This window comes from Juglans microcarpa x Juglans regia, chromosome 7D, assembly GCF_004785595.1.
Source record: "Juglans microcarpa x Juglans regia isolate MS1-56 chromosome 7D, Jm3101_v1.0, whole genome shotgun sequence".
NCBI lineage: Eukaryota > Viridiplantae > Streptophyta > Magnoliopsida > Fagales > Juglandaceae > Juglans > Juglans microcarpa x Juglans regia.
In genome coordinates, this window is record NC_054606.1 from 11,845,898 (window position 1) to 11,917,986 (window position 72,089).

Below are 72,089 nucleotides of genomic sequence, written 5' to 3' on the forward strand. Positions count from 1 at the left end.
TATTTATTTATTCAAAATTTATTCTCTTATTTTATAATTATCGGGTATTTTAAATGGGTTATTTTATGATCTTTAAATTGTGGGAATTAAATTGTTATGTTTCCTTAATATTTATTTATTGTTATACATTTAAATTGTTCTTCTTTAAAATTAATTGATTGTGAAATTTAATTATTTTATTTTCATTGTATCATTACGTTTAAATTATTTTAATTGATTTGTTGTTTTAAAATCATTTCCGTTGGATCATTTTCGTGACTCAAGATGTGAGGACTGTACCTCATTTCTTTCGCTCCATTTTCTCTTTCCTCTTTTTTTTCTTTTTCTTTTCTTCTTTTCCTTTCTTTTTTTTTTCTTTTTCCCCTGCTTTTCCCCCTCCCCGCGCGCGCGACCCAGTTCCCTCTCTCTCCCTCCCTCTCCCCATGTCCGTCACCTTCACCCAGACCGCCGCCGTGCGCGACACCGCCCGGCCGACCAGCTCCCCCTCCCTCCGGCGACCTCACCCCCCAAATCCCAGCCCCTACCTCGCCGCCGGTAGCCCGCACGCACCCCACGAAGCCGTGGCATTCTTTGCGCCATCACGCCGCCGTCGCGCCACCTCCGGCCACCATTTCTTCACTACTTCATCCCCGACCTCCTAGCAACCCAATAGACCCAACCCCAGCTCCGATCCGTCACCGGTGAAGCCCCACCAAGCCCATTTTCGATTTGTGCATCTTTGGCCTAAAACCACCCCTTGCGCCGCCACCCACGGCAAACCACCACCACCATTGGCTTCACCGACCTCTCTAGGCCCTACCCTATTAATTTTGGGTCTTAGTTTGTCCCCATTGAAAAGTGGGTATTTGAGACCCACGGCCACAGTGTATTTTACACTGTGTTGTTGCTGAGTCGCTACCTTTTACAACTCCGTGATCCTCCAGAAATCATATTATAGCGCTGTAAGTATTTTCCTTAAAGAACTTTCGTGATTTAAATATATTTTTGCACTAACACATATTATCTGTGAATTGGTTTGTTTTGCCGAACTGAGTCCGACGAGTTTTGTGGGTCGGATGGATTGTGGACGGAGTTGTTGTGTGTTTGTTTGCATTGTGAATTGTGATTGTTGGTTGTTGGTTATGGCTTGTTCATGTACATCGCATATTGCACGCATGATCATGTTTGTAAAGAAAACTGAGTTTTCACATGATTGCATACATGTTCATGTGTTTATTGAAAATTGGATTCTCATGTGAGTAAAAGGAAAAGAGACTGTAGGGATGGTGGTAGAGTCCCGCCTGCGATTCCCGCCTACGGTGCACGCGATAGGGATGGTGGTAAGCAAGGATGGTGGTTGTGTCCCGCCTACGATTTCCGCCTACGGTGCATGCGGTAGGGATGGTGGTAAGCAGGGACGGTGGTAGAGTCCCACCTGTGATTCCCGCCTACAGTGCTCTGTTAAGTATTCATTGTGTGGAAAGGAACTGTAGGGATGGTGGTAAGCAGGGATGGTGGTAGAGTCCCGCCTGCGATTCCCGCCTACGGTGCACGCGATATGGATGGTGGTAAGCAGGGATGGTGTTGTGTCCCGCCTGTGATTCCCGCTTACGGTGCACGCGGTAGGGATGGTGGTAAGTAGGGACGGTGGTAGAGTCCCGCCTGCGATTCCCGCCTACAGTGTCCGATAAATGGGTTGTTTGTGTGAATCATTTTCTGGAAAAATGACAAACTATATTTTTGGGCCAAAATGGGATTTTTGGCGTGTGTTGGAAATAATCATTTTTCTTGAAAAAATGGTATTTTATGACTAAATGTATTTTGTCATATTGTTGGTTGCATTAATGTATTTTTATCCCGAGAGTTGTTTGGTTTATACTTACCTGTGGTACCATTTTATGGTATCACAGATTTTGATGCAGATGATGATGACGAGCCTTAGCTTGGCTCCGTTGGTGGAGTGATCTGAGATTGCTCCTGTTTAGCGAGTTATGTTTTTATCAATTTATATATTGCCTTTGTAATATATTTGGGATGATTGTATAACTCTTTAAAGATAAATTGTGTTGAATAATTGTATTTAAAATTCTGGTACTTAGTTGACTATTATAATATCCGCTGCGAATTTTTATTGTGCACCTTTGCATGTTGCACACACACTTGAACACTTTTCGTTGGGATGCATGACCGTGTTGTCAGCATCCTGGTGTCTCGATCCCTGTGTATTTATATAAGGGGGATTGGGGGCGTCACATGGGGTGCGGGGAGGGTTGCTACCCACCGGCATAGAATGGATAGCATGGGTGGGACATAGCACCCCTAAAGGTGGATCATTTAAAGTGCAATACAAGAAAAAAAAAACTTATTTGTGATCAATTATTTGCGTCGAGAATGGATACATTTTAATAAGAAATTGTCATTTTCGTAATAAATAATTGACCATGAACCATTTTCTTGTAGTGCAAGAGCAAATTAAACTTTCTTAGGTTCCAACTCTATTAAGTTTGATTTATGATCCTTAGGCAATATCTCTCCTACAATAGTGGTTCGATGTTAATAAAAGTAGACCTCACTCACAAACTAAGGTATTAAGCTTCTTGATCGAGACTGGTCACATTAGATGCAAATATTTATGATATTTTCTCTCAATGTTTTTGCATTAATTGTATTGTAGGAATTATTAATGATATAAGATACAATTTCTCGTGCAATACATGATTTCAGAATTATTCAAATTAAATATTCATTAATATTATTTATGACAATTATATACATTTAGTCTTGTGTTTCGGTAAGAGGGTTGATTTATTGCGGTGTTGTTTTAATTTTGATTGATGTATTGCACTGTTTTCTTTTCGGAAGGTTTTTAGCATTCCGAGCGCTCGCTAGACCTACGCTCGACTTGTAGTCGAGAAAAATCAAATCAATTTCTGTAGACACGTGGGACATCAACGTCGAGCGAATGCATGGCTGCATTCCCTCAATTCTCCATGTTTTCCAAATTGCCAATCACGAAGCCTGACGTCATTTTGCTCTCAAAATCACCTGAAATCAAGTTTTCTAATCACATGTTGACATAGACTGAAGCAACAGCTAGATTGAAATTGCAATTTAAGTCTCTCACGTATGATTGAAGGTCAGTTCCTCTTTACAATTGATTTCAATTTGAGATTTTTTGTTCATGTTGATCACTTGTTGGTAGTTTTGATGACGATTCGTGAATATTTTTTGTTCCAACATATATTGCTATTTTTGCATCTCTAAAAGTTAAGCTTCATTTCATAGAGTTGGAATCGATACAAAGGCACAAGTTCATGCTTCAAAATATATGCTTCATTGAGCCCATTCATAGTGTGCATGTTGGTTGTTCGCGCGGTAAAATGTGAGAGTATCTTCTAGTTTTTAATTTCAAGCATTTCTCTACAATTTCTTTAGATCATGTACATTATTCCTTGTTGAGTATGCGATGTTTGTGTATTGACTTGCAGCATGGAAATTAAAAACCAACACGTTCATTTGGGATCACATTGTGGATAAGTACATAAACGCCTCATTGCCATATAGTTCCAAATACCGGGTTTTCTTGCATCAGTTCACTTTATTATTAGATATTGCTGCACTTCAATGTGTTGTGGAACAGTTTATTTCAAAGCCATGCATTCCATAAGTATGTTATGGTCTCAGTTTAATCTGAATGTCATATGGACAATGTTAACAGATATTATATTCTTGGGTTAATTAATAGGCATTCATGCACTTTAGGTCCATGTCCATATGCATGCAGCATGTTGGACAAGAGACTAATGTCTTGTTTGGTTACATAGATGAGATAAGATGAGATGATAAATTTATAAATAGTAGTAAAATGGTTTAAGTTAAGATGTTTTATGGAGTTTTGATAAAGGAAAGAGAAAAACTGAATAAAAAAATTATAAAGTTAAAATAGGGTTAAAATATAATTTTTTTAATACTATTTTTGTTTTGAGATTTGAAAAAGTTGAATTATTTTTTGTGTTGTGTTAATTAGAAGTTTGAAAAAGTTGTAATGATTAGATGAAAAAATTAAAAATTTGAAATTGAAAAATATTTTTGTTTGTGATGTTTAGATGTTGAGAAGAGATGAGATTGGACGAAAGGGTTTGAAAGGTTTATGAAACCAAACCAGGCCTAAGTTCATTTGCATTCCTTACATGTTCATGTAAATTAGATTCATTTTCGGGTATTTAGCATGCATCCACATCTAAGTGTCAATGCCTCATTATGTTGTGTGCATGGTCATGCATTTTGCAAAAGCCTCTGGCTCCTAATGCTTCTCACGTTCATGATGTTAATTACGGCTCAGAAACTCTATGATCATCATTTCTATGGTCGTTGTCTTCTTATTGAGAGAAATGTTATATTGAGTGATTTAGGACAACTCTTGTGCCCAACATTGTTCGAGAATATCATTCGGATACTTAGTTCCTGACCTCCCTGCTCTGATCTCTAGACTTTTGCTTGAGAAATTATTTGCTAATACTCTTGATCTTCAAGATAAGCATTCCTTTTCTTGTATACCTTAGAGGTGTTACCTTCATATTCACTCATGATCTTGTCTCTGGTATTCTTAGAGGGCTTAGGATTGCGCAGTCTGATTATCTATAAACCGATCCATTGAAACCTTCTAGATCTATCATGGGTGGAATGTGCAATATCTTTCAACAGCTTTTTTCAGAAACACTGGTCCTTAATTACTTAGGGTAAAAATCAACGAGTTATATTTAACCCATTACATCTTTTTTTTTTTAATGAATAGCAAACATATAAAATTTAATTGAATCTAAGTAGCAATCTAAGTAGTAAGATAGGTACGACCCAATCTTGTATTCCACTATTATAATTGTACTTAATTAAATATTTCCCTTGTGAAATATATAAATATAAATAGATTTTGAGAAATAAATAATAGAGAAATGCTTTAATCATAAAGTGTTTTCACAAAAAACAATAAACTCACAAATGAACATAACTTAATATGATACATTAGATTATAAATTATTTTTTATTGTAGATAGATCTAACGTATCACATAAATTAACGTCCTAACATAGAAATGCAAGTGCAAGAGCAAGAGCAAGAGCAAGAGCGTAAGTCATACAAAATAATTGTGAGAAGCTAGAAAATGAAAAGGACGTGACAAATGATTGGCAAAGAAAAACGTAACTACTAGAAAGTTCAAAAGGGAAAGATTACATTAATTATTTGAAAACACTCGATGAAAATGACGACCGCTCAAACCAACGCAGCAAAATTAATCACACCGTTCTAGACAATTAATGTAATCATCACTCAAAAACATATATACTGCATCATCTTTTTTTCTTTATAGCATAGATAATGCAGCAACAAAAACAGAAACTCCGACAGACACCATTACTGCTTGTTCTGTGAATCTCACTGCATCAGAATTAACCACTGTAGAAGTAGTAGTAGCACTAGTACTGCTCTCTGGACTGCCTGCTGTTTTCTTCTTAGCCTTAGGTTTTGTTGGGGCCGGTGCTGGTGCTGGTACCGGAGGCTTTGCGACAAAAATATCCAAAGGAAGAAGAACTTTGTCCACTTGATAAACAGCAAGCTGATTATCAGAATATACTGTACCGCTCACTGAGGCATTGACAAGACCAGTCGAAATGTTTACTTGGTTTCCGACTGAGGTCACATTTAATGGATAATCACCAGGGTTGGTATCTCCTGCCTGTGTTCTCAATGGGTTGCTCACGGTTTGGAAGTTTGCCAGAGAATAATAAGTTGGTAAGGTGTGAAACTGTATGAGCCGGATCTTTTGTTCATCACTGAGAGAATTTAGAGTACCGGATTTTAGGTTTGAAAATGCAGCGTCGGTTGGAGCAAAAAGAGTAAAGCCATTCTTTGTATCGTTGAGCTGCCCTTTGATTTGGTCCGCCACTGCACTCCTCTTTAAGAGGCGGATTAGGATCGTGAACCCGCCAGCCTTTTGGAGGATTTTGGTGACGTCGGGAGGGCCAGGTGGGGTAGGAGCATCAGAAGGCTTAGTTGGAGAATTGGCAGGCTGAGCTGGGGCCAAGGCAGGCAAGGCTGGGGCCTGAGCTGGCTGGCCTAAAGTTGTGGTGCAGTAGCAGAGAAAAACAAGTGAGAAGTAGAAGAAAGCTTGATTTCTCATCTTTGTATGCATGGTGGTATGCTTTTCGGTTGGGAAATTTGCAGATGCAAGATTGATACGTAAGTTGCTGGGAGTGATTGATGTGTGCTGAAGGGAGAAGATCATGAGAGGCTTTTATAATGGCTGGGAGAGAGTGAATTTAGGTGAAAGATTACAATCTTTGTTGCAAAACCTCAATTAGATGTTAGCAGCTCATCTTTATATGATTGGTGGGAGAGTGATTGGATAGAATCAGAGATTTTGCCGTTTTAGCAACTAGTTTGCTTGGAAGGACAGCAAAAAACATATGGGATCTTAAAGGTGTCATATTTTAGTTAGTAAAGATGTAAAATGATTGCTTAGCCTTCGCCTACTAAACTATGAACTTCTGCTTTTAAAAACTCATGATTTGCATGCTAAAAGTCTTTAAGGAGTGTCAGCACACCTGGTCTTCTTCCCTACTCCCACTACAACTCTTGTCTCTCAGGTACTGTGCTTTATATTCTTTCCAGCACTGTGATTGCCTTGGAAACGAAGGAAGTATAGAGATTATTTTGAGTTTTCAGAAAATATGTTATTTTTGGGAATAATTTTCTAATAAAAGTTTTTAAACCACTGCATTAATGTTCACCTCTATCTTCTTTTTCTCTATTTTCCTTTCAAAAGAATACCGCCCTCATGCATCTTTTACTAACTCACAAACTATTCCCTGTACTGTACATCATCTTTTGCATATTCTAATTCATTGCAAACGAACATTATTGTTCTTGTTCTTGTTCTTGTTCTTCAAATAGTTGGTTAGCGTCCCTTTGCTTGCGTGTATAAACGAGTTTGAGTATGCCGAGACGTCTATTCTGAGAATAATCCCCAGAATACTATTATATACACAACAGAGAACAGAGGACATTATAGAGGAGAGAAACATGAAGTTTTTAGTGTGTCAAGGAATTAATGTTAATTACATAATTACATTCTGTGAGTATTTGGTTGTTGAACTAAATTCAACTCATTTTAAACTAATTATTGATGTGACCCACTATTTTTTCAACTTCTCGTAAAAAAGTTAAACTCATATCAACCTATTTCATACATTTTAATTTAAAAAGTTAAACCTATCTCAACTTAAAAAAAGTTAAACTCATCTCAATAGGATCTACAAAATATTACTATTAATAATTCAACTCAACTCATCTCAGCATCCAAACGTAACCTTGTCTAGTCTCGTTTTGTCATTATGCACTTGGCCGTTTGGATATAAAGATGAAACCATCTCATCCCACTATTCAACTAATAAGTGTTGTTGTCCCTCGTTAAGCATCTGGCATTGAATTTTTTGTGCAGTTTCATTTCTTCAATGTTTTCATCTAAACATTATTCTGTTGTAGGGACTTGATCAGCTCTCCCATTTGGGTTTTTAATAACTCGTGTTTTTTTAATGAGGTTTTTTTTAATTTCTTATCAGGACTTGAGGTTTCAAGTTTCTTACTAGTACCGACAAAGTTCCGACTAATTTTTAGGGTGTGCAAATCTTCTGGACAAGAAATTTCTAGTAGGTGCACCTCGATTAATTAAGGGAGAAATTCTTTCCATCCAATGATCCCGAAAGTCTGAAGCAAAATTTTGGGTTTGACATGTTTGGATAATGAGATGAAATGAGAATTTAGTAAATAGTAATTAAATGGTTTGAGTTAAGATAGTTTATTGGGTTTTAGAGAAAAAGTTGAATAAAAAGTTATAAAATTAAAAAATTATTTGAATATTATTTTTATTTTGAATTTTGAAAAAGATATTTAGTTTTTTGTGTTTTGTTTAGAAGTTTTAGAAATTTATAATGATTAGATGAGAAAGTTGGATATTTAAAATTGAAAAGTATTTTATATTTGAGTTATACTTGATAAGAAAATTATGAGAAATTTTGAAATGAAATAAGATGTTATCAACTCATCTAGCTTCCCAAACATAGCCTAATATCTTAGAATTATATGCATAGTAGTGAACTGGTTTGTAAATAGTAGTGAAAAGGTTTGTAAATAATAATAAGATAGTTTGTAAATAGTAGTGGAATGATTTAAGTTAAGACGTCTTATTAGATTTTAAAAAATGAGAGAAAAAATTAAATAAAAATATTATAAAAGTTAAAAGATTGTTTGAAAATAATTTTTTTAATATTATTTTCGTTTTGAAATTTAAAAAATTTATATTGCTTTTTATGTTTTGTTTGGAAGAGGAAAATTTGTATTGGGCTTGTTGTTTAGATAATACTTAGGTAATAATTAGATAAAAAAAATTAAATATTTGAAATTGAAAAGTATTTTATATTTGAATGATATTTTAAAATAAAATTATAAAAAGTTTTAAAATATCTGAAAATGTTTGAGTATGCAAACCAGGAGAGGCTAGAGAGATAATGATATTTTTTTATGGATATTTTTGTTTCCTTGGATTTCTAAGGAAAATATGATATCCTAATCCAAGCTTTACATGATGTGATTGATGCTTGGAATAGTTCCGGGTACTTGATTGCCTCACCCAATTTAGAACCAAAAGAGAGATGGCATTGACATTAGATTATCAAATGAGTCTAATTTTTAAAATTCGATAAATTTGGCTTTAAATCATTGCATTAGATTCATCATTCTTCAAAATTTGAAACTATGAGTTATTATACATTTCAATTCATCTTTAAATTTAAAGACCCACTCTTCATTGCTATCCATATTATTCTATTAGCAAAATCAACATCTTTTTCGCCCGTGACAAAGAGAGTTGTCATTTCTCTGCACGAAGAGTACTTTCCATTCTCTTTTTCTTTTGGTGTAAATCCATCTCTGTTTATTCACTAATGTATTAACTCTATGAAATAGACATTGATTTCATTACTGTTTTGCTCTGCTGCAACTTGGTGTTCCTTTTAATATACAATCTTTTAATATACATAGATTGGCATAATATGTTTGTTGGACGAACAAATTATAGATGGGTTTGTTAAATAGAATTTAGAAGAAAGGTTGGCATAATATGAAAAAAAAATTAAAAATATTATTAGTAAAAAAAATGAATCTAATGACTAATCTAATGTGGGGTTATGGATAGAGATGTTTTAGATTTATAGAAAATATGTATTTTTCATCAAATTTTGAAGATGAAAACAATGGGTCCAATGCTCAAAGCTTAGCTAGGATTGCTACGAATGATTATTAACCAAGTCAAATATTCCCATTCGAAATAAAATATGCATTACTCTCAGTCATTATTGTCAACATGCATTATTTGCTGTAAAAATGAAGATTAATGTTTATTTTACTTGCAGATATTGTTTCCTTATTGCAATTTAAAAGCACAAGAGGGTTATTGTCATATTTGAGATCCAGTCCTTTATGCTAGACCAACCCATCTAATATTTTGTCACCTCTATAGGCTGATATGGCATGAATTTATTTTTCTTTTTTTCCTATTTTATATCATAATCGAGGAGTACTGGGAAGACACCACCTAGATATTTTCATGACTCCTAGCTACTCATACCTGTTCAACTCAGATGGATTGCACTCCCAAGATCGTTCTTGTGTGCGTTTCTTATCCAAGATCGTTTAGTCTATAATACATTTAACTGGAATTGAAAAGGAAAAGTTGAATGCTCAAGCCCATTGACACAACTCTTTAAAAATTATACAAAATTCTTGATTACATATACGAAGCTTGAAGGGGAAAAAAATGATGAAGGAATAGAAAAGAACAATCAAATAAAAATGAAACCTTCATTGGTTCTCATCACAAACTAGCATCATACACATGGGACAGGCGAAAATGGCCATTATTTGAAAGCACTCGATCTTGATCCCCGACCATTCAATCTAACTCAGCAAAATCATACCGGACTAGAAACTTGGACCCCAAGAAAGAATATTCATGATCTGGTGCATAGGTCGTGAAGAAGCTTTCGTCACAAAGACAGTGCTGCAATCATAGCAACTCCAATGGACATCAGCATTCCGTGCTGGGTGAGACTCAATGCACCAGATGCATCAACTGAGGCAGCACCAGCAGGACTAGAAGCCGTCTTCTTCTTAGTTTTAGGCTTGGGCTGGGCAGGAGCAGGGGCTGGTGCCGGAGGCTTAGGAGCAAAAATGTCCTGGGGAAGAAGCACCGAGTCTATTTGATAAACAGCTAGCTGATTATCTGTATATACTGTACCTCCCACTGTGGTGTTGACAAGCCCAGTAGAGATGTTCACTTGGTTACCTGAAGTGGTCACATTTAGAGGGTACAAGCCGGGGCCGGTATCTCCAGCCTGTGTCCGCACTGGATTACTCACAGTTTGGAAGTTTGACAGAGAAAGAAAGTTGGGCAAGATATGGAATTGTATAAGCTGGACTTTTTGTTGGTCATTTAAAGCATTAAGAGTGCCTGATTTGAGGCTCGAAAATGCGTTATCAGTTGGAGCAAAAAAGGTTATGCCATTGTTTGAATCGTTGAGCTGCTGGTTGAGTTGGTCAGCCACTTTGGTGCTCTTCATGAGGCGGATTAAGATCGTGAACTGGCCTGCCTTTTCAAGAATTTTGGTGACATTGGTAGGGCCGGGAGGTGCCGGCGCCTGTGCTGGCTGGGCTAAGGTTTTGGTGCAATGGAAGAGGAAAACAAGAAGTGAGAGGGATAAGAAAGACTGATTGATCATCTTAAGTTTTTTTTTCAGGGTGTGGGGAAGGGCTGCCTTTTGCCCGAGAAATTTGATAGTGCAAGAGTGGTCCTCGCAGGAGTGACTAGTTTTTTGATATGTGTAGGAAGGAGAAGGTGGAGAGGGTTTTTATCAAGGCTGGGTGAGTGTGAAGTTAGGTGAAAGGGTATAATTTTAGTTGCAAAACCTTAGCTGTTAGATGCTAATTTAGGTTGAGAAATTGAGTGGATAGAGCAAGAGATTTGCTGTTTGAGCGACCAGTTTGCTTGAGAAGACAGCAAAAACAGAGGGGATCTAATAAAAGACATGCATGCATGATTGCTTTGCTTTCACTTTTCAGTTATTCTGAGCCATTTCCTTGCCATTGCCACTACCTTAAGAAAGAAGTTTCTGTAGGTTTCACTTTGCAAAGAGGATATGATGAAGAGTGAAGAAAGATTATGCTAAATTTCAGAGTTGAGGTCCCATTTCCCCAACCTCATGGATGTTAGCCTCTGACCTGTACCTGCTCAATGTTTATTGCTCTCTGTGGGCACCTTCGCTGTATCAGTTGACTTTCTATGCTGCTTTTATCCAAAGCTGCTCCACCAAATTCCTTTCAACACAAGCAAATATTGCACCATTTCTGTCCCCTCACCAATGCTGCTGGGTACTGTCGCCCTTGCGCAGGCGGGGGACTAAGGGAAGGTTTCGGTAGTAAGACGAGCCAAGAAGAATTGGGAATAGTAAAAAAAAATAATGAATATTAGTAAAAAGTGGTAAAAAGTAATAATAAAGTAATAAATAAAAGTGGAGTATTCTTAATACCCAAACATAATCTAATTTTTCGTTTGTTTTCGCAAATAAGATAAGATGAGATGAATTAAAATTAAAATTAAAAGTTAAATAAAATATTATTAGAATATATTTTTTTAATATTATTTTTATTTTTTTATTTGAAAAAATTAAATTTTTTATTTTATTTTTCTTGAGAATTTGAAAAAATTGTAATAATCAGATTAGATAAGATGAAATGAGTTAAGAAAAGTTGTGAAAACAAACGTAGCCGCAACATTTCAGCTTTTTTTTAAAAAAAAAAAAAACAGCAACAGCGGAGCTTGTATATCCTCTCGAGAAAACACGAGGGAGAAGAAGAAGAAGAAGAAGAAACAGCAAGAGAGGTTCAGAGGGATCGCAACGCGAGAAGAGGCAACTGTTGGTAGTAAACCCTCTTCTCACTTTCTTCTCGAAATCTGAACCGACTGTCGGCTTGTGTAGGAAAAAAATTAGAGAAAATGGATTAACCAAGGCGAGGTTCAAATTCTGACAAGAGTTGATTTCATCCTTGGAGACACGAGAGTTGGGAAAGTTGAGGTTTGAAACTTTGAACACTACCATTTATATCCACAGATTTTGTTTTTATCTATTTATTTATCTTTTTGGGCTTATTTATCATGAGCTTGGACCAACAGAGATTCGAACAAAAATAAAAAAGATGCATGGGGTCGTCTTACTACAAAAAGATTTATCAAGCACTGGATGAATCTGAAAAAAATGAAACGAAAAGAAAAGAGAACTTGGAACTAGAATCTCACTAGTTATCTGAAATCTCCATACTAATTTATAATTATTACTACAAATATTATTCATACGATTTCCTAACGTTTGATGTCACAAGTAACTTCTTGATTTAATTAATGACTACAAGGCAAGCTCTCATTTTGGTTCTTAACGATTGGAAATTGAGAACATATTTGTATATGATTTAAAGGGTATTGAGATTTGAGTGTGTGTGTGTGTGTGTATGATTTGTAGGGCATTATGATCTCCAATGTCAAGCTTCAAGTTCCTGTTTTTAGTCAATGCATAGAACTTTTGCTCTGTTGCCTAATTCATGACATTCCCTGTCTGTCGCAGAAGAATGCATAGAACGAACTTGTGAATAGCCTGGCCTTATGTGACAGAAAGGGTCACACCTTGGGCAAGGGTCAGTCATATTGTTAGAACATAATATGGCGAGATTGATGTTTTTCTTGAGAACCTATACAAGAAATCTTTGGGAGCAGGCTTGTCTATTTTAAAAACTTTTTTATTTTTATAAGTTTTATATGGTTAGGAATGCTCATTGGTGAATCAAGTATTACAAAATATTTGGTGATGGGCTTACTTTAGAAGGCTGTGTATTGAAATTTGGTAATGACTATCTTATGCATATATGGGTTATGTGACATTGTGATGCTGAAATTTTTTCATGAATTTGTGATCCTTAACAAGGATGGTGGATGCGAGTATGCTGCTTTCATTAATTTTACTTGCAATGCCTGAATTATTTCCAAAGGAAGTATAAGGTAGCAACCTCATTGGGAGAAAATCATTTCAACGTGTTTTTGCTCAATTAGACTCTTGGCATGCTAATCATTTCACTCCCTCACTATGCATCTCAATTGGGGTCCCCTTATAAATTTTCCTAAATTTTGGCTAAAAAATGGCATTCTTAAAATTTTATCCTAAATTTTACTCATTTTTCAAAAACCTCATGCATTTCATTTTCTATCATTTATCTATTCGATTAAAATAATCTTTTTCTATTTTTTCTTTATTACATATTTTTCTCACTTCATTTACAATCTTAATTACTCACTCTTTTATCTTTTTTCCTTATGTTTTGAATTATCACCTTCTAGCTAATATTTTAAACAGAACCGATTTTTTTTTTTTTTTTTGTGGGTAATAATAGTTTTTCAATTATTATGGTTTTAAAAATTATAAAAAAAAATTATAAAATCTCATCATTTCTAACAGTATTTTATTTGTAACGGATAAACAAAAATAAGATTATGGTTTACAACCAAGAGAATGTTTACCTACATAATATTGCCTCAATTCTATTTATAAGTATTGAAACTATCCATACACCACCCCCAAACAAAATAAGTACATTAATTTCTTCATGCTCGTTCCAAGTTCGAAGTACCATTTGTACAAATAAGAATCCTCTTCGTTACATGATTTCTTCTTCATATAGAGAGATATAGGATCTATGGAGCAATTACTTAGAAGTACATTTTGTGCAACAGCCCTTCCTATCTGATAGAAAAGGATCCCATGATCATTACCCGATCTTACCTGGGATCGCAAATCCCAAGGTCCATAATATTACTAAGAAATTTCTAAAATAAATTTCTGAAACAATTAACCACAATAGTGAAATTGTTAAAATGAAAATGGTTCTATCTATTTTTCTCTTGCGCCTCTCTGAAATAATTTCTAGTTCATGTCAAGTGGTTTAAATATTCATTGATGCTTGCATATTTTCAAGGTCAGTTTCTAATCGGTTAATTGTCTTTTGGCCATATGTTGGTATTTATGGGTCATACGCAATTTATGCACCAATTTAGGGTTGTACGAAAATCGAGAAAACTAGCCGTGGTCGACACGAATTGGTCATCAGAGTATGGAACTGACCAAAACCGACAGAGAACCAGTCGAACGGTTGTAGAATTATGTGAAAACTGACGTCAGTCGGATCGGTCCCAATTTGAACCTGGTTCAAACTGCCAAGCCGATCGATTATATATATATATATATATATATATATATATATTATACGTATATAAAATGACATTGTTTCACTTAAGTGAGTGAAACGGTATCATTTGGCTTATAATAACCTCCTCTACCTTCTCCTCTCTCTTCTTCTTCTTCTTGATTCCATTTCTCTTCTTCATGCCTGAAGCCTTCGACTCCCAACCCCCAGCCCCCCACATAATCGCTACCCTCATTTTTCACGGCGTTCACCCCGTTCATTAAAGCTCAGCACCGTCGTACGCCTCCTCTCCCAAGTCACCTCTCCCGAACTTCTCTCATCTTTCTAACGTCTTCATGACTTGAGGCTCACTTCTCTCACGCAGCCATGCCGCACACTAGTGACTTTTGAGGTTATCATCTCACCGTCACTCGAGTTCGATTTCCGCACGTCGTAGTTCTTTTTTGTGATGTAATGTATTCGTTTTGTATATGTTCTTCATCTTTGATAATTATTTTTCATATTATTCATTGTATAAATTGTTTATGTGTGTATGTTCAAAGATTTTAGATCAAACTTTTGGGATAGTGAACAGCGATCAGAAGCAAAATTCTCACTGTGAGTGTTAAATCAAATTATTGGGTGCTAATTTAATATTTCTTTGCATAAATTGAGTTGACAGTTTTGTTGTAAAATTATTTTGAAATAAATTATGAGGTTGATGAGCATGCTAAAATCTAGATTAAAGTTGGGCAAGTTTGAGAAGTGAGATGAGACATAAAATTCATCTCATCTCATCTCATCTCATCTCATCATTATAAATTTTTCAAATTCTCACACAAAATATAATAAACAATTCAACTTTTTCAAATCTCAAAATAATAATAATATTAAAAAATAATATTTTAAACTTCATCTAAAACTAAAAATTATTATCTCACTATCCAAACCTACCAGGAATGAAATTTTGTACAAAGTGAGGTTAAGATAAGTTTCAGTTGAGAGAGAGAGAGGGAGAGATCTGAATTTGATTCTCATGATTTTGGGATCATTCTCCATAGAAAACAGTCAATATATGTCTGCATTGCCAGCTAGCCTTTCTGTTCGAGCAACATTACTTGATAAGAAAACAAACACTTGCTTTTTTCTCTCGATATCTCCCTTTTGGGTCAAAGATTTTAATGGCATTACTTGATAAGTTTGCTACGTTGGCAAACTTATGATGTTTGCTGTGTTACAAACTAGTTGTTGTGTAATTGTGTTGCTGTTTATTTTAATTTTTTTGTATTTTGAAATTAATTATGTATTTAAATTTTCACATGTTAGATGGATTTTTCGTCAACTTCACTTGATGTTAATTCAAATGAGAAAACCATTAATTTGAGAGATGATTTGAGAGACTCAAACAATGCAAACACCAAGACCCTTTAGTGCCTCTAACAGTAGTAGTTGTCCACTTCCTAAGAATCAGAATGGGAATGATCCATCGATTATTTGTGACCATTTTACAAAGGTAGAGGATTTTTTCCGTAGATGATCCTAAGACTAAGTGTAATTATTGTGGCAAGATATACACTTACCACTCAAAAAGGAACAGAACTTCAACCATGCAAAATCATTTGCCTTTATGTTCCAAAAATCCTCATAAACATAAGTTTTTAGATACATATCCAAAAACATTGGTACGTGAGGCAACACTCGAGAAGAGGGATGGAGTGAGTGATAGTAGTACGGTAAGGAGTCTTGTAACCCACAAGTATAGTGAAGAGTCTGTGAGGTTGTCATTGCAAATATGGTAATTATCAATGAATTTCGATTTAGAATTGTTGAAGGGCAAGAATTTAGAAAGATGTGTTGGTTGCTTGAATCTTGATTTAAAATTCCATGTTGCGTCACGGTTGCAAAAGATTATATGAAATGGTTTGCATCAAAAAAATGGAAAGCTTAAAAATTTATTTAAAGATTGAGGCATGAGGATTACATTGATTACTGATACATGAACATTGGTACAAAATCTTAATAGATGAGTGTAATTGCACATTTCATTGATAGAGATTGGAAATTGTAAAAAAAAAAAAAAAACCATTAATTTTTGTTTAATCTCTAATCATCGTGGGATACTATCTGAAGATATATTGAATTGTGTCTTCTTGATTGAGACATTGATAAGATATTTGATGTTACTACTGATAAAGCTAGCTCAAATGATACTGCAATTTCATACTTGAGACTTTTTTTACGGAGAATGTGTTTGTGGGAAAGTTTAGCACATAAAATATTGTGCTCATATTTTGAACCTTGTTGTGAATTAGGTTTTGAATTAGTGTAATGACTCCATCACAAGATCACAATGGTTAGGAATGCGGTTAGATATGTGCGCTCCTCCCCTGTAAGATTAGACAAGTTTAAGAGATGTACAAAGAAAAAGAAAATTGATTGTAAGAAAATGTTGTCTCTTGATGTACAAACTCGATGGAACTCAACTTACAAGATGTTGGAGGCAGTTGAGAAACTTGAGAAAGCTTTTCAGACGGATGGACAGTGAGGACTACAATTTCCTCTCTTACTTTAATGATGGACACATATGGCCTCCTAGAGTTAAGGAGTGGGAGACAGTATGAGTTTTTGTAAAGTTTTTAAAAATGTTTTATGATGCCACTAATAGATTTTCTGGGTCTATATATGTCACGGTCAACACCAATTTTTTTTAGATTTGTATACTCCAAAAGGAATTGGTTAGATTGAATGAGAGTGAAAATAGTTATTTAATGAACATAACTATAAGCATGCAAAAGGAATATGATGAGTATTAGAGTTCATTAGATAGGATGAACTTGCTGATGTTGATTACATTTGTTCTTGATCCACGTAGTAAGTTAAGGCTTCTTACTTTCAACCTGAAGAAAATTCATGATGAGACTCATGCTGAAGAGTTGATGTCAAGTGTTAGACAATTATTAACAAGCTTATACGCCGAGTATAATGCTACGTTCGGTTCTACCTCGACTAGTTGAGAACATAAGCCTCATTTGACATCTACAACCACAAAAGTTGGTGAACACAATCATGAGTCACAATTGTTTTATCAGTGGTATCAAGCATCAACCGCTAGGGGATCTACAGTTGCCAAAACAATGTGAACTGGTATTTATCAGATGGTTGTGAGGCACTCAACCCATCTTTTGACTTGTTAATTTGGTGAAAAATTAATGAGCCTAACTATCATATACTTGCGAGTATTGCACGAGACTTGTTTTGTTTTCACAGTTGCATCAGAGTCAGAATTCAATACGAGAGGTCATGTACTTGATCCTTATTAGAGTTCGTTGGCTCCGAGAATCATTGAGGCGCTTACTTGTGCTCAATGGTTGCGACATTTGTTAACACCTATTGATATTCAAGAGTACATGAATAATGTGGAAAGTTTTGTGGTAGAATCAAGTACTATTTTCCTTATTCAATATTCATTTGCTTTTATAAATTAATTTTAATATTTTTTATCATTCAAATTCAATAATAAGGAAAATACTATAGGCACGCCCTTATTCAATATTCATTTGTTTTTTTGAAAAGGGCGTGCCTAAAATGTTATTCATATTGATTTGCATTTGTAAATTAATTTTAGTACTTACTAATTATGCCATCACGGCATTACTATTTTAATATTGTTAATTGATTTTTTTTAATCTAAGTCTAACATTACAAATGACATTAAAATTAAACTAAAATTCAATATTTAAAATGGGTTTTAAAAATTCAGCAAATTAGAATTTGAAATCAACTAAAAAACACTCAAAAAGATCTTGAATTGAGCCAAAAAAAAAAGATACAAAAAGATGTTGAATTGGGCAAAAAAGAAGGCCCAAAAGAAGTGGCACAAACCAACCAAACCGACCAGAATCAATATGGCCGGTTTCACCCCTCTATACAGGTCTGTTTCTGTCGATTTCCCCGATAAAAAACCACATGTCGATCAGTTTCAATTTTGGGCCAAAACCGAACTAACCGGTTTGGTTTTCACCCCCTACACTAGTTGATATCATTGCAATAAATGTGGTTTTTAAGTGGTGGGGATCCAGATCATGTTGCCCTTATACCAATTAGTTTTGCTATAATACCTGATGGGCCTGGCCTCAATGGTGTGGACATTCTTAAGGTGAGGTCTAGTGGCTCTCTATTGACTATAACATTTCAGATCTTAGTTGATTCAGTCCCATCAACAAAACACTCTCTCGGATCAGTGGATACAATAAACAATCTTATAAAGTGCACGGTTGAAAGGATCAAGTATGTAGTAATGTGTGAGAATTCATAATTCAGAAGACTTATTTATGGTGAACAAAATCTTTGTACTTCATTTTAAATTGAATCATGTAGCATATACTAACGAAAATAACCAAAAATCAGTCTGATCTTTTCTATACATATATGATATAGCATTATCGTTACTCTTAATACGTTATCATTCATGTTTTCGTTACTGGCTATAAATCACAATGAGGGCCTAACTTTCTTTTACTCTTTATTATGATCAATGCAGCAAGAAGATCAAAAGAAGAGAAAATTCCAAAACAAAGCAAATGAGTCAAGTGCGCACCTTACAATATCCTTGCTTTGTGGTGTTTGTTAGGGATAGACAATTAATTAGGTGTATGTTTTTAATCGGTTTTGTTAAGGACGTGTGACTTGTGATTTTAAGACTATAAAGTTGTATTTGTATATTTGTTAATATCTATCATTACTTATGAGAGTAGTTCTAGGACTAACTGAGATTTTATAATTTTAGTTTGGTAGTCCCACTCCTTGGAATAGTAGATTGTGTTGCAGAAGACGGTGAACATGATCTTAAGGAAGTACAGACAAATCTTAAGGAGTTGGATTGAAGTAGATGTATTCGCTAGTAGTGTCTGTTATAATATTTTGAAGACTTGATAATTATAAATATGAAATTAGTGGACAATGCTTCTCTTAAGGACATGTGGCTAGTAATATTTATGGACATGATCATGTAGACATTGTAAATAATAATAGTGTTTTCTATTAAAGACATTTGACCTGTAATGTAAATACCTTTTAGTGACTTTGAAAGTTTTTGGATTTGGATGTATTTTATCTGGTAGAATTTTTAATTTACATTTTTGTTGCAATTATTAGCATATTGATTTATGTTTTATTAGCGTAAGGGATGTGTAGTTATTGTTACATATCTCGACACCTTAACTCCTGTTAAATTCTAAATGGGGGTTGAGGGCGTCACACACCTTACATTTGAAAGAGCCTAAATCATATCTAAGTTCAAAGTAAACATCTTTCTCAGACGGGAATGATGCTCGAAAGCCAAGTTTGATCTGCTACCTTTCACTTCTATCTACATAACACCTCAAATTAACAGTCTTGACACCTCATAACTTTATTGACAATGCATAGGATACTCGTCAATTTGGTTGACAACTATATATAGATGGATGGACAATACTTAACACTTTCTCTTGATTGATTTTCTTACCTGAGCACCATAACACACGTTTTCTTTCTTCTTCCACGCACCTACTAGTAAATTTGAGATGGAGAAAAATACTGAGAATGGCACATTGAGAAATAAGTAAAGGAGAGAGAGAGAGAGAAGGAGACTGTCCAACATGTTTTTGGTAAGGAGAATATGATTTTTATGAAATTTCATAAATATAGCATTATTACATAAAAAAATTTTATGAAATTCCTTTTGTGTGATTCGTGTAAAAAATTTTGAGTTAATTAAGAATAATCAATACACTCAAACTTAGAGGGGATAAATGTCTCTAGGTATAAAGGTCTCTAGTCGAGTGGACACGTTAGGACTTAGAATGGATAAATGTCTTGAGTCCAGTGAACACAAAGAGATTTAGAGATATCTCTGGGAATAAAGATCTCTAGTCTAGTGAACCTACTCAAACTTAGAGGGTATAAATCTTTCGGGTCTTGCGGTTGCCTCTCAACTAATAGAGGTTAGAGAACTTTTAAGGTGAAAGATTTTTCTGAAACCTTATAGTTCTGGAAACAGTATCAAAATTTCAAATCATTGATCGTGGGATATATAGCATGGTGTGATTTCAAGGCTAGAAAGTTGCATTTTCATATTTGTTAATAATTGTAATTACTTGATATCATGAGTGTAATTTTAGGACTAACTTATTGAGATTTTATAATCTTACTATGATAGTCATTCTATAGTCTCGCTCCTCAAAGCCATAGATTGTATTGTATATGACGCTGAGCATGACCTTGAAGGAGTACAGACAAACCTTGAGGAGTTGGATTGAAGTAGTTGTTGCGAGCTGACAATGTTTGTTATAATATTTTGAAGACTTGATGATTGTAAACCTGTAGTTAGTGGGCAATGCTTCTGTTAAGGACGTATGACTTGTAATATTTGTGGACATGATCATGTACACATTGTAAATGATGACAATGTTTTATGTTAAAGGATGCATGGCTTGTAAAGAAAATATCTTTAGGTGATTATGAAAGTTTTTGGATTGTGATGTATTTGTTATAGTATAATTTTTAATTTATCTTTCCGCTGCAATTATTAGCATATTATTAGTAACATTCTAGATTCATGCATATCTACTGGCATGATCATAAGGGGTGTGTAACTATTGTTACATATACCGACACCTCGACTTTTGTCAAATCTCAAGCAGAAATTGAGGACGTCTCACACCTTACTAAAGCTTGAATCAGATAGCTATATTTGTAGTCATTGAACAAAAAGAATAATAATCAATTTTGGCCATTTCGGCCGAAATTTGCATTCCAGACTACATTTCATTATGGACTGTTTTAATGGCAATTTTATAGTTTTCTTGATATAGGATGACATTTTTGTAAATTTCACATTTAATGGCATTCATGTAATTTTAAAATTTGAAAGACATTATATAATTTTAATTATTTTATAACTTTAATACGTCCTTTCATCCTCTATTTTTTAAGTCTCATTATTTTTAATAATTTCTCACTTCTTTTATTTCTTTCTTTATTTTTATTTTTTTGTCTCAACCCAAGTTTATGATTTTTTTAATATTTTCTTTTAACACTAATCTCTTTGATTTTTTTTTAATTTTTTCAGTGTATATTCATTTTATAAATCTCTAATCTTCCGTTCCAATACTTAAGCCAGAATGATCACCAAAACGAAATTTAGAACATTGCTCATAAGTCCTAATTTTATATAAATAAACATACAAGTATAATTTAAAAAATTGAAAATGGATATTTATATATATATGTTGTGTGTGGGGGGGCATTTCAAATATCTTAACAAGTTGGAAATATGGATTCTCACCTATTTAGAATGGGATTTTCATGCGTTTCAAATAAAGGTTGGGATTTGATGGAAATTCAAATTATCATGGGTATCTAGATTTTTTTATAAATCCATCTAAACTGAGAATAAAAGTTTTAAAGATTATCCAAATCCTGACACCACATAAGGGGAAAAGTTAAAGGACTTGAGGGATGAAATTTATGTGATGTTGGGCTAGTTACCCACAAATATTGGATTGCTGGTAAGTCGCTTTTTTTCTTTTTCTTTTTTTTTTTTTTCAATTTTTCACTTTTATTGTTTGTGTTTCCTCGTTCCTCGATTTAGCATTATTATTATTATTATTATAATTATTATTATTATTATTATTATTATTATTATTATTATTATTATTATTATTATTATTATTGTTTGTAGTTGTCACTAGCATTGTCCCTGACCTCGTCGCCGAAAGTTACAGTCCCCAGCATTGGAGCCCTCATCACCGGCAAGTATACACAAGATGCTCTCTCTGACTATCTCTATGTCTTTATCATGTTCCTGGATTTGCGATGGTATAAACATGAATGTTCTCCCTAGAGAATATGTTGAAGTGAATGTGAATTTCATTGCCTTCATTTTTACTTGCACTCATTGTCCCCATCATGCTTAACCTTTGCACTTTTTTTTTGTCATAATATATATTTGTGTTCTAGTCCCTTGTAGTGTGTTTTATGTGTATGAAAGCATCTAGAACAATCTATATGAAACCATTTGTATAATACGAGTGTAAAAAATAATTTCAGTTATATAAAACTATATGCGTAAATTGTTTAACGCTCCGATCCCGAAGGTCCAAGGAGTTAACTCCTGACACCTGATAATCAACTCCAACAATACTAATATATTTCCAAATCCAAAAATATATACTTCCAAAACTCCAAATCAAATGTAAACACTTCAACCTTAATAAGCCACATATACTCACATATCAGATCCTCAATACAACAATCCAAACAAAAATATCAACTTCTCTTCATGTCTCAATTAACAAAATAGAATAAAATAAAATTGACATAAGTCTCCATAAACCGTCTAAACATATTGAAATCAACTTACTAAATAAATAAATCAACCAACAGCACTAGTACCACGAGGTACTCAATAACTATCCATAGCTAATCTTGCCCACAAACTCTAATACTGATCCTCAGCAGAACCATCAATGTCATCTGAAAAATATTATGAAGATTAAGGGGTAAGTTATCAACAACTCAGTAAGCAGAGAACATATATTAGTATATAAATATGAGCATTTACAAAATTCGGTATGCATAACAAAACATTTACTTTCAGAAAACAGAAACATTATATTTATTTTTAGAATGCATAAACATTTCTTATCAAAAAGTTAGAGCAAAGCTTTTATAAAATCTTTCTTATTTCAAAAATATCCCTTGGCATATCACAGACTGAAACCTCATTTTCGTAGCATATCAGAGTATCACATTGGAACAAATACCATGTTGCACCCCCCGTAGTAGAGTTATAAATCACCATTATACCCGTGGATGGGCCTTAACAGAAATAGAACAGAACATCATCGAAACCAGATCATATTCAGAATACAGAATCAGAAATTCATGCTAAGATTTTCAGATGACACATCATATCAAAACTGAATACTGAACACTTTTAAGAACATTTCACATATCCAAGAATAATAGACACAAAACTTTTTCATTTAATCAAAGCAAAACTTTTTGGATCTTATATTCACTCTTTTTCACAGTTCAAAAATAGAATGCTAAAATCAGCTCATGTCTATACCAGTCATGACACTTATATAGGATTTATGCATATGCAGAACAAGCATATGAGGTCATTTTTTAGATTTCTTTTCAAAGATAAACATTCATATTTTCAAAGTCAACCTCACTTCATTTCTTTGGTGCAAAACTAGTATAGGAACCCTGTTTACCTGACTTCCGTGTATTATCTATGCCTTGAGTCAGAACTCTAGTAGTAATACCACCTAAACAAAACATATACCCAACATTTAATAAACCAAACCAGTAAGCTACACATCAACCCAAATCACCACACTTTAACATAAATAATTAAAATAACTAAATTTAAAATCACATAAAATCCCCCTCTCACTAAGCGATGAACAAAAAGAGAAAAAAAAGAGTAATGTAGGCGTACCGGCGTTGGGTTCTTTGATAAAAATTGACAAACACAAGGGGACACTACTCGATGGAGGGAAGCACTCTGTGAAAATGAAATGAGTGTGTGCGTGAGAAGGCACTGTCATGGGTGTATGCGTGAAAACAAAGGGAAAAAAAAAACAGAAATTTGTGTGTGCAATAACAGAGGGAAAAAGAGAGTGAAAGTGAGATCAAAGAATGAGAGGAAAGAGTTACCAACAATAGTACTTCCAGTGAGAGGGCTCGACGGCAGTACAAAATCGTGTGGAGGAGGTCGACAGTAATTGCTCCAAATCCAATGGTTAAATGCATGGTTAAGGGAAAGAGGTTGAGAGAAAAATGAATGGAAGAGTATGTGCTGGAAGGTGAGGATTTTTTATGTGAGAAGAGATCAATGCAACTGCAAGATCAGCGTACAAGATGGAGATATGTGCGGAACTGAAGCAATTGAGGAAAAACTGTGGAGAAGAAATCAGTGAAGGAAGAAGGAAACTTACCAAATGATGCTGTTTCGGAATTTCTTCAAGTGTTAGCTTGTCGTGGGTCGGGCTTCATCAAGTCTGGGCTGGGCTTTGGCCCAGGTGTTACATCGAGTGTCCAAAAAATAACTTTTTTGGGGGCTACATCAGTTTTGTATAACGCCGATTTTGGGAGCCACATCCAAAACTTAGTTGCTTATATATTGTTTTGTTTCAAAGTCATGTCCAAAATATTTTTTTTGTTTGGAAGCCACATCTGAAACATACTTGTATAACTATATATATTACTTAACTTATGATTTCTTTTTTTGGTTATCTCATAGCTATAATCAAGATGGAACCGAGTCGATTGATATTTTCTGAGGAAGAACACGAAAGTGAAGATTTTTCTACTCAACAAGGTTAGATGTTAATTATAAATTTTTAATGGCATTGTTTCCTTAAATTGGTGTATGATCCCGTTACGAATTTAAACTATATCATGGACTCTTTTATATTTTGATTAATGCAGACCAACAAGAGCAAGCTGGATCTCAGTATACTGACAATCAAAAGGTTGAAGAACTGAAAATTGATATATATTTAGGACTCAACAAGATATTGAATATTACAAGAAGTATGCCAAACAAGAGGGCTTTGGAACGTTGAAAAGAACATCGACTTCTAAAAATTATGGGAAGGTAAAGTACTTCACCAAAGCATGCAATCGCCATCATAAATCAATAAACAAGTCATCGAACATTGACCAACCAAAATCGAGAAGGGGGATAGATTGCAAGGCTAAGATTAATGCAAAGTAAACAGCTGTGGAAGGTATTAATTATCCACTGCCATCCTCGAACACAATCATGTTGTGAGTCCAAATAAGACAAGACATATTGCTTGTCATACAAAATTACCAAATTAGTCGGAAAAAAAATTGAGATGATGGATAAAGCCGGAATCCATCTGGCTAAAAATTACAAAACTAGGGTGATTGAAGTGGATGGATATGAGAATCTCACTTTTGAAAAAAAAAATGTGCATGAATCATATCAATAAAGTTCGAAATGAATTACTTGGAGAATGAGACGTAAAGCTATTTTGCAACTATTTAGTACGGCAGCAAGAGAAAAAAAATGGTTTTCTACGTGAAACATTTAGACAATAATTTGATGTTGAGAAATGTGTTTTGGGCGAATACCAAAATTAGGGTAGCATATGAGTCATTTGGAGATATTATAACATTTGACACAATGTATTTAACAAATAAATATAAAATGTCATTCGCCCCTTTTGTAGGAGTCAACCACCATGGCCAGTCGATACTCTTTCGATGTGGCCTCATATTAAACGAGGACACAAATACATTTGTATAGTTGTTCGAATCATGGTTGACGTGCATGTTAAGACAGACTCCTAATGATATTATCCCAACCAAGATAGGGCAATGCAAGCTACAATTGCAAGAGTTTTTCCAAAGGCCAAGTATAGATAATGTTTATAGAATATTTTATGCAAAATACTTCACAAATTTGGATCTTATTCACAATATAAAAACTATAAAGGTCACTTATTAGATTGTATATATGACTCTTTGAGCTGTGAAGAATTTGAACAAAGGTGGCACAACATCGTTTAAATCAATAGTTTAATAGATAGTGTTTGGTTGAGCAAGTTGAATGATAAGCGGCATCAATGAGTACATGCATATGTGAGATGTACGTCTTGGGTTGGAATGTCCACAACCAAGTGTAGCGAGAATAGAACGCATTTTCTTATGGCTATGTAGATGCTACTAGACCATTGAAAAAATTTGTTGAGGACTATGATAATGCTTTGGCCTGGATGGTCAAGAATGAAATGATAGTAGATTTTAGGTTATTCCAAAGAAAGATCTCTTGCATTACAATCCAGGCAATTGAGAAGCAATTTGAAGAGGTACACACGAATGCCAAGTTTATAGAGGTCCAAATAGAGTTTAGGGGGGATTATGAATTGCTTGTCTTCCCTAACAAAAATTGAAGACACAATATCAACATACGAAGTTGTAAAATAGGTGAAATTCTATGTATACTTCAATGACAATAAATGTGAGGTAATGTGCACATGTAGACTATTTGAGATCAAGAAAATTTTATGTAGACATGCACTCATTCTATTCACCATGTGGAAGAATATCGTGCAGTCGCCATTCGAGTATGTCTTGATCATTGGAGAAAGAATTTGAAAATAAAGTATACCATCATAAAGAGTAGTTATGATGACCTCCACTAACTGTGTAAGGGGTGGGCAAAAACTATGGCGACTTTGACTCTGGTCGACACCCTCTCCAACTCCGACTTTAGTGGAGTTGGAATAATTGAAATTCAGAGTCAAAGTTAGGGCCGACATCGGCTTCAACTTCCAAACTCTGACTGATATCTCTGCTCTTTGTTTGTTGTATCTATATTTCCTCCACTGCCTTAATATTTACCATTCTCCTAATAAAAAAATAAAAGTGCTCGTTTTCCTATGAATGTTTCTCTTTTTTTTTTCACTTTTGTCAGTTTTGTAGTTTGACTTTCAAATACTTTCCTTTATTCTCTTAATTTATCGTTTCTAATCTTTGTATTCTTGTTCAACTGAAACAATTTTAGTTATAAAAAATAAAAGTACTCTAACACCATCCATTCGCTTTACTACCTAATGGCTAATGATGAACCAACGTAACACTGATACCATGCTTGTTATCTGAAGTTTTGGAGTAACACAATATTTATTTCACTTTGGGTCCCTCGGTAAGCATAACTTGAAAGATGGAAAACACATTGAAACATCTTTAATTTTTTAATCACTCAAGTCTTGATCCTCTCAGCCTTTGGCTTCAAATCACCATCATTTTCTTTATTTATTTATATTTTGTTTTTGGTTCTGATACATGCATGTCTAGTTTTATAGTCGATGTTAGCTTTAAAATACCATTCTCGTTCACTTTTTATAGTGTACGTGAAAACTAGTTTTTGAAAGATAGACTCAATAAAAGTAGAAAAGGAAATGAGAAGACTGAGAGGAGACTCGGTGTTGAGGCTTTGAGCAATTGAGAGTCTTGAGACCGATGACGAAGAACCGCCATGATTGAAGAGGTGGGATTGGCACCATTCAACGACGACACAAACACGAACGACCAAGTTCTCTCTCTCTCTCTCTCTCTCTCTCTCTCTCTCTCCCCCAATGCTCTGCCTCTCAAACTCCAACTCCAACAACTCTGATCGGAGTCGGAGTTGAAGGCCGACTTCGACGGACGTTGAAGTTGAAGGTCGCCAACTTCAACTCCGTTGAAGTTGGAATTAGGCTTTCTGACTCCGTCGGAGCCCAACCCTAATTGTGTAACCTTTTTTTTTTTTTTTTTTTTTTGTGATCCACAAGTGAAAAAAATTCGTATTGGAGTAAGGAGTCAAGATAGTATTCTTACCCAATCATGATAACAATGCTGGAATGTACTTGAGAGTGATTTTGGGGTCTGAATGTGACTTTGGCGTTTGCATTGGGTCTTCGATGTTAGTATGGATCATTAATTATTTGCCTAAGTTACTGTAGTTTTTTCATAAAACTCGATCTTAAATAAAACACAAACTATGAAAGAAAAATCATTCCAAACAAGTATATACACAACATTGGATCAAAATGGACTTTTCCTCATTAATCTACATCATCATATAAAGAATAGAAGTAACTGTTTTACAATCAGCAACAGGCAACACTTGGAAGTCCTCATGTAATCAACCCAAAGTTTCCTAATTCAAATAAACCAATATTGAACCCTAGACTATATATACCTTATAAAAGGGGAGGAAATGATGATAGGTTAGGGGCAATGGAGAGATTATTTATTAATTACTAGAATTATAGAAACAAAATCACAGAAAATGCTAGTCATCAAAGAAATCACAGAAAACAAGAAGCATACGCATTCTTTCTTATTGGCCTATGCATACAGTGACAGTGACAATGACAATGAAAAAGATGTTGATGACAGTAATGATGTTAGTTTGGGCCAATCTAGAATAAACTAGAAACAATTTACAGCAAATGCTAGCCATCAATAATATGAATATATACCCATCAACCGCTAGCCATCAAGAAATCGCAAAAATGCTAGCCATTGACCGAAACTAGTCAAAATGTGTTGTCAATACTTCGAACATATACCCACCATAAAAAATCTATATCTCAAACTCAATCCAAAATCTGTCACAAAATCAACTATGGTGGAGTTACTTGCACCGGCCAAGCCTAACCGATCAATTGAGGAAGACTAATTTCTGATGTTAGGGCGCGACGAAAGTTAGGGCAACTCGAATATGGAAAGAGGGAGAGATACCTGGCATAGGAGAGGGTTGTTGGCTTCCCCTGTCAGTGACAATTGTGGCGACGGGGAATTGCCAAGTCTCTTGCAGGTCTGGGAAGGAAAATGAGTAGAGAGTTTTCTTGTTGCCCATCCATGTGGACACTATCACGTCAGTTTGTTGGATCCATTTGTCCATATCAATTACTTTAAGAACCTCGATAGTAGTATCCCGATCAAACAATTGATGAAGGACACTAAAACATTAATTTTTATTTCTTTTATGTTTTACTTATATCAAATGTTACAGTTTGATAAAGTTATAAAAAAAATAAAAAATTACTTGCCTAAATAATAGTACACAATAAGGTTAAAAGAAATGGTTCAATTCAATCCATTTAAATTGAGTCGGTTAAAAATCGAATCGATTTTAGTGAATTTTATTAAATTGCTTCAATTGACCGATTTAGGCGATTCAAATCGATTCTAGCTAATTTTAGACCGATTTGAATCGATTAAAAACTATATTTATTTTTCAATTATATATCAACTAAGTTTTTTTTTTTTTGGTATAAAAATATGATAGAGCTAAACATATATTAATTCTTTTTATCATTTTATTAAATGAGAATTGCAAAGAAATTGAAAGATAAAATAACATATTAATTTTTTCATCATTGTATTCAATAAGAATCGGAAAAATTGAAAGATTCAACTTGTAATTATTTATTTCCTTTAGTTGAATAAAAAATTAGGAGATAAATGAGTATTTTGCATTAAATTTTTGGTTGTGTATAAAATATTACATTTGTTACGTGCTTATAACTTAATGATCTTTATCTTTTTCGTATATGAGGCAAAAAAATGTCGACAATTGAGGTTAAATACATAAATTACATGTTTATTGAAACTATTTGGATTCATACTATATTTTTATTGAAGCTAATCAATGAATTTGAATTGCATTGCATATAACTTTTTGAGTAATGTATAGTCGTAGAACACGCAAGTGCCACACAATTCTTTTGAAAAAGAGTGAGGTCTGTTATTAAATAATTAGTTTTTTTATCATCCGGGTCTCGTATTTAGTCATTTTTTTTTAAAATGATTGTACAGCGCTTAAATATTTTACAACTATAAATATATCATTTCTCTTATTTTTAATACTTTTTATCGACATTCAAATAACCAATTCAAAATTGTCATAAATCACCCAATTTATTGAATCGGTACTTATTTAATTTTAATTTGAGAAATGATATTTACAGTTATAGAATATATAAACGCCGCACACTCATTTAAAAAAAATATGAAATTTATATGAAAAATTAATTTTTTACAAATAAATTCATCTCAGTTAATCCATAACTGTTTATAATTATAAAAATGATATGAAATTATAGAATATATAAACGCCGCATATTTCTTTAAAAAAAATAAATATGAAACCTATATAGAAAATCAATTTTTTACAAATAAATTCATGTTAATCCATAATTGTTTATAACGTTACTCAACATACCTTCTAGCACACAGAATCATTTATAACAAACCCGAGTCATATATATATATATATATACTAGTAGTGGCTCAACGTGCGAGGCACGTTTGCCCATTTGGAAGGAAAAAAAAATAAGAACACAAAAGTCCTCTGTTCTAGAAGCAGAAAATAGCACAAATTGATTAAAAAATGTATTCATTACATACAACATAAATGTATTGGTTTTAAAGCTGTAATAGCTTAGAACATAGGAAATTAATTCATTTCAGTATTCTGTGCAGGTAGATTTCCATGCCTATTATGCAACAGTTATCAGTCATCTTCAACTATAACAGACAGCAGCTAGTTCTTCTCTTTCGGGTTCTTCAAGTTTTCAACCTTTTTCCCTTGATTTCTTAAAATTTTATAGCTATACAGCATCCAAAAATGATTGCTAATGGATGTGAATTTTACATCATTAATGGAAGATACAGCATTCACGCACTCAAAAATCTATTTTAATTTGCTAAAAGAAATATCAGAGGTATTCCAAGCCTTCTCAAAGTCTTCAACCAAATGAACTAAAAACATTTAGGATAGAAACCCATTGAACCTCATGGCCATGCATCAGGAGAGAATTTTTCACCGGCCGTAGAGCTAAATTTGGGGCCGCTCTTACCATACTGGATAAGGTACTTGACGGGGTACCCTTTCAGCTTATGAGGTGCAATCCCAAGATCATTGAAAGTCAAAGTTGTAGATCCAATCATAGAAATCAAGAGATGATAGAATAAGGCAACCAGATGGAAAGACTACTCAACTTATCAAAAAAATGGAAGAATGATTAACCCAGGAAAAAAGGAGAGGTCATAAGACAACAAGCATGGAAAGAAGAATAAAAGGTCATGGGATAACATTTATTTGAAAACATTGTTTGAACTCACCATTCTCCAACAGGACTGTATTTGCAGTTAATGCAAGGGTCTGATCTAGGTTGAAAATTTCAAGATTGGTTAATGGAAAGGAAACTTTTTTAAGAAGTATTTCTTAAAAAACATGTAAAGCACACACATGGTAAAACCACTCCAACATCCAGACAAAGGAGAAAGATGCTAAAAACATTTATGCACATAAAGTAATTAAGAAAGTTAGCATATAAAACACATGGTAAAACCACTCCAGCATCTAAGACCAAATGAAAAGCACACACAATCAGAGACACAAACATTGCCCATGGCCCAAAATATATGGCAACAAAAAAAGTTGATCATGGCTGATTGGCAAATAGCACTAATGAAGGGTTACTGGTACATCATGATATGTTAAGATGCTCAGCTGTTAAGATGCTCAGCACAAACTTTTCATGTTTGATAACTTAATCACTTATAGATATTCTGAATAAGGGTTGCTAAAGGCCAACAAACCCACTCATATAAAGCAATAAAAACTAAAAATGAGTTAGTCAATGTCACTAAATGATAGTATTCAAAAGAATCATTCCCAACAGCCTTAATATATTGTCGTTTATCTATGTACCTTTGCAAGAGGGAAAGGAACTTTCACATAGCGAGGTCATTCCCGAATCATGTCATACATAAGTTCCGCCAACAGCGTGCCAAGATCTTGGTAAAAATCATATCATACCAATGCAACAAGCAAAACAATTTATTTTTTTAATAAAACTTTATTTTACCTATAAAAAAAGTCAGAACATTGAGGAAGAGAATTTTTACCAATTCATGTATAGTAGTAAAGACCCCTGGTGCACCAAGCTCATAAAATTTTCTCATGCTCGTGCCATCATCTTTTAAGGCTGCAATTGTACCAGGGTTGGATTCTGCAAAAAAACATTGCCAGGAAATTGTCAATAACTAATTTAAAAATAACATACAGCCACCATGAGTGGTAATGATTAGTTTTAAACTTCAACTAAAATAATTTATCACCAGATTGCAAATGATAGATTCAAGACATATTTGGTATATCCATCCCCAATGTGCGGAAGAAAGCCATATTGTTTTACAAAGTGTGCCCATTGATTCAAAATCCTATCCTCAGTACCAATCGTTGCAGCAGGTCTCATAATTGTGGCATGTAGAGGAACTACATTCATTATTATCCATGTGACATGCCATGTGAGCATATTTCCATTCAATTGCTCAACAAAAATCTAATGGAATGATCTTATTGAAAGAATTATAAAACCCAAGGAATAAAGATTCAACCCAATGAGTAAAAATATGAATGTGTAATTTAATATTTAACCTTAAATAATACATGAGCAGTAGGAAAGCCATAATTTTGGTGTTCTCTTCCGGTCAAACATTCTCTCGTATCTTTTTCTTTCTCTCTTTCAACTATCTCTGCAAGTAATAATATACATATAGATTCTACAACCAACTGCCACCATTAAACCAGAAATACATTATTGAACAACATGAACAAACTTTGATTTTTAATTAGAAGCTGCAGACAATATTAATCTGACTCTCTGTTCTAAATCTGGTTAATTCTACTACTCTAGTACTATCTAAACATGAATATATATATATAGATATATATTGATTAAATGACCGTCTCCAGGATCCGGAAGGTATTTCACTCCCAATTTTACTAAGAGTTGCACAAAGTATACAGAAAGAAACTGCATTTTTGGTGACGGATCAAGAGAGGAAAATCTTGTAGTACTGTATGATCCATTGAAGAGACCAGTGTTCAACAATTAGCGAGCATGACATCATTAATTTGTACAATTTACAACAAAAAACTGATCTAAAACAAATGATCTATCATGCATGCTAGCTGCATGATCATGTATTACACATGTATATATATTGATTGATTCTTCGACCACTAAAAGAGAACAAAAAACCCTAGCTAGCTACCATATCATAGAAACTAATTACCCCTTAATTACTTCCTCTTTCTGTTTCAACTCCAACCCTATAAATCTGCAGGGTGAGAACCTAACCTTGTACTCTGATATGGTTTCAAGCTTAGGTGACCAAAGTTGTACCTTAGACACAACAAGCTCTTCGTAGTGCTTCTGCAACTCAGGCGTGACCGCATAAATATTTAACCTCGATCAATTATTGTCTATATATAGCAGTAAAAAGAATTACTCTTGAAGTATTTTTAACAAAAAAGAAAAACAAATGCCCAAGACCCATGTACCTCCGAAAGAGCAGTGATATTCAATTCTCCCGAGCCAGAAATAACAAACGCACACTTTTTGTGTCCTTGAGTGACTGAAAAAAAGAAGAAAATAAGAGAAGCAAGTTAGCGCCTTAGAAAAATCAAAGCAGAGAGAGCCGAGAGGCAGAGCTGAGAGAAAAAGAGAGGAACTTGAAACGAAGGTGGCTAGAAATACAGTATCAGAAACAAACAAACACCACCAAACATAATTGAAAAAACAAAATGAAAATCAACGGTGGCGCGTGCATGACACGCGCCACACTGGAAAGGAGTCATTCGACCGGTCAAGACGTTGCCGGAGTCATTGGGCCCTGAGCTACCGCGCATGGCGTCAACAAAAGATGAATAGCGGTGGTTTGAGAACCTCACGCGTTTCCTTTAAAACGCGCGTCGGCGCAACGCGCCGCTCTGATTGGCTCCCAATCCGGTCGATCGTAAGATCGACAGGTGAGGCTTCTCCCTGTGGTGCGCGTGTCGGACCGTGGTCATCAGAGGAGCTCGAAACGGCTACCCCCTTTATTCGGCCAAAAACCTGAAAAAAAAAAAAACAAAAAAACAAAAAAACCAAACCAAAACAATCGGACACGAAGCACGGGTGAGGAAAGGGAGGAGAGGAAGAAGAAGAAGGAGCCGAAGCTCCCCTTCCCCCCAGCTTGATTCAGACGAGCGAGTTTCTATCGAGAGAGGGCCTGTTTCTATCGAGAGAGAGCATCTGGTTTCTATCGAGAGAGAGAAAGGCTGTGGTTTAATTGAGAGAGAGGCTATCAGACGGAAGCTTAACGAAAATTATTGTAATTCTGTTAAAACAAGAATTTCCGTTTTATTCCGTTAGATAGCCACTTATATAATAGTAATCGATATATATATATATTATAAAAAATGAGGTCTATCCATCGGGCGGCCCACAACAAGCCAACGACTTTAATCGCGAGGTCCTTCTCTCGACGGCACTCGTAGTTTCCTTCCATTGCATGCGTCTTATTGCGGATTAGTCCACGTATACAGGTTACCCACCAATGCCAAAGCTCCACTCATGATTCCTACATCCTAGCCGTTCATGAAGATGACCACCTTTATGTCTAATGTCTCGATCTCTCATCGTCCAAAATGCGATCACGATACACACTTGTATACGAGAAGCACAGGATCATTGCTCCTGATCGGGCAGTAACAGTAGCTGAACAGAAGAAACGAGCAGCACTAGCAGAGGGGTCTTTGAGAAAAAGAGATTTGGGAGGGAGGGAGGAGAGAAAAAAGAGCTACGAAAATGTCCGAGCGTGAAAGACTCTAGAGAAAAGGAAAGTGGGAGAGACGGGCAGAATCGCGATGATGATGCACAACGGAAACAACGGCTACGGAAACGGGGTGATGGCGTCGGCATCGACGACGACGTCCACGGCCATGACGTCGTCTCCATCGGCGACAAATGCGCAATCTCAGGCGCTGAAGACGTACTTCAAGACTCCAGAGGGACGGTACAAGCTCCATTACGAGAAGACTCACCCCCCTGGTCTCCTCCCTTATTCACACGGCAAATCCATTTCTCAGGTCGGGCTTTCTTTTTATTTTTCTTTTCGATGTTTCTTTTTCAGTGAGAGAATTTTGGGATTAGAAAAGAAAGGAAAGAAAAGGAAGATTTTGAAAAGTTCAAGTGAACAAGATTTTGATAATTGGTAACTTCTTTGCTGCCCTGGTTCCCTGATGTTTACTTCACCATTCGCTAATTCGAAATGAATTCATTTAAATGGATAATCTTTTTTTTTCCTTATCACGCTTCTAGGTTACAGAATTCTTTAATTTTAAATTGTAGTTTATTTCTTTTTTCAGCTATCAAATAAGAAATAAATTTCTATCTGACTTTCAAATAATTGAAGTCTGGTATGTGATTTTCAGATAACTCTAGCGCACGTCAAGGAAAAGCCTGCACAGGCTGGGGCCGCACCAAGCTCGAGTGCAAGTACAAGCAGCGGAGTGAGATATGCTGCTGCAAGGCTCTTAGGGGTCGGGGGTGGAAATGGTGGCCGCCCGCCTAGTTTTGTAGGAGGGAATGGCGCAAGTAAAGCTGCTAATGTAACGAGTAGAAGTAGTTCATTGGCAGGGTCGAATGGTAGTCATTCTATGCTTCTTTCAAATTACGATGGTAAAGGAACCTATTTGATATTCAATGTTGGGGATACCTTGTTTTTCAGCGACCTCAATTCGCCAGATAAGGTAATAGGCATCCATAGGGCTGTGGTAGTTGGAGATATTTGGGTGTCTGGTTGGGAATTTATGCTGATGGTAAGATTTTTTATTTTCAGGATCCTATAAAATCGATACATTTTAGCAATTCAAACCCTATCTGCCATGCATTTGATCCTGAAGCCAAGGATGGACATGACTTGCTTATAGGATTGTACTCTGGAGATGGTAAAAGTTTTTTTTTTAATGATTTATTCATCATTATACAAAGAAGAAGATTCTAACCTGCTTATTTTTCATGTTATTGCAGTCTACTCAACGTCTTTGAGACAACAATTACAAGATGTTGGAAAGAAGCTTGTTGGGGCACAACATTATAACAAAGAAGGTTCAGTCAGTAACAGGCAAGACTGTTTTAAGTTTGTTTCCTTTTTCTCTTTTGCCATGTTTTCTGGTCTCTCAATCTCAAAACGTGCCTATGTTAGAGCTTCCTTTATAGGGCACACAACTTTTTCTTCCATGTTAATCGCTTCTTTTTTTTCTTCCTCTTTCTTTTGATGAACTCAGTTCAGACGGTCATGTAAGACTGTCATTAAGTTCAATATAATTGAAGTATCATTGATAGGATTTTCATCAATACAAAGGAATAGTTTATGGGAAGTCATCAATTCTGATTAGCAATAGATACATCAATAAAAAATAGATTTTTTTTAAGCTCTATCAGCCGGTGTAGTTTTCTTGTAGGCTTCGGATCCATTGGTTGTCAACAGGCGCTAAAATTTTTAGTTCTAAAATTTTAACTGAAGACTTTCCATCACTAATCCAACATCGTGCTGATTTCCAGAGGACCTTTGTCCTTTGTAAGCTTCATTTCCATACATATCTCTTTTTTAGCATTGCAGTGTCTTCTTTTAGGCGAATTGGAGGAATCTCCATCTACATTGTAGTTGAAATTTCTTTGAGGTGGTGTTACCAAAAAATGGTTTGGGTAAAGAACTCATTCTGTCTCATTCAGATGAAGTAAAGTTGGCAGAAGATGACATAGGGAAAAAATGGACTGTCAATTGCAGCACTAGTTTAATTTTATTTTGTAATTAATAAGAATTTTATTACCAAGAATAGGCACAGCCCAAATACACAGGAAGTATACAAATGAAATACCTACTACACACTAGAAAGCAGGAAACTACGACAGAAATAGATTCAGTACATTATCATCATTCCTTACAAAGATCCTAGCCCACAAACTCAAAAGTAGAAAAGAAAAAATAACGAAGATCTTCAAAAGAACGCTCTTTGTCTTCAAAACATCTCTCATTCCTTTCCAGCCATAAACACCACATTAAACACAAAGGAATCATTCTCCATCTGGCAGCAGCACATTTCCTTGCCTCGAAACCATTCCAACATGCAAGGAGATCCACAATTTCCTTAGGCATCACCTAATATAAACCTATCCAACCAATAACCTCATTCCACAAAGACTTTGCCACCTCACAATGTAAAACAAGATGATTTACAGATTCACCATCCTTCTTGCACATGACACTCCAATCAACTATACACAAACCACGTTTTCTAAGGTTATCTGTGGTCAATACTTTCCCTAGACCAACCACCCAACTGAAGAACGCCACCTTAGTAGGTACCTTCACCCTCCAAATGCTTTTCCAGGGGAATACACAGCTAGAATGACAATTAAGTACCTTATAATAAGAACTGACTGAAAACCTGAAATTTCCAGCATGATCCCACAATAGCCTGTCCTCTCTTCCCTGCATCACTTGAGTTATAAAATCTTCCCATAAAATCTGAAACAACATTCACTTCCCAGTCATTTGCATCTCTAATAAAGTCAACATTCCATAGAATATTATTATCCGTACATTGAAGGTAATCTGCCACAGCAACATTTTGATCCCTTGCAATCCTGTAAAGAGATGGAAAATCTGATTTAAGAGCTGATTCCCCACACCAAATGTCATGCCAAAAGAGAATCCTCTTCCCTTCCCCCACCTTAAATTTAATATGTTTAGAATACTCCCCTCAACCTTTCCTAATACCCTTCCATACGATTCTCTAACTTCATTAGAACACCAATCCCCCTACCCACTCCCATATTTAACAGCAACAACATTCTTCCATAAAGCATCTCTCTCTTCATGATATCTCCAAAGCCATTTTCCAAGGAGTGCTTTATTAAACAACCTCAAATTTCTCACCCCCAATCCTCCACACGAAACCAGTTGACAAACCTTATTCCAACTAACCAAATGAAACTTTTTTTCCGCTCTCATTCCTCCTCATAAGAAATTACGATAAATATTCTCAACTCTACTAGCAACCCCAGCCGGCAAAGGGAAAAGTGAAAGAAAATACGTAAGAAAAGTAGACAACATACTCTTTATCAAAGTAAGGATGCAACCTGATATTGTCAAGATGCAACCTAGTGATCTAAGTGGGCTTGAGATGAGTTGTAGTCTCAAATATCCTGAATTCGATTCTGCCTTAAATTCCCATAATTTCTACTAGATAGGATGGGATACCCCATTTTGATAAAGGTATGTGGTGTATGGGATCCCACATTGCTTGGGAATGAGAAGTTCTTGTACTTTATAATGTTCCAATGGGGAGGTCTAGAGGATGCGAAGAAATTTCATCTGATCAAATGGGATAAAGTTTGCACCCCGCTGTCTTGCGGTGGGCTGGGTTTAAGAAATTTGAAAACTTTTAACAAGGCACTTCTTGGAAAATGGCTATGGCATTACCATCATGAGGGGGACACTCTTTGGAGGAATATTTTAGATGTTAAATATGGGAGCATCTGGGGAGGGTGGTGCTCTAAGGAAGTCAGAGGGGCATATGGAGTGGGAGTTTGGAAAATGATCTGGAATAGTTGGGATGATTTTCTAGTCAACTGCAGGTTCTTGGTGGGAAGGGGCACGCGAATCAAGTTTTGGCGTGATATATGGTGCGGGGATGTTGCTTTGAATACCGCTTTCCCCTCTCTATTTAGGATTGCGTCTGACTAGGGCTCCTCAGTGGCTGATAATATGTGCAGAACCGTCGATTCCATTCATTGGTCTGTGAGATTCACTAGAGCTGTCCAGGATTGGGAGGTGGGAGCCATCACTAATTTCTACAGAATCTTATATGCGCTGAAGACAAGGGCAGGAGGGGAGGATAGCTTACTCTGGTCATGCACAGGGAACAAGAAATTTTCTGTTCGTTCATACTACAAGGCCTTGGTGAACCATTCCCCTAATGCTTTCCCGTGGAAGAGCATTTGGAAGAGTAATGCTACTCTCAAGGTTGCTTTCTTTGCTTGGTTGTCCTCCCATGGTAAAATCTTAACAATCGACAAATTAAGAAAGCGTGGACTTTACATAATGGATCGGTGCTACATGTGCAAACGCAACAGGGAATCAGCGGATCACCTTCTTCTTCATTGCGAAGCAGTTAAGGTATTGTGGGATATAATCTTCTTGAGGCTCGGTATCGCATGGGTCATGCCTAAAAGGGTTATAGATCTTTTGGCTTGTTGGCGAGGGATTAGGGGCAATCGCCAAATCGCTACTATATGGAAGATGGTACCTTTATGTTTAATGTGGTGCATGTGAAACGAAAGAAATGGTCGCTGCTTTGAGGATAGGGAACGCTCTCCGGACAGTTTTAGGGATTTCTTCTTTCATACTTTGTTGCTCTGGGCCTCTTCTATTGTATGGGATAGAACGAGCCTTAATGTTTTGTACGCTACTATCAGTAGCACATAGTTCATAATTAGGCACTTTCTTGTATACTTCCTGTGTACTCGGGCTTTGTCTCTTTACGTGAATCAATAAAACTTCTTTTTACCTATCAAAAAAAAAAAGATAATGTTCTAATGGGGCTCCAATTATATCATTGACTAGTCATTTGGGAGTATAGGCTATGTGCCTTGAGCCTTCCATTGGAGTGTTTCAAATGGTATCAAAGTCTATCCCAACTAAAAATGTGGGACTTGAGCCTTGCCACCTACGGCGGATTGGCCCGATGAGGACGTCGGGAATATAATGGGGAGAGATTGTAATACCCCATTATGATAAAAGGTAGGTGGTGTATCGGATCTCACATTGCTTGAGAAGGAAAAATTATTGCTCTTTATAATGTTCCAGTTATATCATTGACTAGTCATTTTGGAGAATATGCCATGTGGCTTGGGCTTTCCATTGGGGCGTTACATAGGATTTATCCTTGATTTGCTCCCCAAGGCTAGCTCTGAAGGACCCTGCCTTGGTGAGGTTGCACGACAAGAATAAATTTAAAGAATTCAAAGAAGGGGACTGGGAAGAAAACCTATAAAGAAAATTACCTTCTTCTAGAGTTTCACCTAAATAAGGCTTAATACGTGCTTAATACTTGGTAACCTTAATAGAGTTGATTCAATCACATGCCTTTATTAAGAAAGTGTAAATTTTTTAAACGACATAATAACCTCCCTCACGATAGAAATCCTTAGGAAGCCTTGGAGGACTGAGAAAGTTCACTTGTTAATTTCCTTGCAAACAAACTGCACCTGTTTATTGAAATAAAGTGAAAGCTGAACTGGAGAGTGAAGGTCCTGCAGATATTCTACTTTCTCAAAGTTGTTTTTTTTTTTTAATGCAGTGAATTTTCCTTCAGTTGAATCTTTTAATCTATGTGGAAGTACAAAATTCTAAGATATTTATGTGGTGTATTGTAGTTTGGGTCCTGTTGTGAATGGATAATAGGTTGGTACATTTTTTTTCTAGGTTTTGCAAATAAGTCTATACAAGGGGGGTGACTGGAGAATGTAAGTTTGGGGTCGCAAGTTGTGGCATTGTTTATAATGTCATGGTAAAAATACTCATGCATGTGTGTGTATTTACGTTTGTATGTTTGAATGTGTGCACATCTATGTTTGTCTGGTGTGGTTACTAGTCTGAATGTGTGAACTAACTAGTTGTTCTTAGCAGTCGATGCACCAGTGTTGCATGGGTTCCAAAGGGTGATGGTGCTTTTGTTGTTGCTCATGCTGATGGAAGCCTGTATGTGTACGAAAAGGCAAGCCTCAACTTTATTAAACTTGCTTATTCTCGGCCTGCCTTTACTGTTACCTTCTGCTCTACTGCACAAACTAAAATTAGTATAACTTCCTTTTTATTATAGGGCAAGGATGGTACTGTTGATTCATCCTTTCCTGTTATAAAGGATCAAACCCAGTTTTCTGTTGTGCATGCAAAGTCCAGTAAGGTAATTGATTTTATTATTCTGAAGTATATGTTCATGTTACTTACAAAAAAGAGTATATGTTCATATTCAAGTAGTTTGTTGCTGTTCTATAATCACTTCAATACCAGTTCTGTTTCACGATTACTATATAAAATAATAATTATACAGATAGTGCTGAGACACTAAAAACATCAGTATTGTGGAATTGATAAGCTGTTGTAAATTGTAACCAGTTGTGCAGTTTTGTCTCTGTGTTATGTCTAGTTGTTGGACACTTGGGAGCAATTGTGACTTATTCTAATCATATACAAATAACTTTCTGTTATCCTAAACAGAACTTGGTACATAGTCAATTATGTGTAATCTATTAAAAGGGGGACAGGAACAAGTGGACAACTTGCATGGCAACACTTTTTGACTTTTGAGACTTCACATATTGTTTGCATAAAACATTGTGACGTATAATACATGATGCACATATATGCGTAATTCTTAAAACAATTTGTTCCTTCTCTGAATTTTTGTATTCTTGCATGCATCCACGCATTTCCATGCGTGTGCTTGTAAATTTGTTGTGTATCTGCCTCTATTCATTACTTACAGATGGTGCAACTTGGCTTAGAAAAATCTTCTTCTGTCACCAAATTTTATGGAAGATACGATTGCAAAGCTACCTGTTTTATAGTTTCCACCTTCGTTTCTTTCTTTATATATGTGTAGTTGCCATCCTCATTTCTTCTTTAATTTTATTTGTAGAGTAATCCAATTTCTAGATGGCATATCTGCCAAGGTTCAATAAACAGCATTGCCTTTTCTGCTGATGGTGCATATTTGGCGACGGTTGGTCGAGATGGTATTCTTCTGATTTCTTATTCTTGTGATTTATAGATAAATTCCACTTACTATAGAGGTCCTGATGGCAAGTGCTAAATGTAGGATATCTACGGGTATTTGACTACTCAAAAGAACAACTCATATGTGGTGGAAAAAGTTATTATGGTGCACTTCTATGTATTGCCTGGAGGTAACTTGATATGTAAGAGATTATTGCTTGGCCAATGTTCTCCTCATTTATATATCCAGATTCCAGGCTATTCAAATTGCATATTACATAGTATTTCCTTATCATGATTCCATATAGAGAATGCTGAAACTTTTTAAACAAGCTGCCCCCCAACCCCAATGAAAAAGAAAAAAAACCCAAAAAGAAGAAAATATACATAACCCTTAAATGCTAATTGTCAGTTTCGATGGAAAATACATTCTGACTGGTGGGGAAGACGATCTAGTTACAGTATGGAGTATGGAAGATCGGAAGGTTGTAGCATGGGGAGAGGGGCACAACTCATGGGTAATGTTTTGAATTGTTAACAAGCTCGTTTGAGAATTGTTGAAGTTTTTATTTGAGTTGCATATGGCTATCTTAAACAATTTAGAGGGGATGGCTTGCAGGTCAGTGGTGTGGCTTTTGACTCGTATTGGTCATCACCAACTTCAGATGGTTCTGAAGAAAATGTCATGTACCGGTTTGGTTCTGTTGGTCAGGTAATTTTGTGCTATCACCCCTCCTCCCTTTTGCTCTTCTGCCCATGTGTAATTTAGGAAATTCTGTTGCTCAGCTTCTTTATCTTTTTCCCTTTTTGTTTAAAGTTTAATTTTCTTTTTATAACTTATTTCCCCTGCCCCTTCAACACCCCCCCCCCCCCAAAAAAAAAAATAAAAATAAAAAACAAAAAAAGTAAAAGGTAAAAAAATAAAAATTACTAGTATTAATGCAAGAGAATAAATGTGTCTCTATTTGCAAGAAATAAAATGGATAATAAATGTTTCTTTGAATTGATAGCCACCTTGATGTCAGTAATGTCACCAAGTAGTCAAGATTACATAGTCAATTAGATGTTGGCCTTTTTCCTCTGAAGTCCCACATTTTAAAGTACCAAAAATGAATCAGATGTACCATGTGCCTTGTGTATTAAGTTCAATTTCGTCAAGTAGGAAAAAGAGCGGACAAGAATCTTCTGGGGAGAATACCATAAACAGGTTGTATTATGCCAAGGTTTTTGGACAAATTATTTAACAAAAATTAGTGCCATGGAAAACTTGATGCTAAGAAGCTGGGCCTTGACTTGATAGAAAACTATGTGCTGAGGTATTGCCTTGTAATAAAGGTCTTTGATTTTCCGGTCTTCATCTAATAGTAGTTTGTAGAGCTGAAAATCACGCAGAATATATTGGTTTTCAATTCCATAATAATCTTACTTGATGTCTCCTCAAATGATTACAATTTAGGGCCGTACAGAAAACTGTCTTTGCTTTATCATCTGCTTCATGTTTACAGGATACACAATTGCTTTTGTGGGATTTGTCAATGGATGAGATCATAGTGCCACTTCGCCGGTGTCCGCCTGGTGGGTCCCCCACGTTCAGCACTGGAAGCCAATCATCTCATTGGGATAGTGCTTGCCCAGTGGGCACTCTCCAACCAGCTGCTCCAAGCATGCGAGATGTTCCAAAGCTGTCCCCATTAATTGCCCATCGAGTCCATCTGGAACCCTTATCAGGTTTAATTTTTACCGACGAATCCGTTCTCACTGCCTGCCGGGAAGGGCAGGTGAAGATTTGGATGAGACCAGGAAATTTGGAAAGCCAATCAAACAACTCACAAGTCCTTGTAGGTAGTGGTCCAAAAGAGCAACCGCCATTGCCAGGCAAAACAAGTGCCGCTAGTTATAAATCTGTACATCGATAAAATACACGAGAAGAATCTGGATGAGACCAGGAAATCTGTACCGCCATTAGCCTGTTGTTTTTACATGATTTTCTGATGTTTTTACATGGCTGTTTTACCTTTTTTCTTGAACAGAAAAATAACCATTTTTTAGCAGAATAGCCATTCTGTGCAAAATTGAACACTGTAATCCTTTTTTGTTATGAACCTGAATGGGAATTTGCCGTCTGAAGTTGCTACTTGGAGAAACAACGTCGCATGCTTAAATGCAGAGTTACAACTTGGGCTGATTTCTATTATACGGCACAGTTTTAATAAATGTAGTGTAGTAATTTAAAAGCAGTAAAACGATGCAGTTTACTTATATTCAGTCTGTAATAGTTTAAGGGTACTGTAGTAATTTTAGTTTAAGGGTACTGTAGTAATTCCCTAGGCATCTGTATATAACCCACGCCTGAATGGTGGGAGAGGAATCTGGAAAATTATTACTAAAACTTATATTTTCATTTGGGAGGAATTGGAGACCTCGAATACTCCAAGGTGTATTCATTATCTTTATTTTCTTCGTTCATTCTCTTTTATTATCGATATTACTATTCTTTTCACTGGGTTCATTACAATTTTCCCCCACCCCCAACCCCTTTCCGTTTTCCCTTTCTTACTTGTGTCCTACGAATGATAAACTTCTTGGAATGGTAGTTGATGACCTTCCGGTTCTCGTATGCATCCAGGAAATAAAACGCTGGAAATTCAAAGCAAAGAATTTAGCACTAACAAGTGCAAAATCTGATTTACCAATTACATTGTTTCTATTTTGCACGGTAAGGTTATGTAAGGGAATCACCGCGCAGAGAGCTGACAAGAGATTAAACATAAAGCTCATTGTTTTTGAATGCCCCACTGCAACTTTCCCATAATTTTAGGCTTAGGCATGGTGCAAGTACGGCTATCACCGAGTGTCTTGGACTCTTGAGTATGTAACATCCAAATCCAGAGTATGATATTTTGGAGAGAGAAGTTCAAACTCTAGAGTGAACCTATTGAGGTTGCCACTCAAATGATACTGCCAGTACGTAAATGGATTGAGATTGAAAGAGCAAATAAAATCAAAGCATGCTACGGATAAATTTGCAACACTGGGTTTGATTTGGAGGAACAAGCTCATATTATAGAGCAGAACTGTTAGATATACATAGAGAAGCATAAGCATATGGATGTCAGATCCATTCCTCCTGGAATAGTAATCCAAAGTTCTAGCAAGATTCCCTATTATTTTCCTACACTTTGAGATTGGTCCAAGGCACTTGGTGAGGGTTTCAAAACCACTCCTACTGGGAGAAGAAAAAGCAGCTGAACAGTATATTTTCCAATTGAGCAATGCAAAGTTTGTTCATAGGTTTGCAGGATGTTTCCTATCACTATAGAACCCAGATTAAATATGCCATGCTGTGTTGAAACTAATCTTTCACTCTAATATTCATAATTAAAAATTAAAATAGATAACTGTTAAATAGAATTCAATTCAAAGAATGATCACCTGACCAGAATTAAGAACAATCTGCTCGAAAAATTCATAGAACAAAAATTAACTATATCTACAGAACTCTAAATTCAATCCAAACCAGCTCACTGGCCATCTCACGAGGTGATCTATCAAATGTATCCAACTGTTTTTCATTTGCTAGACCAGCATGCACATGGTTCAACTGTTGTAAGACCCTTAAGAGGTAGATGTGATTGATTACACATGGATCTGCTCCATAATTGTCCAAGTAATGGGTTTCCTGAGTACACTAAGCGCTTTGAGCAGGAAGATCATGATCCAAGGCAATAAATGAGCTTTGTTTAAGCAATTGCAGGATTATTATCCCAATCAGCACATTTTGAAGGACCTAGCCCACTTCTGTCTCATTTAATTTTCTCTCTGCCAAGGCATTTTCAGCTTTTATCTTCTCAGGGACAAAATCTACAGACACGTAAATAACATCAGAAACTGCAGAAAAGTCTAGAATATATTGTATTTAACATGGAAAGGTTTCACCAAGAGAAGCATACAAATACCTGAAAGAAAGTCATATCTCCTCGTTTTACAAATGACCGATGCTGAAATGAGAAAGAAGCAATTTTAATACAGCTTGAATAAAAATAACGGTATTGACTTGCTTAAAATCTAGCACAGATTAGGGACATTAAACATTTAAAGAGTCTTTGAAACCCTCTACAAGCTGAGTGTTGAATCAATTAGAAGTAACAAGCAAATTGTCTGAAATTTAGAGGTTGTTTGGGAATAGAGATGGTTTCATCTCATCCTATCCTATCCTATCCCATTTCATTTCATCTCATTTTTTTTCCAAACATCACTCAAACACAAACACTTCTCAATTTCAAATATTTAACTTTTTCATCTAATCATTACCTAATTATTACAACTTTCCCAAACTTCCAAAACAAAACACAAAAAACAATTTAACTTTTTCAAATCTCAAAACAAAAATTATATTAAAAATTATATTCTAACAATATTTTAACTTTATAATATTTTAATTCAACTTTTTTTCTCTCTTTTCCCAAAATCCAATAAAACACCATAACTCAAATCATTTTACTACTATTCACATATTTCTCATCTCATCTCATTTCCCAAGCATCCCTTAAGCTTTCTAATAAATCAAGAGTAGAAAAAGGTCTGTTAATGATTTTTTCATGCAATTGATATTACTGCAGCCACAATAGTTTATAATTTATCCCAAAAGAAAGCATAAGTCATGCAGCACAAAGGCCCCAACGGCCCCAACTTTACTAGATAGAACAAGTAAAATACTAAAAACCATAGGTAGCAGTGCATTGGTGTTGCGTTTCCTTCCATGAATCATGAACCAAAACTGCGAAAATGTGCAACAAAGATCACCGCATTCAATGAAAATTATAAAATTTCTTTTCAACGCTTCATTGATTTTAAATAATCAAGATCATGAACCCCAGCTATTCAACAAGATCTACGCAACGCAAGCAAAAGGATATCATTAAAAACAACCAACTACTGATGCAGAGCAGATAGCCAAGTGTTAAAAGCTAAAACGAAAGAATTGGCCAAAGTTCATCCAAATCTTTAAAAAGTGTTCTATTTTTTTTTAACGAGATCAATGAAAGTGTTTGAGAAAACAAACCAACCCATGACACATTTCTAAAGCAATGCAATTATCGAACAAGAAATACGTTGCTCAATAACAAATTTAGACAGAAAAGATAGTTAGAGACACTACATAGGTGCTTGTAAGCGAGCGATTTTTTACGGTCCCCAACACAACACGAATACGCATCTTTCGTAAATTGTTCAAGGAACTTCTCCTGCAAACAATTGAAATAAACCTTCATAAACACAAACACATTTATTTTCTTCATCCAAAAAATAAAAATTGAAAACCCTAGATTTGTGATTGGGTTGAAACCGAGCTGAAATCCGTGAATGATAGAAATAAAAGGATAAAATACCGTAGCTTTGTTGACGACAAAAAGGGCCTCCTGCGTAACGCGTAAATCGGAGTTCTCACTTCGGATAATCGTCTTGATACGATGCATCGGAAACCTATGCGTCTTCACGTCCTGTTTCTCTCCAACTTCTTCTTCTTCCTCTTCTCGTTGATCAACGACGTCGTTGACCTCTTCCTCTCGCTGTTTTCGTTTGCCTTTCGTGGGTTTGGTGACACGGGCTCTCTTACTCGTGCCGGCACTTCTGCTCCGTCCTTGTTCTCCGTCTTCCTGGGACTCGACGCTTGAAGATGGGATTGACACGAAGCCGTTGGAATGGCTGACGGTGCCGTTGGCGGTCTTATTATTCTTTTCCGGGTTCCTTTTCGTGGTAACAATACCATTTTGCTTCTTAGGTGATTTCGTAGGTTTGGTTGTTTTGGTCTTTTTCTCGGCTGCGGATTGTTTGGAGGAAGCCATTGTTAAGGTGGGTTTCGAGTTTCTGAGTTTCGGACGGTCCCTGTTCTCTCAGATTTGGGGGAATTGTCCCTAATTTCACAAGTCACTCACCGAAGGATGAATATTTCTTGCACTGTAAAAAACACAACTTGTGAATAGTTTCTGGGCCTTCAGTGGCCCAATTAATACGGGTCAGTCGTGTTGAAATAGTATTTCCATCCTTCTTTACCCAATCAATTTTCTGAAATTTAAAGAAAGATATATATCCGTTTTTTTAATTTAAATAGATATAAATAATCATTCCAACAAATTAAAGGCACCTCAAGACAACTAAAATCCCCAAGACCCAATTAGATTTTTAAATTTTCTGAATGAGAGAAATTAAGCGTGCAGTCTTTTGATTCAAACTCTGTCACAACTCTTGACTAAAAAGGGAATTTGGTTTTAGACAGATTTTTCATCCCAACCCATAAATTAGCATATATTATCATAGAAAAACTCTTCTCATAAGCTATTATTCACTACCCCCACACTCCACATCCTATGAAGGAAAAAAAAAACTATAGGTGTAGAGTGTGAAAGTAAATAGTGATTGATGCATAAAATTCTTCATTATCATATATTGGGGGAGGGGGTATGGCATGCAGTCGTAGATTTTATGCCAACCCAGTTATAAATGATGATCCCAACTCTAGGTAGTGGGGGTTGATTAAGTTATTTCTACGAATAATGTTAGGTACAAGTCTCAAATAGACAAATCTTATACAAGTTTTTTGTAAAAAAAGTAGATCTCACTATTAAAGAATAGTTTTTTTACAATTATTTTTAGGTGTGGTCCACTTTTTACAAAGCCTTGTATGAACCTTGTCTATTTTAAACTTGTACAAATCATTTCTCTTAAAAGAATGATGAATAGTATTTCTCAAGATAAATCAGATTGATGAAATGATTTGAGAAAGAAAGGATTCTTTCACACCAGACGAGTCCATGGGGATTGCGTCCCACTGCACCATGGGATTCAATAGCTTAGCTACCTTGTTGTTGAGGACGTGTTTCACTGCTTGGCACTCTTGATCTCCTACAAGCAAAGAGTAAGAGGTCTTGGGAGTGGTAAAAAGGACACTCTGATGCCTAAGTCAGTAATGATAGGATTAATCTTAAAGCCAATCAATGTTCTAGCCTTGTTAACGTACCTGGCCTCTTTAAATAGAGACTTTGCCTTCTTCTAATCATTTAGGTTTAACTGACTTATCTGTTATTTGAAACTTGAATTCTTGTTCCTCAGAGTTATTTATCTGTTTGAGTGGATAAACACCCTTAACAATGCTGTGATAGTTGGCGAGCACTCCCTTTATCAAACCCTACCGGGTCATGTGGGTATTTAGGCCTCAAGTGTCTTGTTGGGCCATGGTGGTCCAAGCCCAAGAAACACCATGCGGGCCTTTGGGAGTATTGGAGCCCTTCCAGTTACCTTGTGAAGTCTCATGGCATATTGTGCAATGAGACTTTTACATCAGGTGTTCTAAGGTTCTCGATTGATTTACTTTATTCCCTTTAAATTACTGTGTCATATGGTGGGCCTTTTAAATCACTTTAAAAGGTGTTGGGCTTTGTAATTATTGTTGTCTGTGAGGTTGGGCTCTAGGCCTTATGATTGGAGCCCAATGCCTTGTGCTCCTTTCAGCTACCCCGCGAGTCCTTGCCACTCGCCAAGGACTTCTGTGGCATCGTTTGGAATTCTGCGTCATGATTCCCCACAATCCTTGTCAGAAAACCTATACGCCTTCCCCCACGACCTTTGTCAGAAAATGATACGCCTTCTCTCTTATCAATTGTCATCAGTATTTATTGCTTGCCGCTGCTCACCTTTCTTTTCTTCCTTTCTTCTTGCGCAAGTCTCTCGATTTACTCCTTGGCTCTCCTTGCTCCTGTCTCTTCTTGCTTCTCAGTTCTTCTCCTTTCTTTCCTGGTTCTCTTCTTTCTTTCCTTCCTTCGCGTTTTCTACTTCTGCGTTTTCATGGCTTCTGGCAAGAACCAGGTCACAGGCTCTTCTCGAAGTTGTGGTCCTTCGCGACCCTGCGAGCCCTCTGCCCCAAGTTGTGCTAGTGGTGCCGCTACTAGCCCTAACGTAGATGGAGGCGTTTCTCGCTCTATCTTTGATGGTCATCGTTGGGTTTCCTCTCTCTCCCGCCACAAACCGGATGTGAGAGGGACCATTTTAATATCCCCGACTCAATGGGGCTATCTCTGCCTGGCCAAAGAAGGGGAGCGGTGGACATCAGAGGTATGGCCGTTTTCGTCACTCTCTATTTGGCTCTGTTCGAGACGTCTTAGGTCTTACTCCTGCCCAACTGGTGTCGAATGCATAATGTATCTTGATGGATTGCTGCATTTTGTGGCAATGAGTTCTGGAACCCACCGATGACGACTATCATGATCTCACCGCTAGGGAATTCCTTTCCCTTCATGGGTTTAGGCGTTTGGATGAGAATCATGCAACTTTAGCTCCCATAGTAAACTTGTTCAACTTGAGCATAAATACTCCCACACTAAAGACTGGTCCAAGAAGTTTTTCTTTGTATCGGGAAGAGGTTGGGAATTTTCGACAGACGAGGTTGTACACCGAGAGTTTCCCATTCGAGCAGATTGTTCGCTCGTTCCTGACGAGCATGACTTTGAGGTCTTACTGTCCCCCCAAGAAGAAGCTCACATTCGCTTGGTTCAATCTTGGGCAATGGCCAATCTTAACTCTACCTGGTTTGACGCCCTTTTGATGCCCGCAAATATTGATAAATTTTTTATGGTCCCTAGTCATGCTCAGTGGGGTTGTCTCTGTCTGGCCAACAGAAAGAAAAAGAAGGCTCGTCTTGTGGCGAAACCAACAGACGCATCCAGTTCCTCCAGGGCCGCTCCACTCCCCCCCCCCCCCTCCAATCTCCGTGTCGAACAAAGGAGAGGGGTCGAGGAATCCCCCATCAACTCGATCTGGTTCGCTGGATGTTATCATGGCTCAAGCGGATATTGAACTTGATTTTATTATTGAAGTTGAGGAGGCGAAGGCCTTAATGTCGGGAACTTCTACTGGGCAAGTAGTTACTCCTAAGAATGCCCTTTCCCCGGGAAGGGGAGGATTTTATCTCTGTTATGGACCCAAATTGCCTTAACGCACCTCCTGTTGGCGACCTTCCTCCCTTCTTGGCTGAAGATGAGGACTCGTTTCACTTAGTGGCCGCTGGCGAGCAATCATCTGCTTCATCGACGACTTCAGGTGGGGAGATTCCTGAGCTACCCTTCGTCTTCCTGAATTTGTCCCCTGCGAGTGGGAGCATGGTGTCGATTCCTTCACCCCCTTTCAGCACTTCCCCCGGGGGGGAGGGGCAAGGAACCTTCTCCCACTTTATTGTGGGAGGATGCTGCATTTGACACTTTAAGGGGTGGAGAGACTTCCCCAAAGTTTTCTATCGGCGATGGACGAACTGGACATTTTGACGAGGCTTTGTTCCAAGAGAGTGCTGCCATTCCTCCAATTCACCAAACAACTGGGACGTCAACTCAAGCAAATGTCAAACCTTCGCCTCCCCCTGCTCAAGAATCGTTGATTCCAGAAGGCGTGACTGGGGTTTCCTTCCAGATCCCTGCTACTCGGGATGGTGCCTCCTCCTCTCGGCCAGAGGACTCCTCTCAGGCCTTTAAATCACGCCGCGATGAAGCATTTCGTTCCACTATTCTCCACTTACGCGGCATTCTTTCACCAGTAAGCTTTACTTTGGTTGTATTAACTTCACTTGGATCATTGTTATTTTGTTGGACCATGATTTTCTTTGTTCTGATTGACTCTATTTTTTTTTTTTTAGGGAGTTGATAGGTTGGTTGAGATGCTTGCTGAAGATCGTATGGAGCTCGAACAGGAAAACGACTTCATGCGTTGGTTCATTGGTAGAGCTCATGGAGCTGTCACTTCTGCTCGGGAGGAAAACGAGAAGCTGGCTACCGAGCTTGCTCGGGTTGAAGCTTCCTACCGAGAACAAGTTGCTTCTCTTCAGTCCCAATTGGCGAGTGCATTGGACGAGAATGCATTGTATAAGGCTAGCACCGTCGAGATGAAGGCTTAGCAAAACAATTTTACTCCCCATCTGAAAGGGATGGAGATAGAAGTGGAAGACTTAAGGAAGGCAAAACTGATTGCCTCACTCGCCTAGCTGCTTCCGAGGAAGAGCGGCGGGAAACCCTCATCCAGCTAAGTGTTGCTCAGGGTGAGAAAGTTAAAGCAGAGCAGGACTTGGCTGCAGCCAAGAATGCCCTCAAAGAACATGATCACAATTTTTTGACACTAAGTCAGAGTTGGGAGGGCAACAAAAAGGCCTTGGCTGCTTTTGAACACAAAATCTCCAAACTGAATCAGCAACTGGGTCATTTGCAGGAGCAAATTAATCACCTTATCCCTCAAATAAGCTCTGCTCGTACAATTCAGGACTGTGGTTTTGGGATTGGTTTCAAACTTGGCATCAAACAATTGCGAGCGCTTCTACTCGCACATCAAACAATTGCGGGCACTTCTACTCGCACATCCGTTGGGCGAAATGTAATGCCAGACGCCTTTCCTCCTCCCCCGCCTGCTTCTTGAAATTTTATTTCTTGCATTTTGACTTTGTTTGTATTTCGGACAGAACACCCTTTAGTGATTGTACATTCTGGTTTTGTTTGAGAACTCCTTTTGTCATTATCAAATTATATGAGTCTTTTATGGTTGAAAACCTTATCCTTTCACTTTAATTAGTTGTGTATTCATGGAACTACATCTAAATGGATTGTTAACATAGTTTATCTCAACTTCAACATTACTCATGAAAAAATGGATCAATTTAGATAAAGGAGGGAATGAACAAGAATGGGATTTAACTTATCTAAAATCCAACTATATGTCTTGGCTAGTTGTGTGGCAATCTGCTTGTTCGTGTCACTTGGACCGCGTGTTCTTGGTGAGTGGAGGTAGGTGGGAGAGTTATCCAGATGCTTATTTTTGTCAATTGGCGCAACTAAAGGGTTCCTCGACTGTGTAGCCTTGGCAAGAAGGTGTAGCGAGAGAGTTGTTCAACCACATAACCTCGGCGATTGAAGTAAGGCGGGAGAGATGCTCGACTACTTCATATTGGCAATTGGCATAACAAGAGAGTTCATCGACCGTGTAGCCTTGGCGAAATGGTATAGCGAGAGAGTGGTTCAACCACGTAACCTTAGCGACTGAAGTAAGACGGGAGAGACGTTCAACCACTTCATTTGGTGATTGGCGTAACAGAAGGGTTCCTCAACCGTGTAGCCTTGGCGAGAAGGTGTAGCAAGAGAGTGGTTCATCCGCATAACCTTGGCGATTGAAGTAAGGCGGAAGAGATGCTCAACTGCTTCATATTGGCGATTGGCGTAATGGGAGGGTTTCTCAACCGTGTAGCCTTAGCAAGAAGGTGTAGTGGGAGAGTTCTCGACCGCGTAACCTTGGTGATTTGGAGTAAGGTAGTAGAGTTGCTCAACCGCTTCATATTGGCAAGAAGGTGTAGCGGGAGAGTTGCTCGACCGCATAACCTTGGCCATTGGATTAAGGCGAGAGATAGGGCTATAAATGAATCAGTCTGTTCAATAGCCCACCCGGTACTCGCTCGGTTAAACTCGAATCAAACTTGACTCATAAAAAAAATACTCGTTTATGAAAGCAGATACCCGCTCAATTTGTAAATGACACATACCCGACAAAACTCGACTCGACTCGACTAAGGCTCGTTAAAGCCCACTGTTTATGCTCGAGTCAACTCGTTAGCTCGATTCAATTAAAACTCATTCATATATTGATAAATATATACATACACTTATGTATATATACATATGTGTATATATATGTATTAGCTAATAATATAAGCATACCACTTTTATAATTAAATATATAATATGTAATCTCATTACTTATGTCTATATAGTAAATATACTTCATAGATATATTTTATAATTTGTATAATAATTGGTCGATAAAATTTAATAATTTCATATACTAGTATATATATGGGAACCATATATGAAATTCCCATATATGAAATATATATATATGCTATCATATATTAAATGTATGTATTAATAATATATGTAGGTATATAATATATATATATATATATATATTGTTATTTTGGATAAGAGTCCCCCTTCTCAACGGGTATGTCGTTCTAAGGCTTTCAACGGCAACAAATGGCTTTCTTACACGTCAGCAATCCTCATGTAAATTTCATGAACCACGATGTAGGATAGCAAAATCAAATACACAGTATTTCATTTCCCTCTCTTCACTCCCTCTCGAGTACCCACTACCCACCACACTACCGAATCCCCATCTGCACTCCACACCGCCAGATGGACCTCCACAGCCCGTCGCAACCAGTCGTCGCAACCCATCTCAGGCCGTCGCACCCGTTCAGCCCGTCGCACCCTTCAGCCAATTACAGCCCTGCCATTGCACATGGTTTGAAATTGTTGTCGCAGCCCGTCGCAGCCTTCAACCCATCTCGGACTAGAAATTGTTGTTGATGAACCATTACCAGAAAAGAGCCACAACCACGTTTCGACAAGAGGGGGTGGGGCTAGGGCTCGACGGGAGGGAAAAAGGGGGTGGGGCTAGGGCTAGGGCTCGACAAGAGGGAAGGATGGGCTGGGGTTGTGGCTCGACAGGATGGAAGGATGGGTCAGGGCTGTAGCTCGACGGGAGGGAAGGAGGGGGTATTCGACTAGGGCTCGAGGGAATTATTCTTGAGGGAGAAAGAGTGAGAGGAAGGAAATGGGATACGGGAGTCTGGGTATTTTTCTCCCGATCCGCTGCAACGCGACCACATAGACAGTAAATAGAGTGCATACGTGTCACAATGTTATTGGATGCCCTTTTTTAGGGGAGACCGATGGTGCCTGCGAGAAGATATTCTCTTTGGATAAATATCAACTAGTTAGATATTAATTATTTATAAATTTTTTAAAATTTTATAATTCAATAGAGGTTTTACTTGTTAGTTGTATAAATTCAATATTAGATCTTTTATTTTTTTATTTAATTTATTAATTTTTAAATCTTATTTAAAAAATAAAAAAAATAAACAATTCGAGCTCGAGCTCGGCTCGACTTGACTCAAACTTGTTTGTGGGACGAGCTCGAGCTTGAGTTGAGAGTTTGGCTTATCGAGTCGAGTTCGAACAAATAATAAAAAAAATCTCGAGCTCGAGCTCGAGTATTTTGAGTCGAGCCGAGCTCGGCAAGCCAAAGACCAGCTCGGCTCGGATTGATTACAGCCCTAGCGGGAGAGTTACTCGACTGCATAACCTTGGAGATTGGAGTAAGGCGGGAGAGTTGCTCGACCACTTCGTATTGGCGAGAAGGCATAACTGGAGGGTTCCTCGACCGTGTAGCCTTAGCGAGAAGGTGTAGTGGGAGAGTTCTCGACTGTGTGACCTTGGCGATTTGGAGTAAGGCGGGAGAGTTGCTCAACCGCTTCCTATTGGCGTAACGGGAGGGTTCCTCGACCGTGTAGCCTTGGCGAGAAGGTGTAAGGCGGGAGAGTTGCTTTACCGCTTAACACTGGCAAAATATAAGAGATAATAAAAGCCATAACAGAATGTGAATTGACTGAATTTATAGAAAATGAAAACCTTTGGCAAAAATAACAGCTAAACAAAAAGTCTTAACAATGAAATTTCAAACATAAAACTTCCTTAGTGTTCAGCATTACACAGATGTGGCAATTCACACCCTGCCATGTCTTTTAGGCGATAGGTTCCCTGACGACTGGTTCATGTAACCAAGTACGGTCCTTCACATCTTAGACCTAGCTTTCCTTCTTCTGCAGTGGTCACTTCGATCTCTTTTAACACCAAATCGCCTACCTTAAAGGACCTTGGTCTCTCTCTTTTGTTGAAATATTGTTCTGTCTTCCTCTTGTAAGCGGCCACCCTTGTCTCAGCATTTCCCCTTCTTTCTTTTAGCAGATCCAGATGCTTTTCCAGTTTCTTTTCATTCTCATTGGCATTGAAATGGAGCCTCCTATGGGTTTGTACCCCCACTTCTACGTGTATCATGGCTTTGGTTCCATAAGCCAAGGCGAAAGGAGTTTCACCTGTTGATGTCTTAGATGTTATCTTGTACGTCCATAGAATCTCGGGGAGTTCATCTGCCCATGTCCCTTTCTTTTCGCCTACTTTCTTCTTTAGTATCCCGATTATGGTTTTAATGGTTGCCTCGACCAGTTCGTTCGCTTGTGGGTGTCTGGGAGATGAATACTTGACTTTGATCCCAAGTTTTGCATACCACCCACGATAATGTTTTGAATCGAATTGCTTGCCATTATCGGAGACAATGCTTTATGCAATCCCGAACCTGCATACAATTGCCTTCCAAATGAACTTTGTCACACTTTGAGCAATCACTTTTACCATTGCCTCAGCCTCTGCCCATTTTGTGAAATAGTCGACGGCGACGATGAGGAACATTGTTCCTCCTTTACCCAGGGGCATAAGGCCAACCAAGTCTATCTTCCATTGGGCAAACTGCCACGGAGCCATCATTGACCTCAATTCTTCTGGTGACATGTTCGAGACTGGCACGTGCAGTTGGCACTGGGCACACCTTTTCACAAACTCCTTTGCATCCCGCAAGGCGTTAGGCTAATACTGGCCCGCCCTCATGACTTTAGCCGCCAACGACTTTCCTCCTGAATGATTCCCACAAATACATCCATGTACTTCCTTCATCACATACTCGGCCTCCTCCTTCGAAATGCATCTTAGCAGTGGACTAGAAAAGCCCTGCCTGTATAACGTTCCATCTATCAAGGTGAAGCGAGCTGCCCATGTTTCTTATCTTCCTTGCCTCCTCCTGAGAAGCGGGTAGCTCGCCTTTTTTCAAGTACTAAGTGATGTCATATGCCCATTTTGGCAAACTTCCATCGATTCCACAAACTTCATCCCCTATGGTCGCCGCATCTATCGTCCTAAGGGCTACTGCTCATGACAACATTTGTTCCTATCCTGTCGATGCTGCCATTGCCAGTCGATCCGCTTTCCAATTTTTTCCTTTGGGAATCAGCTCGATTCAAAAATACTGGAATCGACAGGACTTCTCTTGAACATGATGGAGGTACCTCATTAGCTTCAGTCCTTTCATTGAATATTCCCCTATGATTTGGCCAACCACCACCCGGAAGCAATGTTTTGAATACCGTACCGGTCAAGGCACTGGAACGAAATATTTCGATACCGGTACCGTTTCGTGTACCGTTTCGGAATAATATTTCAGTACTGATACCATTTTGGTACCGGTACCATTTTGTGTACCGTTTGGGAATAATTTATACCTGAAAATTATATATATACAAGCATTAACTGTATTAAAAAATAACAACAAAATAAGTCATAAACTCAATACTTCTTAATACAAGTCTTAAGTTTTAAGTTACAACTAACATAAAGTTATAAATACCAACATTAATATGATAAATCATTAATGTCACCACGTCATAAAAAATACTCATCCTCATCAAAAAGACAATAAGGATCAGGATTTGACATGTTAATCAAAATATTTCATCAATGTCATCAACATCAACACCAACATTATCATTGTCTTCCTCATTTAGTGAGACTAATGGCTCCTCAATACTTGCCCAATCTAAATCTTCTCCATCAAGAAACTCAGATTCTTCACCCACCAATTCTTCCATCAAATTAATGTTTTCAAGATTGATTAGATCTAAAGCATCTCTTTCCTTTTTTATGTTCCTGTCAAAATAAAATCAAACATAAGTGAAAATGTTATATTTTTTTCAACAGTGAAAACATTAGTATTAAAAAATTTTACCTCTCTCTCAGCTTCAAGTTATAACGAACAAATACTAAGTCATTCAAATGTTTATGCACTAATTTATTTCTCTTCTTCGAATGAATAAAATCAAATGTGCTCCAGTTTCTCTCTCATTCAGTTGCACTACAATATTGACTTAGTACTCGAACAGCAAACCTTTGAAGTATTGGAACCTCACAACCAAATTGGGTCCACCATGCAACTATAACGATAATGCAATTATAAATTATTAATTAAATACAAGTAAAAATAAAATAAGATAAAATTTAAAGTACAAAGTTACACTATTTAACAAATGATATTGATAAATGATAATACCTGGATTAATCTTATCATGCTGGCGGATTGCTAAAGAATGTCCAAACTCACCTACTGCATTCTTATACAAGTCAAGTTATGCAATGATCTTGTCTTGATTATCGGGATCAAGTTCCATCTTCATAATACAGTTGTTGAAGCCTCTTACAACATCATTTTTATTTTTAAAGTTGGGGCTATAGTAAATTCTAGGGTTAAGAAAACAACCCGCTGCATGTAATGGACTGTGAAGCTGCCTATCTCATCTATAATCAATGATCCTGATGAATGGATGGAATAAATTAACTTTGTTATTGCATCTTGTTTTTATGTTCTCTTTGTCTCTTTTCATTGCATCATACAAGTAACCCATTGCAAGCTTCTCATCCCCGTCAACAAGTCGTAGAACACGAACCAAAGGCTCACTAACTTTAACAATAAATTGACATTGAGCTCAAAACTCTTTATCTTCTAAAATGATCTCAGCTATATCATTTCCTATGTTACTCTTAGAATGACTTAATGCAATCCATTTATCACAAGTAAACATTTTCCTGAGTTCTTTCTTAAACAAGAGCAAGCATTGGATACTTCAAAAATTTATCGCAAACCTTGTAATTGCAGGATGACACAAGTCATGACCTTTGGTAAAGTTTTTTCTCATCAATCCTAAAACACAACCATGATTATAGATGAACTTTGTTATCTTTTTTACCTTTTTTATAGTATCATCAATAAGGAAAAAATATCTTGGATTAGAAAAATTCTCCAACATTAAGTCTATGCAATGAGCTGCACATAGGGACCAGTAGAAAGAGCCATACTTCTGTTGTAACTTTTTTCCTGCAGCTTTATAACTTGCATCATTGTCCGTTATGAACTGCACAAGATTCTCAGCTCCAATTTCTTAAACAACCTCATCAAATATATTAAACAATATTTCAGCATCTTTTTTAAGGCCAGATGTATCAACAGATTTCAAGCATATTGTACCTTTTGGACAATAAACTAGAAAGTTGATTATTGATTGTTGCTTCTGGTTTGTCTAACCATCTGCCATTAGTGAACAACTGGTCTCATTCCAAACCTTCTTAATTTGTTACAAATAATCCTGAACCTCATCCATAACTATTTTTATCAAATTTCCTCTCAACTCATATAAAGAAAGGCCCTTGAAACCTGGTCTGATGGCAGTCATGTCATCGATAGCTGGTTGATAAAACTTGGATTGAGCCGCATTGAAATGTAGATTAGCATCATACCACCAGCGTGCTAAAGCCATCTTTGTTTTTACAATCATATTATTTGAACACATAGAACTCTTAATTGAAGGTTGGGCCCCAGGAGTTGTTCTTGGAGCAAAAAATCTGCTCAATGCCCTACTGACTTTCCAATTCCAGATTCTTTCGACTTCTCCTTACCTTTTGAAAGCTGAGATTGTCCCTCCATACTATTACTATCATCAATATCATCATATGTTAAATCTATATCGCCTCCAATCTCTGACCTTATTTTTCTTTTCTTCTCTTTACTTTTTTTCATTTCATCAAGCAACTCCTTCATTTGCCATTATACATTTTCAGAGACCTTTTTACATGCTTCTACATCATCTGGAATCCCAGCTAGATGATACTTCAACCGAGTGATCCCACCACCTCTAATTACTTTATTACAATATAAACATTCAGTATTATTTCTTGCCCCTGGCACTACACGTGCATGAGCCCATGCTTGATCTTCTGATCTTACAAGAGCAAGTGTTGGAGTTGAAGTCATACCACCGGTTGATTGACAGCTAGACCTTTTTAACTATTAAAGTATAAAAAAATAACACTTATAAGTAAGCCATTAAGGAGAAACTCATCAAATCTGAACTACTTAGTTTAGCATTCTCTTTTGGATAAAGAACTGTTTTTTAGAAAACTGGATTAAAGCTACTAAATTGATCAGAGATTCAAACATCTATAAAAATATAATCTAAAACATCTATAAAAATATAATCTAAAACTTCTATAAAAATAAAAACAAATATCTATAAAAATATAATCTTAAACATCTATAAAAATACAAACAAACACTATAACAAAATAATCTAAAATATCTATAAAAATATAATCTAAAACATCTATAAAAATACAAACAAATACTATAACACTATAATCTAAAACATCTATAAACATATAATCTAAAAGACTAAAACATCTATAAAAATATAATCTAAAACATTTATAAAAATACAAACAAACACTATAACAATATATCTAAAACATCTATAAAAATATAATCTAAAACATCTATAAAAATACAAACAAACACTATAACAATATAATCTAAAACATCTATAAACATATAATCTAAAAGACTAAAACATCTATAAAAATATAATCTAAAACATTTATAAAAATACAAACAAACACTATAACAATATAATTTAAAACATCTATCAAAATACAATTATGATTTATTTATAAAAAAAAGTAACAAAAAAATAATCAAATTAAGTTATAAACGAAAAAAATAGTAAAATACCGAGATGAGGGCAGTGGGCGGCGACACGTAGTGCAACGAGACAGAGGAGACGACGTCACGACAATGCGAGGCTGCAAGCTGACGGACTGCTAGGCCGCTAGCTTGCCGTTTGGGACTCGGGTGCTACATTGCTGTGTGAAGCCAATTGAAGGTAATGGTTGGGTGAAAATGAAATGCGAAACTGAAAGGCAAAAAGAGATGATTCAGATTCCAAAAAACCTAAGTTTTATGTTTGCGGTGAAAGTCCAAACTTGCCCCTAAGAGTTTGCTGAAATTTAGAGAATGCCATCAACCCAGCTGCTGAAATTCGTACTGGCCAAAATTTGTGTTTCGGCCGAAACATCAAATACCAGTCGGTATACCCAATATTTTGACCAGTACGGAATGGGCATATTACCGGTAACGGCCGATTGGCCGGTACAGCATATACCGGCCGGTATGGTACAGTACCAAAAACAATGCCTGGGAGTCTGCCTTGACAACTATCAAACTCCTTCCTAACGTTTCAGCTATGGCCAACCCTTTGAGCATTGTCTCGTACTTCGCTTCATTATTTGTCACCTTGAAGTTTAGTCGGATGGCATGAAACAACTCCATGCCGTCTTCTGTTACCATGTGGACGCCCACACCCCCTCTGCTCAGCAAGATGAGCCATTTACATGCACAAGCCACGATTCCTTCTCAGGCGCCTTTGGTGTCTCCTCGGGAAAGTTTGTTAACTCTGCAACAAAATCAGCCAAGACCTGCCCTTTGACAGAGGTCCTGGTAACATAACTAATGTTGTATTCGCTTAAATCCACGAACCATTTCACTAGCCATCCCGAAGTGTCGGGACTTTGCAGCACCTTTTGCAAGGTCGTGAAAGTGATGACCCTTATGGGGTGGGCCTGGAAAAAAGGGTGCAGCCTTCGTGCTTACGTCACTAGGGCGAAGGCGATCGACTCGATCTTTGGGTATCTCTTCTTTGCTCCTCTCAAAGCTCTGCTAACATAATATACTAGCCTCTGATCCTTCCCCTCATCTCTAACTAAAGTTGCAGACACCGCTTCTAGAGTGGCAGCCAGATAGAGTGACAAGGGCTCCCCTTGCTTAGTTTGACTGAGTAGTGGTGGGTGGGCGAGATACTTCTTCAGCTGTGCAAACACTTCTTCACATCGCGCATCTCATTCTTGCACCTTCTTCAATACCTGGAAAAAGGGCATGCACTTGTCCGTTGAACGGGATATGAACCAATTCAAAACTGCTATTCTTCCCGCCAGTTTTTGAACCTCGTTAAGAGTCGTAGGTGACTTCATCTCGATGATCACCCTGAGTTTCACGAGATTTGCCTCGATGCCCCTTTCAGATACCATGAAGCCCAAGAACTTGCCCGACTGAACCCCGAACACACACTTAGTCGAGTTGAGCTTCATTTTGTATTGGCGCAATATGCCGAAAGCTTCCCTTAAATCTTCTACATGCTACCCAAACTCCATACTATCATCCCCATACACCTCTATCTTCCGACCTATCTGAGCTTTGAATATTTTATTGACTAGCCTTTGGTAAGTTGCTATCACGTTCTTCAATCTGAATGGCATAACCATGTAACACTATAGACCCTAGTCGGTTATAAAGGCCGTTTTATCTTGGTCAGCGTGGCTCATTTTGATTTGGTTGTACCCGGAGTAGGCATCCATGAAGCTCAACATTTTGTGACCAACCATGGCGTCGACTATCAGAATTATCCTGGGGAAAGGAAAACTATCTTTTGGGCATGCTTTGTTTAGATCTTTGAAATCGACACACATTCACCACTTGCTGTTGGATTTCTTCACTAGGACCATGTTTGAAAGCCATTCTAGATACTGAGTCTCCCTGATAAATCTTGCTGCCAACAAACGATCCATTTCCTCTGTCATAGTTTGATACTTCTCTATGCTGAAATTCCTCTTCTTCTACTTAACAGGTCTTATGTCCAGATCAACATTCAACCGATGTTCCATCACTTCCTTACTAATTCCTGGCATATCTTAGTGATTCCAGGTGAAGACTTCTTTGTATTCAAAAGGGAGCTGTACTAGGCAATCTCTTTCTTCGTTCATCATTGTAGTCTCGATCCTCACATGGTTGGTGGGCTGGCTTGGATCAAAAGACACAAGTTCCAACGACTCGTTGGTTTCTTCTTGTTTTAATGCTTCCTCATCCCTTGTTTCTACTTCTGTCATGAAAACTGCAGATGGAGGTGGCAGGAGGACTCCATCGCCATTTTCTCACGACTCTACCATTGTTATGTCCCGCTCTCCCCTTTTTAATTCCTGCACATAACACTCCCAAGTGAGCACCTGATCACCACATACCTCGCCAATTCCCCCGATGGTGTCAAAAATTTCACTTTCAGATGGTAAGCGACGTGATTGATTTGAAAGCATTTAACGTTGGTCGGCCTATTATGGCATAATACGATGACTACGTTCTAACCACCAGGAACTCAATCATGTTGGTGGCGATGCAAGGATCAGTCCCTACTGACACAGACAGTGTAATGGATCCAATGGGTTGGATTGTGTCTCCCTTGAATCCCTTCAATGTGGTTGGTGCTGGGCGAAGTTGACGCACATTTAATCCCATCTTCGTGAAAGCATCCCAGAATTAGATGTCTGCCGAGCTCCCATTATCTATCAATATTCTTCTCGTTGCGTAACTCACCACCAGCATTGTCACTACTATTGCATCATCGTGGGGTATACTACCCCCTGGAGTCTTCTTCGCCAAAAGAAATTAGGGGCGAGGTCTACGTCCGTGCATGTTTAACATGCTTCTCCACGTCATAAACTTCTTTGTATCTTGCCCACCTTGCATAGGATTTTCTCCTCGACGAGGTTGGACCACCTCCCGCATATCCCCCAACTTTGGTACGAATTTCTCCCAAAGGTGGATCCTGCCTATCTGCCTCTTGCCTGGGCCGTTGGTTTCTTGGTTCTTGTGACCTCCTTGCCCTCTTAGGCAATCTCCTCCTCAGGCTTTCACTCCGTCTAGACTTGCACTCTTGCCTCCTGTCGTTTAAATGCCGTGGCGGAGATGTGTTCTTGGCCACAATGCAATCTAGCTCTCCACTGCCCTTTAATTCCTCAATTTTTTGCTTGAGCGTATGGCAATCCTCAGTTCGATGACCATTCGCTCTGTGGTACGTACAATACCTTTGTGACTGCTGCCCGCAGTCCTCGTCACGCCTAGTCTCCTTAGTTTCGACCTAGTCTTGTTCACTGGAATAGTGTACGTGACCACTACTATATCGCCAGTAAGAGTCTCCCACTTTTTCTCGTATTGATTCTTCCTTGGCCTTTGGCTGTTTTCTTGGGTCTTCTTAAGGCCTTCCCTCGAAATATTCTCCTCTTTTCGCCCTGGTCTAGTGGTAAGGGCAATTAGTGTGTCTTCAGCATCCATAAATCATCTGCTCAATCCATAAACTCTCGTAAAGTGAATGGGATTTTTCTTGCCAGCCCAGTATGAAATGACTCCTCAGCCAGGTTCCCTCGAGCAATGCAGCCAACATGATTTTTTCATCTTGATCGTCCGCTGTCATTCTTTCCTTATTGAACCACGCCAAGTACGCCTTCAGACTCTCGTCTTCCCTCTGTTTCACCCTCAACAGGTATGTCGCCGGCCATCTCCTTTGCCAACTGGCCATGAACTGGGTGATGAACCACCTGCCAAGTTATTCAAAATTTTCAATAAAGCCCGGCCACAGTGCTCCGAACCATCCCCAAGCTACTCCCTTCAACGTCAAGGGAAGGCTCTGCATGCAATCTCTCTCGTATCCTTGGAGTCCACTGGATCTATGGAGCCGTCGTACATGTCTATTGACGGGACTTTGAACTTTGGTGGAAGCGGTACTATCATGATCTCCAAAGTGTAGGGCAAGTTAGCGTTGGTTAATAGCTGGTCAACCGAAGATGATGTCCCTATCTTTTTAGCCATTTCTTCATACTTATCCATCAAGTTGCGCAAGTCGTGGTGTAGTTTCTTCGTATCCTCGTCCTCCTGGTGAGCCTTACCAGCGCCCCCATTGTGTGCCTCCATCTCCACCCTGTCAGCCTGACTAGGTGTCATGTCTTCTCATGATGGTCTATTTTTCGCCTTGAGGGCCTCGTTCCCCTTTCGCAAGTTTTCCCTCCATGTTTCGCTAAGTCTCCTTCTGATCTCTAGTTGCCTGAGATCGAGTGGTGGTGGGCATGTGAAAAGCACTCTGATTTTGAAATATTAGGGATCCCACAGACGGTGCCAAATGTTGAGGACGTGTTTCACCGCTTGGCACTCTCGATCTCTAGCAACCAAAGAGTAAGAGGTCTTGGGGGCGGTAAAGGAAACCCTATAATGCCTAAGTCAATAACGATAAGAGTAATCTTAAAGCCAATCAATGTTCTAGCCTTGTTAACGTACTTGGACTCTTTAAATAGAGACTTTGCCTTCTTTTGATCCTTTGGATTTAACTGACTTCTCTGTTATTTGAAACTTGAATTCTCATTCGTCATTATCTATCTATTTCAGTGTATAAACACCCTTAACAAAGCTGGGATAGTTGGCGGGCACTCTCTTTATCGGTTCAGCCTAAACCCTACCAAGTCAAATGGGTATTTAGGCCTCAGGTGTCTTACTGGGCCGTGGAGGTCCAGGCCCAAGAAACACCCTACGGGCCTTAGGGAGTATTGGAGCCCTTCCACTTGTTAATTCCTAATTTTGTCGATTAATTACGTAGAATAAAAAAAACTTAATCAGCATGCATGCATGCATCTTGTCCTCTTGTCATTGGGTATACTGTTCCATAGATGCTTAAAGTATGAACACACATATATATATATATGTATGTATGTATGTATATGTATATGTATATAGACACTCCATCATTGTCAACCATATATATATATATATATATATATGTATATGTATATACACACTCCATCATTGTCAACTAGTACTTTGTGTCCAAGAGGAAAGGAATATATATGCAACGCATTAATTTTAAAGAAATGAATGAAACCAAACTAGTCCCTAATGCTTATCCATAAACCAGACAGAAGATGACGAACTTAACGAAAGAGGCTTGAGAGAAACGGATAGTGCAATTAATACAGTACGTACTTCTACTAATTAATTAAGTGCATGCGTAGTGATCCATGCATTTGTTTGCAATATCCTTTTTCATTTGGAAGTTGAATAAACAAAAGTTGTTTAACTGCAGGCAACGTCCTTTGAGCAATTTAAAAAAAGGGCAATAATTGACAAAAATATTCATCATTTTCTCAATGGAAAAGGTTTGTAGATCAGATCAAGGCCGGCAAATTATATATATTTTTATGTTTAATATATCATGATCCTCTCGATTTATCGATCTTTCTCATTTTTAGAAAAACGCTTATATGGGTCAGTTATTTGTGATTAAACTAATGATGTCTTATTAAAATGAGTCTGTTATCATAATAAATAATCATTTTTGTCGTAAATAACTCTCCATAAATATCGGTTTTTCTTACCGTGTCGATACAACTCATGAAAAATTAGACTTGTTTTAGTGTGTAAGAGTTGTGTTAGAATATTTGCGAGTCTTTTATAGATGGCATGTACGCATTAACTTACTTGATCTTCCTTTTGTATTTGAATGTTTAAACTTTAAACAAGATCACCTCATAGGAGATCACCCAAGACTTCCACGTTGACTGGATCTAGCTAGCTAAAGGATCATTAGCTTTGCTTTTATCCATTCCAATGCTAATGCTCCGAAGGATATTCGTTACATATGTATATATAAAAAATAAGCGCACCAAACGAAAGTGAAATGTCATAAGAGGGTACACGAGTAGAGTCACCCACTAATGTTGGGAAAGGAAGAGACATTGAAGCACTATGCCTCTATAAGTACATGTAATTAAGCTGAACCCTTCGTCTCGATCTCCAACTCTCATCATTGCACAACTTCACCCGCCAACATTTTCTCTCAAATGGCAAACCTAGTTCTAGTGTTGCTTCCCCTTTTCCTCATTATCAACATCTCCTCCCTCCCTCTCCCTGCACGAGCTATATCCTCATGCAACGGCCCATGCAAATCCCTCAACGATTGCACCGGCCAACTCATTTGCATCGAGGGTAAGTGCAATGATGACCCTGATCAGGTTGGAAACAACATATGCAAGAGCTCCCCGCCCCCTAAAGATAACAACTGCCAGCCCTCAGGCACTAAGAATTGCAAGGGAAAATCTTTCTCTCAGTTCAAATGCTCACCCCCCGTCACGTCCTCCACGCGAGCCCTTCTCACAAACAATGATTTCAGCGAAGGTGGGGATGGCGGGGGTGCATCCAGTTGCGATGAAAGTTTCCATGAAAACTCAGAGCGGGTAGTGGCACTATCAACTGGATGGTTTGATGGGGGGTCACGCTGTGGGAAGATGATCAAAATTATGGCTAGTAATGGGAGGAGTGTGGAAGCCAAGGTGGTAGATGAGTGTGATTCTGTGAATGGGTGTGATGCAGAGCATGCAGGCCAGCCTCCATGTAAGAATAATATTGTTGATGGATCAGATGCTGTGTGGAACGATTTGGGACTGAATATAGACGATGGTGTAGTGCCTGTTACTTGGTCTATGGCCTAGCTATATATGGACCTTGACATGCCGGCTGCATGGATATGGAGAACAATCATTCGCATCATGTCACTCATCTGCTCGAAGTAAAATATTCATGTTGATCATTATCTTCTTAACCCGGTTGTTGGAAATGATATGCTTCTTTTTCTTTTTCTAGTTTAGATGGGTCTCTTTCGCCACATGATTGCAACATCTAGATAATTATTTGGGCGGAATTTTCCTTCAAGTGGACGTATTTAATTTAAAAATCTGACTAGAGTTCATTAATTGATATACTAGAAGAACGTTTTTTTGTTTTTTAAATCTAATTTAAAAAGTTGACACGCAATAGTCTTTAAACATATGAATCGTCTTCTTATAAAAAATATAGTATAGAGATATATACTTAATAGGTATGTATTTTACAATTCTAAACTATGATCATCACAATTATGTCTTCAATCTTCCTACTAAACTTATATAGTGCACAACAATTTGAATTTGGAGCTGAGGTTTTAATTGTTTTGAGAAATGATGTTTGCAATTATAGCGTATACAAGCGTCGTACACACTTTTTAAAAAAAGTGAGTAAATTCAGAATTCATATGAAAATATTAATTTTTTTAATGATAGACTTAACTCTTTTCAAAATTAGAAGTACACAATGCTTGCATAATCCGAACCCAAGTTTTCCATTTAGAGATTCGAGTCATATGTCATTAAACCCTCAGACTCTTAGCTCAATGAAGAGTGTAAATTGGACCTTTTTCGTGGCCAAAACTATCATTATTCTAAAAGAATTAAGTATTGTTAATTCTTCATTGTTCTGAATATGTTGTGCAAGTCTAGTTTAGTCTAGTCACAGAAGCTCATTTCCATAGGAGCATATAGATGAACATCACGTTCTTTCACTTTTTTCATCTAATTATTACTTAATCATTGTAATTTTTTTAAATTTTTAAACAAAACACAAAAATAATACAACTTTTTTCAAATTTCAAAACAAAAATTATATTAAAAAATTATATTAATACAATATTTTAACTTTATAATAATACTTTTATTCAACTTTTTTCTCTTCTTAACTCAAATTATTTCACTCCTATTCACAAAATATGTCATCTCATTATCCAAACATGCCCTTAAAATTAGGAAACCAATCAATAAAATATTCTAAAAAATAACTAAAAGAGAGAGCACAAGAGACTACAAGTATTTGTCTTGCAATATTCTTGATCAAAAATTCTTCTCATCAGTCACTATTCATTACTTCATACCTCACACCTTATGAAAAATACTCTTACACCCTATTAAAAGAAAAGAACTATAGATGTAGGATGTAAGAGTGAATAATGATTTATATATAGCATTCTTCATTCTTAATTCATAGATCAATGAGCTCATTTCTACCGAGTGGGCTTGGATATTAATTCTCCATGCAGTGGGCTTTTTTAGTAGAAGTTGAACCCTATGCTCATTTATTTCTCCCTAACTCATTGCCATCATTGTAATTTACGTGCAAACAATCCCACCAAAGTGATTGATTACTTCTACAAAATGGCAAGTATTTAAGAAAAAAAAAAATATTTTCATACTTGATGGGATGTGGTTGTGGTATCCACCATAATCAATCCCATCTTCATTAGCCAATCATTGGTCGGGCCCAACCAGCCTTTATCAAAACATCAAGGGAGGGGGAGGAGAAGGGATACATTCCAATTCTAAATTCTTAATAATACCAATTTCACGATTATTATAATAAAACTTAGATCCAATTAGTATCATCACGCCACGCTATGTCATGTCCCACATGCCAATTATGAAAGGGTTTGGTACGTAGCTAATTTATAAATTATAATTAAGATACTCTCAAATTTCAGACAATACAATTTAAAAAGATATAGATATATTATATAGTATTCATTACTCATGTAATGTCTACACTTTTCAAAAAATTCTACATGAACATCATTAAATTAATGTTGCTAAGCTCATATGATGTGTTTATCTCTTTGTAAAATTGAACCACCCAATTAGAAAGACTATCTCTATTCATCAATGTGAGGTTCCAAGTAAGGAATGAAATGTCATTTGCAAATTGCAAGGCTTATAAGGATGAAGTCAACTTTGGTTGAGATGATATCAACATTAAAATTGGCAAAAAAATCATTAGATATCATCATGATGTCAATTCCTTGGTACATGTGGTTGGATTATCATGGTTTGTTTCACAATTCAAAGCATATATGCAGCATCGCTTTCAATGTTGGAGAACCACTTGGTCGAACCTCATCGCACCGCCCATACGTTTATTTTCCAAAATAGACAAACCCCACAACCACTAATATTTTAAAGTCAATATGTGTGCGCGCTTTTCTTCTCCCCCGTCCATGCTCACGTAAGACTAGGTTAAATGACACTGAGAATTAACATTTCAAAAAATAAAAAATAAAAAAAAAATAATAACGTTACATATAGTCATCCATATACAAGTACTTTAAAAAGTTGATAAATTTAAAATTTATATAAAAAATTTATTTTTTTTAACGACAAATCTTACCTTTTTTAGAGGTAATGATAAATTTCATTTTATTTTAAAATAAGTGTACGAGACTTGTAAATTCTATAATTATTTTTACTATTAATTATTCCCACACACCACATATCATAGATATTTTTTTTATAATTTTATTTTTCTTAAACTAATTGAGTTCTTCTTCTCGTCTTCCAAATACTACACATTTGATAAGAGAATAAAAATAGAAAAATTATATATGATGTGTGGTGTAAGAATAATAAATATAATTTTACTAGACATTTCTTCATCTTTGACTAGACATTATTTATAGAAAAAATACATTTTATTTCAAAATATTCCTATCTCCAATTATTAATTAACTTTATCAATACTAATATTAATTAACTTATTTTGTGTATGGTTATTAATATCTCTAATCATTAATTAATGTATGGTTAGTTTAGTTGCAAAATCTGGAAAAAATAATATTATTATTAAAAAAATAATATTATATTAATATTTTGACTAATATGTAAATAATTCAATGTGGAGTTATAATGGATTTAACTTTAGACAAAATATATAGTTTTAGACAAATTTTAATTTTTGCTTTGGCTAGACCATTGCAGGTAGGGGTATAACCGGTTCGGTTTTAGACAAAATTTAGGACCGAACCAATATGTACCGGTTTTTCATTTTTCAAAACCGATTACGCCCCAGTTCAATGTTTTGAATACCGTACTGGACGCCGTACCGGTCAAGGCACTAGAACGAAATATTTCCGTACTGGTACCGTTTCGGGATAGTCGATATATGAATAAATTATATATATAAATATATATAAAAATTATATTCCAAAATAATAGTCTATATATAAATAAATTATATATAAATATATATATATATAAATTATAAATAGTCTAGTCTGAATTAGGGATTAAAAAATAAACTTGTAGTTTGAAAAAACGAAAAAAAAACACAGGAGGAAATATCGGTCGGTACCGGCCGAAATATAGGCCAGTACAGGCCAAAATTCAGGCTGGTACCGGCCGGTATTTTGGCCAGTACGGAACAGGTATAGTACCTGTACCGGCCGGACGGCCGAAACGAAAAATTTCAGCCGTACCGGCCGGTACGGTACGAAATTTAAAACACTGCCACAGTTACCCTCCTAAACCAGTACATCCGGTTTCCGGTCCGGTCCGGTTCGATTTTCTAGTTATTTTAAAATGTAAAAAATATATAATAAAGTGTTACTTCTATTGATAAAATGTTATTAATAATTTAATATATATATATTATATTTAAAGCATATGATCAATTAAATTTTTATCTTTAAGATTAAACTTTTATTTTATAATTTATAATAAAATTATCTTATATATAATTATATTAATAACATATGATCAAATAAATTACAAATGTTCATATTTAAGATTAATATTTTATGTTATAATTTATAAATTATAATATGAAATTATTTTATATGTGATATATAATTATATATTATATATAAAAATTTAATATAATTATATATTATGTATAAAACTTATATATATATAAATATTTTGTATAATATATAGAATTAATTTTTATATATATATTTTTTTCAACCGGTCCGGTTCGTTTCGGTCCGATTTTAAAAATTACGAAATCGAAATCGGACCGATTCCAGCCTATTTTCGTAATATAAGAATCGATTTTGAATCGGACCGGTTCAAAATCGGACCAACTAATCCAGTTCGATTCAATTTTCTGATTTCTCGACTTAAATTTACACCTCTAATTGCGGGTGGGATACTGAATAAAAATACAGAGAATTACGTAATAGATAAGCTGCAGGGGTATCCCCTGCTCCCTCCCCTTGCTGCAAAACTTTTCCTTTTTACTTTTTGGTTTTTGTTTTTTTTATATTTTGGACTTTATTTAGTATTTTTAAGATTGTAAATATATTTTTAATTTTTTTTGTTATGATTTTTAAATAAAGTCGTCACCCATGCATAACTACTATTTACTCAATCCATATCAATAATATTTATTATTATTTATAAATTTTAATTCATAAATTTTATTATTATTCATAAATCATCTCATTTTATCTCTTAATTTAAACGGTGTCTAAGGGACACATGTAAGATTTTTATTAGTCAACACAAGTCCTTGTTGCCATTGACTGGTTAAGAAATTAATCAGAGTTGGACAGAAATACCTATTTATGAATTTTTTTAAAACTTGGATAAATATTATGAATATAAAAAATTAAAATTGAGGTGATTATTTAAGGAATATGGTAAATGCATTTAAGAAAAACTTACAAAAATCTTATTTCTATATATGTTAGTATATGTCAGTTATTGATATGCTGAAAATTATAAAATTTAAAATTAAAAAAGAAACTAACAAAATATTTTTTATAAATAAAAATGTAAGTAAAATTACAAATACAGACCACTCATTTATAAATATTATGATAGAAGTGACATTGCCTGACATTATAAAGGCATATCTGCTTCTGGGCCTAGTGCAAAAGTGTCATAATCCTAATCTCGGACGAAGAAATCAAGCTTTTATTTCACCGACAATGAAAAGGGCAAAAAAAAAAAAAAAAAAAAAAACAAGAGAGAATTATTGACACAGAAAGAAAGAAAGGAAAAAATAAATTGAGAAATGATATAATTAATATTTTAAAATAAAAAATCTGATTCGGTTTCCGACTGCATTGTCGGAGTTCGGGTTCGGCGGCGGGGTCCTGCTTCCGGCCCTCCCTCCACTGTCTCCCCTCCTGGCCGGAGGGCCCCCACACACGCAATTCTTTTATAATTAATTTGACAATCAATCAATGTAAGTTTGCCATTTATAAAAAGATAAATTCTAATTACAAAAAACTACCTTAAATTTAATATAGAGTTATAAAAGATTATTTTTGTGCT

The 72,089-nt window shown here is 36.5% G+C and overlaps 5 protein-coding genes and 1 long non-coding RNA gene across 6 annotated transcripts; 3 read left to right on the forward strand and 3 right to left on the reverse strand.

The window, feature by feature from the left end:
- Positions 1-5,185: 5,185 nt before the first annotated feature.
- LOC121238266 (fasciclin-like arabinogalactan protein 12) lies at positions 5,186-6,258 on the reverse strand. Its single transcript, XM_041135096.1, has one exon. It carries the CDS (start codon positions 6,167-6,169, stop codon positions 5,342-5,344), a length of 828 nt encoding a protein of 275 aa, XP_040991030.1. The 5' UTR covers positions 6,170-6,258; the 3' UTR covers positions 5,186-5,341.
- A 3,525-nt stretch (positions 6,259-9,783) lies between these two features.
- Positions 9,784-10,931, reverse strand: LOC121239869 (fasciclin-like arabinogalactan protein 12). Its single transcript, XM_041137223.1, has one exon. The coding sequence runs from the start codon at positions 10,809-10,811 to the stop codon at positions 10,080-10,082; it is 732 nt and encodes a 243-aa protein (XP_040993157.1). The 5' UTR covers positions 10,812-10,931; the 3' UTR covers positions 9,784-10,079.
- Positions 10,932-13,778: 2,847 nt separating this feature from the next.
- LOC121239649 lies at positions 13,779-33,919 on the forward strand. Its single transcript, XR_005935336.1, has 4 exons — positions 13,779-13,790; positions 18,512-18,517; positions 27,283-27,293; positions 33,455-33,919. It is a non-coding gene; the product is annotated as an uncharacterized LOC121239649 (long non-coding RNA).
- Positions 33,920-34,496: 577 nt separating this feature from the next.
- LOC121239639 (dystrophia myotonica WD repeat-containing protein-like) lies at positions 34,497-43,465 on the forward strand. The gene is made up of 11 exons (XM_041136917.1): positions 34,497-34,819; positions 35,165-35,482; positions 35,572-35,680; positions 35,763-35,856; positions 40,429-40,516; positions 40,622-40,705; positions 41,441-41,537; positions 41,621-41,708; positions 41,930-42,035; positions 42,137-42,229; positions 43,023-43,465. Exons 1-11 carry the CDS (start codon positions 34,598-34,600, stop codon positions 43,431-43,433), a joined length of 1,710 nt encoding a protein of 569 aa, XP_040992851.1. The 5' UTR covers positions 34,497-34,597; the 3' UTR covers positions 43,434-43,465.
- Positions 43,466-44,933: 1,468 nt separating this feature from the next.
- Positions 44,934-47,453, reverse strand: LOC121239911 (DNA polymerase epsilon subunit C). The gene is made up of 4 exons (XM_041137286.1): positions 46,905-47,453; positions 46,676-46,760; positions 45,474-45,515; positions 44,934-45,378 (listed from the first exon to the last, which is right to left on the reverse strand). The coding sequence occupies exons 1-4, from the start codon at positions 47,358-47,360 to the stop codon at positions 45,305-45,307; spliced, it is 657 nt and encodes a 218-aa protein (XP_040993220.1). The 5' UTR covers positions 47,361-47,453; the 3' UTR covers positions 44,934-45,304.
- An 18,567-nt stretch (positions 47,454-66,020) lies between these two features.
- LOC121239970 (kiwellin-like) lies at positions 66,021-66,668 on the forward strand. Its single transcript, XM_041137387.1, has one exon. The coding sequence runs from the start codon at positions 66,021-66,023 to the stop codon at positions 66,666-66,668; it is 648 nt and encodes a 215-aa protein (XP_040993321.1).
- The last annotated feature ends 5,421 nt before the right edge of the window (positions 66,669-72,089 follow it).

What these genes read in the sequence shown, in the direction of transcription:
- LOC121238266 (XM_041135096.1), bottom strand. Translation starts at nt 6,169, where the DNA reads ATGCATACAAAGATGAGAAATCAAGCTTTCTTCTACTTCTCACTTGTT.
- LOC121239869 (XM_041137223.1), bottom strand. Translation starts at nt 10,811, where the DNA reads ATGATCAATCAGTCTTTCTTATCCCTCTCACTTCTTGTTTTCCTCTTC.
- LOC121239639 (XM_041136917.1), top strand. Translation starts at nt 34,598, where the DNA reads ATGATGATGCACAACGGAAACAACGGCTACGGAAACGGGGTGATGGCG. An exon ending in AGGATTGTACTCTGGAGATG is followed by an intron (nt 35,681 to 35,762) that starts GTAAAAGTTTTT and finishes ATGTTATTGCAG; the next exon opens with TCTACTCAACGTCTTTGAGA. An exon ending in GAAGGTTCAGTCAGTAACAG is followed by an intron (nt 35,857 to 40,428) that starts GCAAGACTGTTT and finishes TGTTCTTAGCAG; the next exon opens with TCGATGCACCAGTGTTGCAT.
- LOC121239911 (XM_041137286.1), bottom strand. Translation starts at nt 47,360, where the DNA reads ATGGCTTCCTCCAAACAATCCGCAGCCGAGAAAAAGACCAAAACAACC. An exon ending in TTGTCGTCAACAAAGCTACG is followed by an intron (nt 46,761 to 46,904) that starts GTATTTTATCCT and finishes AATTGTTTGCAG; the next exon opens with GAGAAGTTCCTTGAACAATT. An exon ending in GAGATATGACTTTCTTTCAG is followed by an intron (nt 45,379 to 45,473) that starts GTATTTGTATGC and finishes ACGTGTCTGTAG; the next exon opens with ATTTTGTCCCTGAGAAGATA.
- LOC121239970 (XM_041137387.1), top strand. Translation starts at nt 66,021, where the DNA reads ATGGCAAACCTAGTTCTAGTGTTGCTTCCCCTTTTCCTCATTATCAAC.